This window comes from Dendrobates tinctorius, unplaced genomic scaffold, assembly GCF_039654945.1.
Source record: "Dendrobates tinctorius isolate UK_male_01 unplaced genomic scaffold, ASM3965494v1 ptg000068l, whole genome shotgun sequence".
Taxonomy (NCBI): Eukaryota; Metazoa; Chordata; class Amphibia; order Anura; family Dendrobatidae; genus Dendrobates; species Dendrobates tinctorius.
In genome coordinates, this window is record NW_027361736.1 from 13293295 (window position 1) to 13365383 (window position 72089).

A 72089-nucleotide genomic window follows, 5' to 3' on the forward strand; every position below is an offset into this window, starting at 1 on the left:
CCGAGTCTCGCTGCCAATCACAGCATGCTGCCATTGTTCTCTCATGACGATTTGACATGAGAAAATAATTACTGATCTCCTCTGCCCCATAGAATAACACTGGGCCGAGTGCTATCCGATAAAACATCACATGGCACTACCCCCCACGTTGTTTGTTTTAAAAATAACAACCTGTGCTTTATTCACACTGTGCAGATGCAGCGTCTACAGTTCTGTTGTCTCGTCAGTAGTGCTGCAGCCAATCAGGAGCTCAGCAGCTCATTCTCTGGAGCGCTATTGACGTGACCGTCAGAGATGCAAATAATGATAGACGCCGGGCGCAGCAGCAGTGTGAATTATTTTACAATAAACTGCTGAAGAGGAACAAGTGTAAGTCTTCAAGCTGACTGTGAAATATAAATGACCTCCGGCCACTTCCTCCACCAATCAGCATGTGAAACAGCTGACATGATGACATCATGTCATCGTGTCAGTTGTGTACCGCCGGAGAGTAAGTGCTTTGGCGTGGGCTTCCTCGGGGGAAACGCGCATTGGGGCTGTGTGCTCCAGGAACTCTTAGCGCGGAATTATGGGTAAGAGTGACATTTGCTACAATATGCATTTTTGATATATGAGAAACTGCTAGGGATCTCACAGGAGACCCTGCACCCGGCACGTCTATTGAATCTACTCTTTTTTTTATGGTTTACATTCTGGCACATGCACTTTAAAGCCGTGCATTATGGTACACATATATAACCTATATGACTTTAAACCTTCTTCCCACCTCTTGATGTTTATCTAAGGCCCGGTTTCTATATACTTTCTTGTCTGCTCATTCCCCGTATGTGAACCCTTTTATGCTTTTATGTACATCTATATGAACTTTTGTATATTGAATACTTAATAAAATTTGTATTTTATTGGATTTACACTCAGTTGTTTTTGTTTATCAAAGTTATAGCTATAGGTCATCAATAATAGTTCAGTGGGTATCTGACTCCCTGCCCATCAGCTATATGAAGAGGCCGTAGCACTATGGAGAGCACAGCATCATCTTCATTATCTACGAGACCCCGCTCTGTGTAAAGTAGCAACTTTTATTGGTACTGCAACTAAGGCTGTAATCACAAGAGTGCATAAAATCTGATGCGAGAGCATCGGATGCGATATGCCAATAACCCTGTGCTCCATCTTTGCTGCAAGCGGGAACCTAGTATCAGTGTTGTCTGCTCCCATCCTCTCGCATGACAGAATCGCAGCTCAGGTGCAGAGTGGATGGAAAAAGTAATTTCTCCATCTCCTCTATTACCTGTCTCGGCGTATATCGGACTGCACTGGGATGACATCAGAATGCAGTCCAATGTTTCACATGCATCCATAGACTCACTGCCTGTCGCAGCATGCAGCTATTGTTCTCATGTCCAATCGACATGAGAAAATAATCACAGATTTGAGCTGCACCATAGAGTAACACTGGGCCGAGTGCTATGGGATGTTTTATCTCATAGCACTCAGCCATGTTATATGCTTGTATGACCTCGGCCTTAGAGCAATAAATAGGACTGAACTGTTATACTTGGCCTTCTGAGACTGTATGTTATATAGTCGTGTTACGCTCGCCTCACGTCTTGTAATCTACAGGTTCACACAGATTGCATTTTCACGATGCAACAAGTGGGCCTGTGCTCCTTCAAATGCCAGGGCTGAATTTTAGTCCCAGTCAGGCCCAGATCACACCTGTACCTACCAAGCAGCAAAAGCCAAGATAGATGATTTCAATTGCAGACTGAATACAATACAATGCCTTCCATATATAGGTGGAGATGATGTAGCAGAGTTGGTCAAGTTAAATCAAGCCATATGTATTTGGCATTTGAAATGTGCAACTTGGACCAAGAAAAAGCTAATGCAGAGCAACCAAAGTTGAAAAAAGCATTCAAATATGGCTTTGATTTCAATTCAATTCTGTCTTTTTTTTGGAAACCTTATCTCTCCAGATGCTGGGTGTTGTAACCAACGAGCGTGCATACCCCCCTCTCTACCTGTCTGCTGAGGTTACCTCAGCAGACTGAAGCTGGCTGCTGCCGCACAGCTGGAAGACAGTCTGGGCCGCCTATTGTGACACGTGTTCCAATTGTTCCATTGTGACACACCTGGCTGCTGTAAGCCAATAGGATACTCAAACAGGTGAAGGTAGTTAGGTAATTAGGTAGGCCACTAATTCAATCAACACACCAGACCAATTCCTTCTTTGTCATTGAATACATATACACAAAATTTAGAAGTTGGAGGGCCACAAGAGGGAGACAATGTTTCACAAAAGAAATCATAAACGTCCAGAATGTGGTAGAAATTGAATAACTTAAATACACATGGGATACTTGAATTAAGGTGGGAAGTACTGAGGGTAAGGGGCTGAAGGCCTTGTAGCAGGTGGGTAGGTAGAAATGTATGCATCCAAAGCTAAACACATTACAGCAGCTTATTACACCTTTACCTACCAAGCAGGAAAAGCCAAGTTAGATGATTAAAATTGCAGACTGAATGCAAAACAATGCCTTCCATATATAGTGTAGGTGAATACCTGATGTAGCAGAGTTGGTCAATTCAAAATAAAGCCAAATTCATTTGGTATTTGAAATGTGCAACTTGGACCAAGAAAAAACTAATGCAGAGTAACCAAAGTTGAAAAAAGCATTCAAATATTGCTTTAAAAAGACAACTTGCTTTGGTTTCAATTCAGTCTGTTTTTTGAAACCTTATCTCTCCTGACGTTGGGTATTGTAATGAACGAGCATGCATACCCCCCTCCCTACCTGTCTGCTGAGGCTATAATAACATGCAGAAATAGTAGGTATGTCACCATGGAACAGACGGACCAACAGTTATAGGGAAGTTTATTTACAGGGAATGACACTGGTGAAATTAACAGTGTGGAAATGAATATAATGTGAATGGGTTTAGCAAACGGTCAAAAAGCATAAACAGTATTTAACAGTAATAAGTTTTACCTTAAGAAAATAACTTATCAGTCTGCTGGGGTCTTGTTTGAAGGTGTCACTCTTCTCCAATGTTGGCGCCGAGTCACCAGCAGCGCTTGTAGTCCGTAGTACTCTGGATCCTGAGACTTTAACGATGTCTAGTTGGGGTACGAGGGGTTACTGCGGGAGCCAGGGGGGTATGAGACTGATGATATCCTTTTTGCTCCAAGTATAGAATCATAGAATCGTAGAGTTGGAAGGGACCTCCTGGGCCATCTGGTCCAACCCCCTGCTCAAAGCAGGATTCGCTAAATCATCCCAGTCAGATGTCTGTCCAGCCTCTGTTTGAAGACTTCCATTGAAGGAGAACTCACCACTTCTTGTGGCAGCCTATTCCACTCATTGATCACTCTAACTGTCAAAAAGTTTTTTTCTAATATCTAATCTGTGTCTCCTCCCATTCAGTTTCATCCCATTGCTTCTAGTCTTTCCTTGTGCAAATGAGAATAAAGTTGATCCTTCTACAATGTGACAGCCCTTTAGATATTTGTAGACAGCTATTAAGTCTCCTCTCAGTCTTCTCTTTTGCAAACTAAACATTCCCAAATCCTGCAACCTTTCCGCATAAGACAGGGTTTGCAGACCAGTCACCATTCTGGTCGCTCTTTTTTGAACTTGCTCCAGTTTGTTGATGTCTTTTTTAAAATGTGGTGCCCAAAACTGGACACAATATTCCAGATGAGGTCTGACCAAAGAGGAGTAGCGGGAAATAATGACCTCACGTGATCTAGACTGTATGCTTCTGTTAATACATCCTAGAATTGCATTTGCCTTTTTTGCAGCTGCATCACACTGTTGACTCATATTCAGTCTGTGATCTATTAGTATACCCAAGTCTTTTTCACATGTGCTGTCACTTAGCCCTATTCCTCCCATTCTGTATATGCTTTTTTCATTTTTATTGCCCAGATGTAGTACTTTGCATTTCTCCCTGTTAAAAACCATTCTGTTAGTTGCTGCCCACTTCTCCAGTTTATTTAAATCTTTTTGAATCCTCTCTCTCTCTTCTCTAGTATTAGCTATCCCTCCTAGCTTTGTGTCATCAGCAAATTTAATCAGTTTACCCTCAATTCCTTCATCTAAATCGCTCTCAGCTGTCCTACCTTCCTGTTTCTGGGTGCTAGAGTGTCCCCCGGGGAACCTGCTGCCCTTGTCAATGGTTCAGGGCACGAAGGAGAGGAGGGAACTCTCCCTCGGCTCTTCCTGTACTTCACTGTTATGAATGAGTCACCGTAGGAGGCAGACACAAAAATAGAAGCTACAGTCATGGCCAAAAGTATTGACACCCCTGCAATTCTGTCAGATAATACTCAGTTTCTTCCTGAAAATGATTGCAAACACAAATTCTTTGGTATTATTATCTTCATTTAATTTGTCTTAAATGAAAAAACACAAAAGAGAATGAAGGAAAAAGCAAAACATTGATCATTTCACACAAAACTCCCAAAATGGGCCAGACAAAAGTATTGGCACCCTCAGTCTAATACTTGGTTGCACAACCTTTAGCCAAAATAACTGCGACCAACCGCTTCCGGTAACCATCAATGAGTTTCTTACAATGATCTGCTGGAATTTTAGACCATTCTTCTTTGGCAAACTGCTCCAGGTCCCTGATATTTGAAGGGTGCCTTCTCCAAACTGCAATTTTTAGATCTCTCCACAAGTGTTCTATGGGATTCAGGTCTGGACTCATTGCTGGCCACCTTAGAAGTCTCCAGTGCTTTCTCTCAAACCATTTTCTAGTGCTTTTTGAAGTGTATTTTGGATCATTGTCCTGCTGGAAGACCCATGACCTCTGAGGGATACCCAGCTTTCTCACAGTGGGCCCTACATTAAGCTGCAAAATTTGTTGGTAGTCTTCAGACTTCATTATGCCATGCACACGGTTAAGCAGTCCAGTGTCAGAGGCAGCAAAGCAACCCCAAAACATCAGGGAACCTCCGCCATGTTTGACTTTAGGGACCGTGTTCTTTTCTTTGAATGCCTCTTTTTTTCTCCTGTAAACTCTATGTTGATGCCTTTGCCCAAAAAGCTCTACTTTTGTCTCATCTGACCAGAGAACATTCTTCCAAAATGTTTTAGGCTTTTTCAGGTAAGTTTTGGCAAACTCCAGCCTGGCTTTTTTATGTCTCGGGGTAAGAAGTGGGATCTTCCTGGGTCTCCTACCATACAGTCCCTTTTCATTCAGACACCGACGGATAGTACGGGTTGACACTGTTGTACCCTCGGACTGCAGGGCAGCTTGAACTTGTTCGGATGTTAGTCGAGGTTCTTTATCCAACATCCGCACAATCTTGAGTTGAAATCTCTTGTCAATTTTTCTTTTCCGTCCACATCTAGGGAGGTTAGCCACAGTGCCATGGGCTTTAAATTCTTGATGACACTGCACACGGTAGACACAGGAACATTCTGGTCTTTGGAGATGGACTTGTAACCTGGAGATTGCTCATGCTTCCTCACAATTTGGTTTCTCAAGTCCTCAGACAGTTCTTTGGTCTTCTTTCTTTTCTCCATGCTCAATGTGGTACACACAAGGACACAGGACAGAGGTTGAGTCAACTTTAATCCATGTCAACTGGCTGCAAGTGTGATTTAGTTATTGCCAACACCTGTTAGGTGCCACAGGTAAGTTACAGGTGCTGTTAATTACACAAATTAGAGAAGCATCACATGATTTTTTGAACAGTGCCAATACTTTTGTCCACCCTCTTTTTTATGTTTGGTGTGGAATTATATCCAATTTGGCTTTAGGACAATTCTTTTTGTGTTTTTTCATTTAAGACAAATTAAATGAAGATAATAATAACAAAGAATTTGTGTTTGCAATCATTTTCAGGAAGAAACTGAGTATTATCTGATAGAATGGCAGGAGTGTCAATACTTTTGGCCATGACTGTACGTCCAGAAAACCAGAGAAGTTGGCAACTATCAGGTTGCAGACCCCTGAACCTATCAACACAACTAGCAGTAGCCGTGGGGGGTTCCTACGGTGCCCTAGACCCCTCGATCACAGCCAGAGAGCTAAATAGCCTAAAGACAGAAAAGGAAATCTAAACTGCCCCAGAGCAGACCCCAAAGCAAAAGGCAGCCCCCAACATATAATGACGGTGAAGCAAGATGAAAAAACACTCACACAGACAGAAAGATAGGCTGAGCAAGCAATGGGGCCCAAAACTAACTAAACAGGACAGGAAAGGAAGGTTGCTGTCTGCAATCTGCAAAAACCCTATCAAAGACATTAGCCAGCAAGCTGATATGGAAAAAGACCCTGAAGCAGCTAGGCTTCAAAACTAAATCAGCACTCAGGTATTTTCAGAAGACAGAGCTAAAGGAATTCAGCTCACCCCAGCAGGGAATGGCAGAAATCCAGAAAAACAAAGCAAAACAAGGCAAAGCAAAAATGCAAAAGGCAGAGCAGAAAACTTAGCTTTAGATGAGCAGGAATTCAGATTGGTCTCCAAGGATCCCACAGAGAAATCACCCGCAGGGCAGAAGGGCGTCGGCGGCCTTATATCCAGTCAGTAACTCCACTCAGCCAGTCATCATCATTAGGCTCAGATGTTTGATAATCAGGCTCACTACCTTTCTTTACCAGAAGAGGGAGTTCATCGGGCCTCAGTAGTGAAGGGGAAAATGAACTCACAACACTTCACTCCCTTACATTCTCCCTCCCTGTGAGCTCGCCATTCCATAGGAGAGAGTTTCTGGAGCTCCTGCTAGCAATCTTCCAGACCTTGTACAATTTGCCAGATGAATTCGTCCTGATTGTAGCGTATGGGGGGTACACCTGCCATTGAACGTTCAGAGCGTCTTAGATCAGTAGAGGTTGAAGAATCAGCCACTAGGAAAGTGGAAGTCGAAGTTTCCTCGGTTATTTCTGTAGTCTCAGGCATCACTGGTTCAGCTGCCGTGGGCATCGGGGCAGCTGGTACCACTCGAGGGTCCCGAGACAAGCAGGGTTGCAGCTTATTCCGATGTAGTGTACGGGTGGGAAGCTCTTCACCTGTTTCAGGTTGAATCTCATAGACGGGTCCCCGTCTGCTGAGTAGTCGCTTCACCCTGTACGGGCTCTTTTCTCACCGAAACTCCAACTTGTTGTGGGGGCGCTTTTCCCTTACTAAGGCCGGTTTCACATTAGCGCTTTTTCAGCGCGCGCACGGCCGGGGGTAGCTCCGCCCCCGAGCCGGCTCTCTGCCCGGCGTGCCCGCCCCTTGCTTGTAGCGCCGCCTACTAGCGGACAGCGGCGCCTGCGATCGGCGCACCCTATCTTTAGCATAGGGTGCGCAGATCGTGCGCAGGCCGTGCGCTAGTTGCGCCTTGACCTGCGCTGCGCACTTTTGACGGTGCGCCGTGCGCGCCAAAATCAAACTTTTCGGATTTTGGCGCGCACGGCGCACCGTCAAAAGTGCGCAGCGCAGGTCAAAGCGCAACTAGCGCACGGCCTGCGCACGATCTGCGCACCCTATGCTAAAGATAGGGTGCGTCGATCGCAGGTGCCGCTGTCCGCTAGTAGGCGGCGCTACAAGCAAGGGGCGGGCACGCCGGGCAGAGAGCCGGCTCGGGGGCGGAGCTACCCCCGGCCGTGCGCGCGCTGAAAAAGCGCTAATGTGAAACCGGCCTAAGACGGTGGGTGTGCAGAAATGTATCACACATTGCAGCAGCTTCACACCTGTACCTACCAAGCAGCAAAAGCCAAGATAGATGATTTAAACTGCAGACTGAATACAATACAATGCCTTCCATATACTGTATAGGTGAGTAATTGATGTAGCAGAGTTGGTCAAGTTAAATCAAGCCAAATGCATTTGGCATTTGAAATGTGCAACTTGGACCAAGAAAAAACTAATGCAGAGGAACCAAAGTTGAAAAAAGCATTCAAATATTGCTTTGAATAGGCAACTTTCTGTGGTTTCAATTCAAATCAGTCTGTTTTTGGAAACCTTATCTCTCCTGATGCTGGGTATCGTAACCAATGAGTGTGCATACCCACCTCCCTACCTGTCTACTGAGGCTCTCTCAGCAGACTGAAGCTGGCTGCTTCCGCACAGCTGGAAGACAGTCTGTACCGCCCATTGTGACACGTGTTCCATTGTCTCCCTCTTGTGGCCTACCTAAATACCTACCTTCACCTGAGTGTCCTATTGACTTACAACAGCCAGGTGTGTCACAATGGAACAATTGGAACACGTGTCACAATGGGTGGCCCAGACTGTCTACCAGCTGTGCTACCAAAGTTGAGAAGTGGGAGATGAATTGGCGGTATTAGTTGATAAATCCAAAAAAATGATGCACCGTCTTAAGGGAATGAGGCTCCTGCCAATCCATGACCGCCTGTAGCTTGGCAGGATCCATGGCCAATCCTTGGGGGTTGATGATATAGCCCAGGAAAGGACTCCTGCTCAAACACACACTACTTCAACTTAGCGTAGAGGGAGTTTGCCCGTAGGAGGTCGAAGACTTTGCAAACATCTCTCCGGTGGGAGTCAATATCTGGAGAGTAGACGAAAATATTATCCAGATAGACTACAACTGAGGTGGTGAGCATATCCCGGAAGATGTCGTTCACAAAGTATTGGAAGACAGCCAGAGCATTACAAAGCCCGAATAGCATCACCAGGTATTCATAGTGCCCATCCCTGATGTTAAATGCGGTCTTCCATTCATCCCCCTCACGGATGCGTATCAGGTTGTAGGCACCCTGCAGATCAAGCTTAGTAAAAACCCTCGCTCCCCGCAACCTATCTAAAAGCTCCAATATCAGGGGCAGAGGGTACTTGTTCTTAATGGTAATGGCGTTAAGACCCCTGTAGTCTATGCACAGATGTAGCACCCCGTTCTTCTTTTGTTCAAAGAAGAACCCCGCCCCTGCAGGTGACACTGACTTTCTAATGAATCCTCTTGCCAGATTCTCCTGGATGTACTGAGACATTGACTGTCAACGGGAGAGAGAGGATAAACCTGACCGCGGGGAGGCTCAGCACCAGGCAAGAGGTCAATAGAACTGTTGTAGGGATGGTGAGGCGGAAGAATCTCCGCTGCCTTCTTGGTGAACATGTCCGCATTGGACCAAAAGTGGTTGGGGAGAGAGGAAAGATCTGCGGTTACCTCTGTAGAAGCAACTTGAAGGCACTCCTGACATCTACCCTCACAGGATTTACTCCATCCCAGAATTCTCCCAGAAGAACACTTTATATGAGGGGTGTGATAGCTTAGCCATGGCATCCCTAAGAGAACCTCATCAATGCCCTCAGGCATGACTAGCAGATGATCTCCAGATGGCATGGAGACATGGATAGAGTAAATAGGATGGTCTGATGTGTTATCTGTGAGGGTAATGTCGACCCATTTATCACCCGTATGGTCACTGGCTTGGCGAGCATCACCAGTGGAATTGCGTGCCATCGGGAGAAGGCAGAAGACATAAATTTGCCCTCCATCCCGGAATTCACGCAAAGCTCTACCACCTGGGTGGATGGGCCAATACCGATAGTCCCCCTAAAGTTGAGCTTAGAGGATGGCATTGCTGCGTCTAGTGAACCAGCTCCTAATGACACTAAGCGTGGACGTTCCATCGCTCGCTGAGGACACCTAGAGGCGATATTTCCTCACTGCTGGCATATCCGACAGACCATGCATGTACGAGCGGTCCGGGACTTAGATCCTGCCCGCGTCACCTCCATGGCCTCAAGTGGCTCGGATGTCTGGGCCGGGGATTCCAGGGGTTTGGCGAAGCTGGGAGCCATCTGAAACCTCTGCCTGCACTGGGCTCATTCCAACCTTCGCTCATTAAAATGAAGGTCGATTCGAGTAGAGACCGCTATTAGCTCCTCCAGTGTGGCAGGAATCTCCCTAGTGGCCAGAGCATTCTTACATGGTCAGCCAGCCCCCTCCAAAACACGGGAATGAGGACTTTATCCGGCCACTCCAGCTTGGAAGCCTGGGTCCGGAAATGGGTAGCAAATTGGCTGACCGTGGACGAACCCTGTGTAGATGCCAATTGGAGCGCTGTTTCGTGGGTGACTCGAGGTCCCAAAAAGACCTGTTTCAGAGTGTTCAGAAACTGTGAAGCACTCTGCACTGCATGATCGTCACACTCCCACAATGTCGTGGCCCACTCCAACGCCCTGTCCAATGAGAGAGGTATTATGAATCCCACCTTGGCCCACTCTGAGGGGAAACGTGCAGCCAGAAGCACAAGGTGTATAGTACACTGGCTCACGAATCCCCTACATTACTGGCTATCACCAGAAAACTTATCTGGCAACGGGAGACAGGATAATGTCGGAACAGGTGGGGCATTGGACAAAGTGGCTACAGCGATGCTAGCAGCCTGAGCAGCTACTGTGGTAACATCCACGGCTGTGGTTGTGCACTCAAAAGCCGCCAACCTACCCTCCAGCTGCTGAATGTACCGCTGTAGTTGCTGTTCATCCGCCATTACGAGCCAAACCCTGGCGCTAGCATAATGTTAGGGCTGGCAGAACGCACCAAGTAATAAAGATGATGGTAAGGTGCGTTCGTAGCCCGGGGTCCATCGTGCAGAGGTGGTAAGCTGCTGCTTGGTAATGGTGGAGGGACTAGTAGTGGGAATGTGGACAGAGCAGAAGACATTGCCGGACACACATCAGGGGATCAACTGACATTACAGAACACCAGTAACACAGGAACAAGTGTTGATTGTGCAGACCGCACTTTTGAGCAGCAACTGGCTGTGTTGGAGGCCAAGGTAAATACTAGAGACACTGAAGCCAGAGGGTTGAAATTTTTGATGTTTTTCTACTCCTCTCAACAGCCCAAACAAGACTATAAAAGGATGAGCTTGCAACTACTTTACTTTTGGAGAAAATTCAAAACATTCATTATTCAATAGGGTCTAATAGCAAAAAGAAGCGTTTTGAGTGAACAATCACAGTTCTTGGTAGAATCATGCAGGATTTAAATTTTTGATGCTTTTCTACTACTCTCAACAGCCCAAACAAGTTTCTAAAAGGATGAGTTTGCAACTACTTTACTTTTGGAGAAAATTATTTATTATTCAATAGGGCCCAATAGCAAAAACCAGCGGTTTGAATGAATTCACATTTCTTAATAGAATCATGCAGGATTGAAATTTTTGATGTTTTTCTACTCCTCACAACAGCCCAAACAAGTTTCTAAAAGGATGAGTTTGCAACTACTTTACTTTTGGAGAAAATTCAAAACATTCATTATTCAATAGGTACCAATAGCAAAAAGCAGTGGTTTGAATGAACACTCACATTTCTTGGTAGAATCGTGCATGTTTAAAATTTTTGATGCTTTTCTACTCCTCTCATGAGCCTAAACAAGACTGTAGAAGAATGAGTTTGCAACTACTTTACTTTTGGAGAAAATTCAAAACATTCCTTATTCAACAGGGTCTAATAGCAAAAAGCAGCGTTTTGAATGAACAATCACAGTTCTTGGTAGAATCGTGCAGGATTGAAATTTTTGATGCTTTTCAACTCCTCTCAACAGCCCAAACAAGTTTCTAAAAGGATGAGTTTGCAACTACTTTACTTTTGGAGAAAATTCAAAACATTCATTATTCAATAGGTACCAATAGCAAAAAGCAGTGGTTTGAATGAACACTCACATTTCTTGGTAGAATCGTGCATGTTTAAAATTTTTGATGCTTTTCTACTCCTCTCATGAGCCTAAACAAGACTGTAGAAGAATGAGTTTGCAACTACTTTACTTTTGGAGAAAATTCAAAACATTCCTTAATCAACAGGGTCTAATAGCAAAAAGCAGCGTTTTGAATGAACAATCACAGTTCTTGGTAGAATCGTGCAGGATTGAAATTTTTGATGCTTTTCAACTCCTCTCATGAGCCCAAACAAGTTTCTAAAAGGATGAGCTTGCAACTACTTTACTTTTGGAGAAAATTCAAAACATTCATTATTCAATTGAGCTCAATAGCAAAAAGCAGCGTTTTGAATGAACAATCACATTTCTTGGTAGAATCATGCAGGATTGAAATTTTTGATGTTTTTTTACTCCTCTCAACAGCCCAAACAAGTTTCTAAAAGGATGAGTTTGCAACTACTTTACTTTTGGAGAAAATTCAAAACATTCATTATTCAATAGGGCCCAAAATAGCAAAAAGCAGCGGTTTGAATGAACACTCACTGTTATGAAGAATCACCATAGGAGGCAGACACAAAAATAGAAGCTACGTCCAGAGAAGTTGGCAACTATCAGATTGCAGACCCCTGAACCTATCAACACAACTAGTAGTAGCCGTGGGGGGTTCCTACGGTGCCCTAGACCCCTCGATCACAGCCGGAGAGCTAAATAGCCTAAAGACAGAAAAGGAAATCTAAACTGCCCCAGAGCAGACCCCAAAGTAAAAGGCAGCCCCCAACATATAATGACGGTGAAGCAAGATGAAAAAACACTCACACAGATAGAAAGATAGGCTGAGCAAACGATGGGGCCCAAGCTAAACTAAACAGGACAGGAAAGGACGGTTTCTGTCTGCAATCTGCCAAAAACCCTATCAAAGAAATAAGCCATCAGCTGATATGGAAAAAGACCCTGAAGCAGCTAGGCTTCAAAAACTATATCAGCACTCCGGTATTTTCAGAAGACAGAGCTAAAGGAATTCAGCTCACCCCAGCAGGAAATGGCAGAAATCCAGAAAAACAAAGCAAACAAAGTCAAAGCACAAATGCAAAAAGCAGCGCAGAAAAACTTAGCTTTAGAAGAGCAGGAATTCAGACTGGTCTCCAAGAATCCCACAGAGAAATCACCCGCAGGGCAGGAGGGCGTCGGCAGCCTTATATCCAGTCCATAACTCCACTCAGCCAGTCATCATCATTAGGCTCAGGTGCCTGATAATCAGGCTCACTACCTTTCCTTACAAGAAGAGGAAGTTCATCGGGCCTCAGTAGTGAAGGGGAAAATGAACTCACAACAGTACCTCCCCCTTGAGGAGGGGTCACCGAACCCTCAACCACGCCACCAGGGTGATCATGGTGAGCCCGATGGAAGGCACGCACCAATCTTTTGGCATGAATATCAGAGGCAGAGACCCAGGAATTATCCTCCTGACCATAACCCTTCCACTTAACCAAATACTGGAGTCTCCGTCTCGCCAGACGAGAATCCAATACTTTTTCTACCTCATATTCCATGTTACCTTCAACCAATACAGGGTCTGGAGGTGCCACCCCTGGAACAAAAGGTTCAACAAACCTCTTCAACAGAGACTTATGAAACACATTATGGATTTTAAATGTGACAGGAAGAGCCAAATGAAAAGAGACCGGATTAATAATCTCCAAAATCTTGTAAGGTCCAATAAATCTAGGCTTAAACTTAGGAGAAGCCACCTTCATAGCAATATTTTTTGATGATAACCACACCATATCACCAACTTTAAACTGAGGACCAATGGTCCTATGTCGGTTGGAAAACCGCTGGGCCTTTTCCTGGGAGAGAGATAACTTATCTACCACTTGGTCCCAGATCCGGTGCATTCTCTGCACCACAGTGTCAACACCTGGACAGGCAGAGGGCTCCACCTGCCCTGAAGAGAATCGAGGATGAAACCCAAAGTTACAAAAAAAAGGTGACATCAAAGTGGCAGAACTAGCTCTATTATTTAAAGCAAATTCGGCCAAGGGCAAAAATGAAACCCAATCATCCTGATCAGCGGAAATAAATCATCTCAAATATGACTCCAAGGTCTGATTTGTTCTCTCTGTCTGCCCATTGGTCTGAGGGTGAAAAGCAGAGGAGTAGGACAACTGAATTCCCAGCTTGGAACAGAAAGTTCTCCAAAATCTAGACACAAACTGAACTCCTCTGTCAGATACAATGTTCTCAGGAATCCCGTGCAAGCGAACCACCTGTTGAAAAAACAGGGGCACCAACTCAGAGGAAGACGGCAACTTAGGGAGTGGTACAAGATGAACCATCTTAGAGAACCTATCACAAATCACCCAAATAACAGTCATCCTTTGAGAGACAGGCATATCAGAGATGAAATCCATTGAAATATGGGTCCATGGCCTCTTGGGGACAGGCAAAGGCATCAACAACCCACTAGAGCGAGAACACGATTTAGACCGGGAGCACGTCCCACAGGACTGCACAAAATTCCTGACATCACGAGACAAGGAGGGCCACCAAAAGGACCGACTCACAAGATCTCTAGTACCAAAAATACCTGGATGACCAGCCAAAGCAGAGCAATGAACTTCAGACATCACTCTCTTCTTCCACTGGTCAGGAACATACAACTTTCCACTGGGACAACGCTCAGGTTTGTCCTCCTGCAACTCTTCCAGAGCACGTCTCAAATCGGGCGAGATGGCAGAAAGAACTACCCCTTCACCTAAGATGGTAGCAGGCTTGGTCACCACAGGAGAATCCGCAAAGAAGCTCCAAGAGAGGGCGTCAGCCTTGACATTCTTAGTTCCAGGAAGGAAAGAAACCACAAAATCCAAACGTGTAAAAAACAAGGCCCACCTAGCCTGTCTAGGGTTCAAGTGCTTAGCCGACTCTAGGTAAATCAAATTCTTGTGGTCAGTGAGGACCACAACTTGATGCTTAGCTCCCTCCAACCAATGTCTCCACTCCTCAAATGCCCATTTCATGGCCAACAGTTCCCGATTCCCCACATCATAGTTACGTTCAGATGGAGAGAACTTTCGGGAAAAGAAAGCACAGGGATTCATTTTAGATGTTACAGGATCCTTTTGGGACAAAACAGCTCCTGCACCAATCTCAGAAGCATCCACCTCTACCTGGAACGGAAGTGAGACATCAGGTTGCCGCAAAACCGGGGCGGAGGTGAATCTTCGCTTCAGCTCCTGAACGGAAGAAACAGCCTCCGGAGACCAATTTAACACATCAGCACCCTTCTTAGTCAAATCAGTCAATGGCTTGGAAATACTAGAAAATTGTGCTATAAATTTCCGATAAAAATTAGCAAAACCCAAAAACTTCTGGAGAGCCTTCAAAGAAGTGGGCTGAACCCAATCGTAAATGGCCTGTACCTTGGCCGGGTCCATTTCGATAGTTGACGGAGACAAAATAAATCCCAAAAAAGAAATCCTCTGTACTCCAAAAAGGCATTTAGATCCTTTGACATACAGGGAATTCTCCCTCAAGATCCGGAACACAATCCGTATATGTTCCACATGAGAATCCCAATCCTTGGAGAATATCAAAATATCATCCAGATAGATAATCAAAAATTTATCGACAAAATCTCGGAAAATATCGTTCATGAAGCACTGGAAGACAGAAGGGGCATTAGTGAGCCCAAAAGGCATCACCAGGTACTCAAAATGTCCCTCCGGAGTATTAAACGCCGTCTTCCATTCATCCCCATGCTTAATGCGAATAAGATTATACGCCCCCTGAGGTCAAGCTTGGTAAACCAGCAAGCACCTTTAACTCTAGAGAATAGATCCGAAATCAGGGGTAACAGATACTGATATTTAACAGTAATTTTGTTGAGGGCATGATAATCAATACAAGGTCTTAATGATCCATCCTTTTTGGCTACAAAAAAAAAACCGGCACCTAAGGGTGACGAGGATGGTCTAATATGACCCTTCTCCAACGCCTCCTTAATATAGGATCGCATAGCCTCGTGCTCGGGTACAGATAAATTGAAGAGCCGACCCTTGGGAAATTTACACCCCGGGCTCAGTTCAATTGCACAGTCATAACTCCTATGAGGAGGCAGAGATGCAGACTCATTTTCACTAAATACATCATAAAAGTCCGCCAAATAATCAGGAACATCATGCGACTGAGGAGAGGTGGAAAACACCGGAGCCTCACTAAAGGCACACCGACAACCCCAACTCACCACAGACACAGATTTTCAATCCAAAACTGGATTATGAATTTGTAACCAGGGAAACCCCAGAACAATGGTATCATGCAGATTATGCAACACCAAAAATCTGCAATTTTCTTGATGGTCTGGGGCAACCCGCATTACCACCTGGGTCCAAAACTGAGGTTTATTTTTAGCCAAAGGAGTAGCATCAATCCCCCTCAAAGGGATAGGCGTCTGCAGAGGTGTCATTGGAAATCCACAACGTTTAGCAAAATCCAAGGTCATTAGGTTTAGGGCTGCTCCCGAATCCACAAAAGCCTTGGCGGAAAATGTGGACAGGGAGCAGATCAGAGTAATAGCCAAAAGAAACTTAGGTTGAACACCACCAACAGAAAACGTGTGTGCAAAGCGTTTCTCTCGTTTAGGACAGACAGAAATAATATGCGAGGCATCCCCACAGAAAAAACACAACTTATTACGCCTTCTGAACTCCTGACGCTGCTCTCTGGAGAAAACTCTATCACATTGCATAGGTTCAGACATTTGTTCAACAGGTGACAACACCTCTCGTGCAGTTTTGCGTTCGCGCAAACGCCGATCAACCTGAATGGCTAATGACATAGAATCGTCAAGACCAGAGGGAACAGGAAATCCCACCATAGTATCTTTTACGGCTTCTGACAAACACTTCCGAAAGAGAGCAGCCAAGGCATTATCATTCCAGGTAGTAAGTACCGCCACTTTCGGAATTTTTGACCGTACAATTCTGCAGAATCCCGACCCTGGTTCAATGCCAGCAGGGTCTTTTCAGCCTGATCAATGGCATTAGGTTCGTCATACAACCCCAAGGCTTGAAAAAATGCGTTCACATTAGTCAGAATAGGATCATCTGGTTTCAAAGAAAATGCCCAATCCAGGGGATCGCCACGCAGCAAAGAGATGACAATTTTAACCTGCTGCGCGGAGCTCCCTGACGAGTTAGGCTTCAAGGCAAAAAATAATTTACAATTATTTTTGAAATTCAAAAATTTAGACCGATCCCCAAAAAATACATCAGGTGTAGGAATCTTTGGTTCAGCAGTATGTGAATGAGCAAGGTAGGCGGAAATTCCCCGCACTTCCGCAGCGAGCTGCTCCACACGATTAGACAATTGCTTTATCTCCATTGAGAGAAAAAAAAAAATTCCACCTACGGCCTCAGATATAGAGGAAAAAATATACGCACCTTTTTTTTTTTTTTACAATTCTTTCCTGCTATTGAGTACCCTAGGATCTGCGGTATGGCGGGTGATTCTGTTATGAAGAGTCACCGTAGGAGGCAGACACAAAAATAGAAGCTACGTCCAGAGACGTTGGCAACTATCAGATTGCAGACCCCTGAACCTATCAACACAACTAGCAGTAGCCGTAAGGGGTTCCTACGGTGCCCTAGACCCCTCGATCACAGCCGGAGAGCTAAATAGCCTAAAGACAGAAAAGGAAATCTAAACTGCCCCAGAGCAGACCCCAAAGTAAAAGGCAGCCCCCAACATATAATGACGGTGAAGCAAGATGAAAAAACACTCACACAGATAGAAAGATAGGCTGAGCAAACGATGGGGCCCAAGCTAAACTAAACAGGACAGGAAAGGACGGTTGCTGTCTGCAATCTGCCAAAAACCCTATCAAAGAAATAAGCCAACAGCTGATATGGAAAAAGACCCTGAAGCAGCTAGGCTTCAAAAACTATATCAGCACTCCGGTATTTTCAGAAGACAGAGCTAAAGGAATTCAGTTCACCCCAGCAGGGAATGGCAGAAATCCAGAAAAACAAAGCAAACAAAGTCAAAGCACAAATGCAAAAAGCAGCGCAGAAAAACTTAGCTTTAGAAGAGCAGGAATTCAGACTGGTCTCCAAGGATCCCACAGAGAAATCACCCGCAGGGCAGGAGGGCGTCGGCAGCCTTATATCCAGTCCGTAACTCCACTCAGCCAGTCATCATCATTAGGCTCAGGTGCCTGATAATCAGGCTCACTACCTTTCCTTAACAGAAGAGGGAGTTCATCAGGCCTCAGTAGTGAAGAGGAAAATGAGCTCACAACAACTCACATTTCTTGGTAGAATCGTGCAGGATTGAAATTTTTGATGTTTTTCTACTCCTCTCATGAGCCCAAACAAGACTCTAAAAGGATGAGCTTGCAACTACTTTATTTTTGGAAAAAATTCAAAACATTCATAATTCAATAGAGCCCAATAGCAAAAGCAGCGTTTTGAATGAACAATCACATTTCTTGGTAGAATCATGCAGGATTTAAATTTTTGATGTTTTTTTTACTCCTCTCAACAGCCCAAACAAGTTTCTAAAAGGATGAGTTTGCAACTACTTTACTTTTGGAGAAAATTCAAAACATTTTCAGGTATTCCTCTGAATTTAAGGTTATTTCTTCTACTTCTGTCCTCTTGCTCTATTTACTTTGATTTTAGAAAGGTAACCTCTTTTTCTAAGGCATAGTGTTCATCTATTAAGGTTTTATGAGACTTAACCATTTCCTCCATTTTGGATTCTAGGTGATCCACTCTCTGGCCCAGACTGTCTATATTATTTTGGAGGTTTGTATTATATCCCTCTATTTGTTTTTGGAATGTCTTTGCTAGCAGGCATATCATGTTCTTTATGAATAATTCTGAGGCTGCATTGCTAGTGGCCTCTACCTCCATTAGTACTTGTAGAATGCTCTCAGATACAGGTTTGTCTGAGGAGAGCGAGTCCTCCAACTGTGATTCATGTTGCAGCTCAGCAGAGCTAGTGCTTAATCTGCGGCTATTTTGTGATTCAGGGGATGATTTCCTCTGCGGCGGCGTTAGAGGGGTGTCTGATATATTAGATATATCTGGGCAAGAAGAGGCATTTCTCATTGTGTTTGTTTCATTTATTGCAGCGGTGAGCGTTGCTGCTGCACTAGATTTCATGGGCTGCGCTAGATTCTGGCTTAAGGTACGCAATTTGCGTACCTGTTGCGTAATCCCGCTTGTCCCCCGGTCAGTCTCGCGATATTTCGCTGGTTTCTTCACAGCGCTATCTTTGATATTAAAATTACCGCTTTCTTTATCAAATGGAGCGGCGGTTTTAGCGGGGGTGGGGGCAGACTTAACCCCTGACTTGTATGCCGCATGTTTCAGCCTCTGTGGCGTTCTCTCCTGCTGTGCGCCGCTCAGGCTGGGGCTGCAGGCTGTGGCTGCTGTGAGGCGGGCGCCATCTTGGCTCCTCAGCATAAGGGGAGAGCGCTCCAGTTTTCTTGCTTTTTCTGCTATTTTACTGAGCGGATCCATATTCTGAGGGTACCGTTGGTGTCAATGGAGCTTCCGCAACCCCTCCACGCCAGTCCTGGTTTAATTAACGCTTTCTGTCACCGCTTGGCAGGCTGCCCTGGAGAGGAGCACAGAGCTCAGACTTCCATACAGCTCAGACGCTGGCCACGCCCCCCAATGTTTTGAATTTTCTCCAAAAGTAAAGTAGTTGCAAACTCATCCTTTTAAGAAACTTGTTTGGGCTGTTGAGAGGAGTAATAAAAACATCAAAAATTTCAATCCTGCATGATTCTACCAAGAAATGTGATTTGTTCATTCAAACCGCTGCTATTTTGGGCCCTATTGAATAATGAATGTTTTGAATTTTCTCCAAAAGTAAAGTAGTTGCAAGCTCATCCTTTTAGAGTCTTGTTTGGGCTCATGAGAGGAATAGAAAAACATCAAAAATTTCAATCCTACAAGATTCTACCAAGAAATGTGAGTGTTTATTCAAACCGCTGGTTTTTGCTATTTTGTGCCCTATTGAATAATGAATGTTTTGAATTTTCTCAAAAAGTATAGTTGCAAACTCATCCTCTTAGAAACTTGTTTGGGCTGTTGAGAGGAGTAAAAAAACATCAAAAGTTTAAATCCTGCATGATTCTACCAAGAAATGTGATTGTTCATTCAAAATGCTGCTTTTGCTATTGGGCTCTATTGAATAATTAATGTTTTGAATTTGTTCTAAATATTCACTGACATTACCAAGAATTATCCGTGTTATACGGCCGGAACAAGATGCAGTGCCACCGACGGCGCGCAGGCAGGTAAATAGGATGGTTTTTTTTCTTAACAGGAATCATACATACAAAGATAGGGGATAAGGAGCCATGCAGACAATGACAGGGACGGGGGAACCATGCATACCACGGTAGGGATGAGTGGTCAATGCACACCCGGCTTATACTCAAGTCAATAAGTTCACCCAGGTTTTCGTGGCAAAAGTAGGTGCCTCGGCTTATACTCTGGTCGGCTAGACCTGGTCTGGTCTAGAGTCGCAGCAGTTACAAAACCTTTTACACAGGTGCCACTATCGCTCTCCTTCATTTTTTGTTTTTAACAATTTTTCCCTGGATCTGTAGCTGGATATTTCCTGCTTTTGAATTGCCTCCTATATACAGTATGAGCCTGCACATCGCTTCCTATATACAGTATGAGGCCGCATATAGCCTCCTATATACAGTATGAGGTCGCGTATAGCCTCCTATATACAGTATGAGCCTGCACATCGCTTCCCATATACAGTATGAGGCCACATATAGCCTATTTACAGTATGAGTCTGCACATAGTCTCCTATATACAGTATGAGCCTGCACATTGCTTCCTATATACAGTATGAGGCCGCATATAGCCTCCTATATACAGTATGAGCCTGCACAGCGCTTCCTATATACAGTATGAGTCTGCACATAGTCTCCTACATACAGTAGGAGGCCGCATATTGCCTCCTATATACAGTATGAGCCTGCACATCGCTTCCTATATACATTATGAGGCCGCATATAGCCTCCTATATACAGTATGAGCACCCACATATAGCCTCCTGAATGCAGTGTTTACCTCCTATATACAGTATGAGCCTGCACATAGCCTCCTATATACAGTAGCAAAAAAAACATGATTGAATGAGAGTAATGGTTTTGGGTCCTTTCTGTAAAAATCGTATGGGTATCTTTTTAGTCTTGGTTTTAGTTTTCTGTTTTTAATTATTTTTTCCTGTGCTTATACTCCAGTTCTCTATCTTCGCATCGCAATATATGATCTGGCATGGAATTCATTGTTGAGGGCATTTCAAGATTTTTTGAAGAAACACTCCTCTCACAAGAAATCTACGGCTCTTTTCGTACCCATTGGGTCTTCAATATTTCATGTTATTTGTTCACATTTTTATTCATTTTTTCTTTTTTTGTTTATTTCATTTACATTTTTGTTTTATTTTTATATATATATTTTTCACTCATTTTTTATTTTTTTCACAATTTTCTTTGTATATTTGTGCTATGTATTATTCATTATACATAATTGTGTGTATAATTACTTTATGATATATGACATTTGATGTATGTATTGAATGCCATGTGTTATTTTTATGTACATTTGTTTTTTAACAGAGACATGATATATAGTTGTTATAGTTATATGATGCACATACACTTTCATATAGCCTGCATACACATTATGCTAATTGTTAAAAATTTTTTATTGCTTGCATAGTGTGCTTATAATTGACACATATGTGTGTGCCTTTGCACTCTATGTCAGGCATATTCACTTTAATGGTTCATACACACTGCTATAATTATTTCAGCATCATTATGTTTTATCCCCTCACTTTCAACACTTGCTATCACTTTAAATTGTGATTATTATTCTTCATAATTATTTTATTTTCTTGTCCTCACTTGAGCGCATGCCCAGTTCAGTCCTCCCTAGGAGCCTTCTGACGTGCTCAGTCTGGTATGTGGCTGTCTCTGGCTGTTTTGCAGCTTGAGCCGCTTTCATGCTGATGATAGACTCGCTGTACATAGTGGGGACTCAACAGCGCATGCGCCGATAATGCTGTGGACGTTTAGAACTGGATACTATTGACGTCATTGTGGACACTACAGCGCAGGTCCTGAATTTTACAAGCTTTATTAGGGAAAGCGGTTTATTGGTTGACCGCACTATATAAACTAGATCCGGGGCACTTGTAAACCACGCCTCCTGAGGAAGCTGCGGCGTAACGCGCGTAGGGGCGGCAGGTTTTACAGCGACATACACAGCACATGTAAGTTGTTACTTTCTAATGCAGTCCTTGTATCTTACTCTGGAATTTGCATAGACAGTTTTTACTCTGTGTACACTTAATGCCTACCAGGCTTATTTGATACAAGGCACTTATGCACTTTATATTCAGCAGTTTACTCTGGGCACTTATTGTATGCAAAACCTTATCTGGGCATACATATTATGTATATGGAGAGTTTGCTGTTTACTATGCATTCTATTTGTGAAAGGAAAGCAAAGAAACTACATGTTTTATACAGATAAAAACTTTATTAACTGCTATATTGTGTTTATGTCTGCTGTAACTTGCATTTAGCATTTATGCTCTGTTAATTATTCTAAATAAATTATTTAGCTTGAAAAGTCTTAGTTACTCACCGGTTAACGGTATTTTTCGGAGTCCATGACAGCACCACCTGAGAGAGGGGATCCGCCCTTTAGGAACAGGAAACTTACAGATACAAAAAGGGCGGCACCTCTCCCACGCATCAGTTGGATTACAGAGCACAGAGGACCACAATGGTTAATAGCATAACTTATATACAATACTATACACAACTATTTAAATTACCCGTGTACGTATAAGAAGAAGTGCACACCCAAATTAAACTAAAGGGAGGGAATATACGGGTGCTGTCATGGACTCCGAAAAATACCGTTAACCGGTGAGTAACTAAGACTTTATTCGGTCGTCCATGACAGCACCACCTGAGAGAATTACAGAGAGTAATAACTACTTTAGGGAGGGACTACAGCCTGCAGCACCCTTATCCCAAAAGAGAGGTCTGTGGAAGCACCCAAGTCTAGCCTATAATGACTATAAAAGGTGCTCGGAGAGGACCAAGTAGCCGCCTTACATATCTGGTCAATGGAGACTTCTGATCTCTCGGCCCACGAGGTCGCCATGGCTCTGGTGGAATGTGCCCTCAGCTTCCCGGGTGGCGACCTGCCTTTTGAGGTGTATGCTAAGGCAATCGCTTCTCTAATCCACCTGGCTAGTGTATTCTTTGATACTCTACAACCTTTCCTAGGGCCTTGGTGGGAAATAAACAGGGCATCCTCTTTCTTCCAAGGATCGGTAGCTGCCACATATTCTATAAGGCACTTCCTAACATCCAGGGTATGTAGTTTCTCTTCCTTCTTATTAGCCGGATTAGGGAGGAAGGATGGAAGGACTACTTCCTGAGTCCTATGAAAGTTAGAAACCACTTTAGGTAAATACGCTGGATCAGGTGTGAGTATTGCTCATTTTTAATCTGTATATAAGGAGGACGCCTAGATAATGCCTGGATATCGCTAGCTCTGCGAGCAGAGGTTAGAGCTACCAGGAACGCTACTTTGAGGGACAGGTTTTTTATGGAAGCTGATGAAATAGGTTTGAATGGAGCTTCTGTCATGGCCGTGAGGACTAGATTCAAGTCCCATGGCATGAATCTATCCTTCACTACCGGCCTGGATCTTCCTGCTGCTTTAATGAATCTACTGATCCAGTAATTACTCGTGATGTTGCAGCTAAAGAGGGCCCCTAAGGCTGCTACTTGTACTTTAAGGGTACTAGTGGAAAGCCCCATGTCCAGACCTTTCTGAAGAAATTCTAAGATCTGATTTATAGGTGTTGAACCCCCAGCGACTATTCCCGAGCTGTGAAGGAATTTCTTCCAAATTCTAACATCGATCTTGGTAGTAATGGCCTTTCTACTTTTAAGAAGGGTATTAATTAAGTCTGGGGAGAAGCCTTTATCTTTTAAGAGCGCCCGCTCAAACTCCACGCCGTCAGATGTAGGCCAGCCACCTGAGGATGGAAGACTGGGCCCTGGGATAGGAGATCCGGGATGTCCGGAAGAACCCAAGGATCGGACACCGACATGGTCCTGAGGCAAGAAAACCAAGCCCTCCTGGGCCAAAATGGGGCGATGACTATAACCCTTGCTCTGTCTTTCCTGATCTTTCTCAACACCAAGGGTAGTAGCGATAGGGGAGGGAAGGCATATGCTAGCCTGAAGTCCCACATTATCAGAAAGGCATCTACTGCCAGGGGGTTGTCTCTGGGATTTAGGGAGCAGAATAGTCTCAATTTTCTGTTTTCTTTGGTGGCGAAGAGGTCTGCCTCTGGCTGTCCCCACCTTTGCACAATCAGGTGGAAGATCGAGATGTTTAGGGACCATTCTCCTTGCCTTAGCAGATTGCGGCTTAAGAAATCTGCCATAATGTTTTCTTTCCCTTTTATGTGTAGCGCTGTCAAAGATAGAAAATGCTGCTCTGCTAGTTGGAACAACCGTTCTGTCACATTCATCAGGGGTTTGGAACGAGTCCCACCTTGGTGGTTGATATAAGCCATGGTGACCTGATTGTCGGAGAGCACTCGCACATGATGGCCCTGCAGATACATAAGTAGCTTCTTAGCTGCCTGTTCTACTGCTGTCAATTCTTTCAAATTAGATGACATATTTATCTGGTGCTGGTCCCATAGGCCCTGGACCACGACCTCACCCATATGAGCCCCCCAGCCGGAAGGGCTAGCATCCGTAGTGACTATGCGGGATATGTCGAATTCCCAGGGAACTCCTCTGGATAAATTATCCTTGTCCAGCCACCACTCTAGGGACTCCCTTGTGTTTCGGGACAAGGTTAGCTGGCCCTCTAAGTAACCTCCGAGGATTCTTTGATGCAGTAAAACCTCACCCTGAAGTGTTCTTGAATGAAACTGGGCCCACTGCACCGCTGGGATACAGGAGGAAAGGGAACCCAGAAGGGACATGGCTTTCCTAAGGGACATGGTGGGGTTATTGGAAGCATTTAGGACCTGATAGTGTAAACGAACAAGCTTCTCCGGAGGCAGACGGCATTCCTGTTTCTCAGAATCTAGAATCAGGCCTAAAAACTGCTGGCTTTTCATCGGCTGTAACCGAGATTTTTTGATATTCAGCAGCCATCCTAACCGCTCCAGGGCAGACATTGCCCTCTGTAGCTGTTCCGTACAATGTTTTGCCGTTTTTCCTATAATCAGGAAGTCATCTAAGTAGGGTACTACTAGAATGTCAGATTCACGTAGATGGGCCATAACTTCCGCTACTACTTTGGTAAATACCCGGGGAGCGACTGCCACCCCAAAGGGGAGGGCCGCGTATTGGAAATGTTCAACTGACCCATTTAACTGAACCGCCACTCTGAGGAAGCGCTGATGAGCTGCATGAATGGGTATATGGTAGTAAGCATCTTTCAAATCCAACACCACCATAAAGCAGTTTTGAAACAATAATTTTATTGTTGAATTAATTGTTTCCATTTTAAACGGGCGTATAACCAAGAATTCATTAAGGGACTTAAGATTAATTATAGTCCTAAAGGAACTGTCTGGCTTGCGGACCAGGAACAGAGGGGAGTAGAAACCTTTCCCCCTTTCACCTTCTGGAACCACAGTTAGGACCTTCTTAAGGCAAAGATCATGAACCTCGGCCTCCAGGGCAGCTTGTTCTGATGTGGAGGACCTGATTGGGGTGACCCTAAATCGATCATGGGGAACCCGGGTGAATTCCAGTTGTAGACCCGTAGCTATCACCCCCCGTATCCAATTACTATCCGAAATCATGGACCAGGCTGGGTAGAAGGCAGCTAGTCACCCCCCTACCAGGGCCTCTAGTCATTGGGGCGGCTTTTTAGTGTCCCGTGCTGGACCTTCCTGGCGCCCCCCTCCTCCGAACATGAAACCTGTACCTCTCCTTCTTTTGTCATCCCATCTGCCCTGATCTCTGGACGACCTTCTATGGAAATATCCTTTCCTGGTAAAGGGGCGTCTATAAGAAGGATTCGGGAGGCTCGGAAACTTCTTTTTATCATCCCCGGCTTTCTCTAACAGTTCATCCAGGGCAGAGCCAAATAGATATTCCCCCTCGCAAGGAATGGAGCAGAGTCGTGACCTGGCCTGGATATCCCCTGGCCAGCATTTTAACCAGAGGGCCCTTCGAGCTGCGTTAGATAACCCTGCGGATCTAGCCGCCATCCTTGCAGAGTCTGCTGAGGCATCGGCCAGGAAAGCAGCGGCACTCTGGATAATTGGTAGGGTTTTCCGAATGGATGCTCTTGAGGCTCCATCTCTCAGATGGGAATCCAGTTGATCTAGCCAGACCATCATGGATCTGGCTGTACAAGTGGCAGCTATCGCTGGTCTTAGGGCGTCTGCTGACATCTCCCATGATCCCTTTAGAAAGGAATCCGCTTTTTTATCCAGCGGGTCTTTTAGGGAAGCCATGTCATCGAAAGGGATGGAAGATTTTCTGGAGGCTTTGGCTACTGCCACATCCAGTTTAGGGGCCTTAACCCATCTGTTCACCACTGGGTCATCAAATGGGTACCTTCGTTTGAAGGCCGGTGGCAAGGAGCCTCTTTTTTCGGGTTTTTTCCACTCCCTATCTATTAAGCTCTGGACCTTATCATTTAAAGGGAAGGCCCTGCGCTTCCTGGGATCTAGACCTCCGAACATCACGTCTTGTGCCGAAATTTCTGGTTTTGAGTCTGTTACTCCCATGGTGGACCTTATTGTTTTAACTAGTTTGTCCATCTGGTCTAACGGGAAGCAGAAACGGCTCGAGTCGTCATCCGAAGAAGACGAAGTGGAGGCCGGGGAATCCGAGGAGTCATTGTTCCTAGGAGCAACCGAGGACTCCGAACCTGAGAAGCTAACTTCTCTCCCCCTAGAAGAATCCCTTTTTGACAGGGCTTTCATTTCTGTCCTGATTATTTCTCTCAGGCTTGTGGTGAAATCTGGCATTTCTTCCGCTACCTGTAAGGACGGGGGAGAATGTAAGGGCCTGTCAGTCTATCCCTGGCCCTCATTCCCTTCCAACCCCTACCGTTTGTCGCACACATGGCTGACAATCTTTTGGGGTGGCCGTCTGGCAAGGGGCAACTACAGAGGGCACATTCCCTGTGCTTCTGTTTTCCCGTAGCTTTCCTCCCCTGCAAAAAATACATAAGGGAACACTGCATCAGGGTACATTCACGAATATCTCTTACCCATGCAGGTGAGGCAGGTACCGGATCACGGAGGGAGGCAGGAGGGTCCTTTAGTCTGGAGGAACTTCCGCGGCTCTGTTCACTCGATCGTTTTTTCTTCTGCTGGCCACTCGCATGAGGCTTCGCCACGGCCTCCTTCTGTGGCCGCTCCTGTATCTCGTCCTGCTGCTCTATGTGGGCTTCTGTCATATCCATCACTGGGCCTTCAGAAGCACCCCCGCAGCGTTGCCTCCTGCCTTTTAAGGCCTCCCTGTACCCGGGTCAGCAGGGTTCTGGCGTGGCACCTCCCCAGCATCCGCGACCCCCCCTGCATGCTCCGCCTCCCCCCCACCCCTCGCCACGGGTACAGCGCATCCCCCCGGACCGCCGCGCACATGCGGCGCACACTGGAAAGTCGGCCAGCACCCGACTTCCGGTTTCGGCATCCCCGGCTCCGCCCCTTCCGCCGCGTCACTTCCACCGTGCGTCAGAGACCGCGGGAGCGCGCGGAACGGAGCCGGCAGGGCGCCCCCGGCTCCGGTGTGCCCGCCGCCCCCACATGCGCCCGCCTGAGCCCGACGACTGTGCGCGACCGCCGACCCGGACGCGGGAGGATGACCGGACCCCAGGGGGAGACTCAGGAGGGGCGTATACGTACCTGGTGCCCGCACTTTGGAGACGGCTGTCCACCGGACCCTATGCTCCACCTGCTCCAACCACAGTCGTGGCGACCTACCCGGCCCCACCGTGGTGCTTCCAGGGACCCCGAACTGGACCGAGGTAGGAGATCCCCCCGCTACCTGAGGCGTTCAGCCGGCCTGGGAATCCCTCGTCGACTCCATGACGGACGATCTGTAGGGAGTCCTGTCCTCTAGGAACAGGAAACCAACTGATGCGTAGGAGAGGTGCCGCCCTTTTTGTATCTGTAGGTTTCCTGTTCCTAAAGGGCGGATCCCCTCTCTCAGGTGGTGCTGTCATGGACGACCGAATAAAACTCCAATTTTGATCTCTTGTGATGCTTAATAGCTCATTTATGAGATTTTTTTTGCTATTATATTTCCAGTGAGTTGAGCCTTTGAAGAATTTTTTTCCAGTATTTGGGATATATTTGTACTTTATCCTATATACAGTATGAGCCTGTACATCGCTTCCTATATACAGTATGAGGCTGCATATAGCCTCCTATATACAGTATGAGCCCACATAGCCTCCTGTATACAGTATGAGGCCGCATATAGCCTCCTATATACAGTATGAGCCCACAGAGCCTCCTGTATACAGTATGAGGCCGCATATAGCCTTCTATATACAGTATGAGGCCGCATATAGTCTCCTATATACAGTATGAGCCTACACATTGCTTCCTATATACAATATGAGCCCACATAGCCTCCTATATACAGTATGAGCCTGCACATCGCTTCCTATATACAGTATGAGGCCACAAATTGCCTCCTATGTACGGTATGAGCCTGCACATCGCTTCCTATATACAGTATGAGGCCGCATATAGCCTCCTATATACAGTATGAGCACCCACATATAGTAACATAGTAACATAGTTATTAAGGTTGAAGGGAGACTTTAAGTCCATCTAGTTCAACCCATATCCTATCCTAACTTGCCCTAACATGTTGATCCAGAGGAAGGCAAAAAAAACCCATGTGGCAACAGTAAGCTTCACATTGGGGAAAAAAATTCCTTCCCGACTCCACATACGGCAATCAGACTAGCTCCCTGGATCAACGCAATATTAAGGAGACTAGTGTATATACCCTGTAATATTATACTTTTCAAGAAAGGCATCCAGTCCCTTCTTAAATTTTAGTAGGGAATCACTCATTACAACATCATATGGCAGAGAGTTCCATAGTCTCACTGCTCTTACAGTAAAGAATCCGCATCTGTGAGTATGCTTAAACCTTCTTTCCTCCAGACGTAGAGGATGCCCCCTTGTCCCCGTCACAGGTCTAAGAGTAAAAAGATCATTAGAAAGGTCTTTGTATTGTCCCCGCATATATTTATACATTGTAATAAGATCACCCCTAAGCCTTTGATTCTGCAAACTAAATAACCCCAAGTGTAATAACCTGTCTTGGTATTGCAGACCCCCTAGTTCCCTAATAACCTTGGTCGCTCTTCTCTGCACCCGCTCCAGTTCAGCTATGTCTTTCTTATACACCGGAGACCAGAACTGTACACAGTATTCTAAGTGTGGTCGCACTAGTGACTTGTATAGAGGTAAAATTATGTTCTCCTCATGAGCATCTATGCCTCTTTTAATGCATCCCATTATTTTATTTGCCTTTGCAGCAGCTGCCTGACACTGGCCACTAAATGTGAGTTTGTCGTCCACCCATACACCCAGGTCTTTTTCAGTGACTGTTTTGCCCAGTGTTTTACAATTAAGCACATAATTATACAACTTGTTCGTTCTACCCAAGTGCATGACCTTACATTTATCCCGATTAAAGCTCATTTGCCATTTATCAGCCCAAGCTTCTAGTTTACATAAATCCTCCTGTAATATAAAATTGTCCTCCTCTGTATTAATTACCCTGCAGAGTTTAGTGTCATCTGCAAATATTGAAATTCTACTCTCTATGCCCTCTACAAGGTCATTAATAAATATGTTAAAAAGAAGCGGGCCCAAAACTGACCCCTGTGGTACCCCACTGCTAACCGTGACCCAGTCCGAGCGTGCTCCATTAATAACCACCCTTTGTTTCCTATCCCTGAGCCAGCTCTTAACCCACCTACACATATTTTCCCCTATCCCCATTGTTCTCATTTTATGTATCAACCTTGTGTGGCACCGTATCAAAAGCTTTTGAAAAGTCCATGTACACCACGTCCACTGCATTCCCTTGGTCCAGTCCGGAACTTACCTCTTCATAAAAGCTTATCAGATTAGTCTGACAGGAAGGGTCTCTTGTAAACCCATGTTGATATTGGGTAAATAAGGTTTTTCTTCTCCAGATACTCCAGTATAGTATCTCTTAGAAAACCCTCCAGGATTTTACCCACAGTTGAGGTTAAACTTACTGGCCTATAATTTCCAATTTCAGTTTTTGTCCCCTTTTTGAATATTGGCACCACATTTGCTATACGCCAGTCCTGTGGTCCAGACCCTGTTATTATGGAATCTTTAAAGATTAAAAATAATGGTCTATCTATGACTGTGCTTAATTCCTGCAGTACTCGGGGGTGTATCCCATCCGGGCCCGGGGATTTGTCAATTTTAGTGATTTGTAGACTCCGCCGTACTTCCTGCTGGGTTAAGCAGGTGACATTTAACTTCCTGCTGGGTTAAGCAGGTGACATTTATAGCCTCCTGAATACAGTTTTTGCCTCCTATATGCAGTATGAGCCTGCACATTGCTTCCTATATACAGTATGAGCCTGCACATAGCCTCCTATATACAGTATGAGCCTGCACATAGCCTCCTATATACAGTATGAGGCCGCATATAGCCTCCTATATACAGTATGAGCACCTACATATAGCCTCCTATGTACAGTATGAGCCTGCGCATTGCTTCCTATAAACAGTATGAGCATCCACATAGCCTCCTATGTACAGTATGAGCCTGCAAATCGCTTCCTATAAACAGTATGAGTCTGCACATCGCTTCCTATAAACAGTATGAGCCCACATATAGCCTCCTGAATACAGTATTTGCCTCCTATATACAGTGTGAGTCCCCATATAGCCTTCTATATACAGTATGAGCCTGCACATCGCTTCCTATATACAGTATGAGGCCGCATATAGCCTCCTATATACAGTATGAGCACCCACATATAGCCTCCTGAATACAGTTTTTGCCTCCTATATACAGTATGAGCCTGCACATTGCTTCCTATAAACAGTATGAGTCTGCACATAGTCTCCTATATACAGTATGAGCCTGCACATCGCTTCCTATATAGAGTATGAGGCCGCATATAGGCTCCTATATACAGTATGAGCCTGCAAATCGCTTCCCATATACAGTATGAGGCCACATATAGCCTCCTGAATACAGTATTTGCCTCCTATATACAGTATGAGCACCCACATATTGCCTCCTGAATGCAGTGTTTACCTCCTATAAACAGTATGAGCCTGCACATTGCTTCCTATATACATTGAGCCTGCACATAGCCTCCTATATACAGTATGAGCTTGTACATCCCTTCCTATATACAGTATGAGGCCACATATAGCCTCCTATATACAGTATGAGCATCCACATATAGCCTCCTATATACAGTATGAGCATCCACATATAGCCTCCTATGTACAGTATGAGCCTGCGCATTGCTTCCTATAAACAGTATGAGCATCCACATAGCCTCCTATGTACAGTATGAGCCTGCGCATTGCTTCCTATAAACAGTATGAGCATCCACATAGCCTCCTATGTACAGTATGAGCCTGCGCATTGCTTCCTATAAACAGTATGAGCATCCACATAGCCTCCTATGTACAGTATGAGCCTGCACATCGCTTCCTATAACCAGTATGAGCCTGCAAATCGCTTCCTATATACAGTATGAGCCCACATATAGCCTCCTGAATACAGTGTGAGTCTCCATATAGCCTCCTATATACAGTATGAGCACTCACATATAGCCTCCTGAATACATTGTTTGCCACCATATTGCCTCCTATATACAGTGTGAGTCCCCATATAGCTCCTATATACAGTATGAGCCCCTATATAGCATCCCATATCTAACTGCATTTACCTTGGTATCATTCATTTTCTATGAGACTGCTCTGTTTTCATATTGTGCATTTATGCATTTAGTAGGGCTTAATGGAATGATTGCACTTGTTACACATCAACTCTAGATGCGCTCACTTATTAGACTTTGGTTGGGGCAACTTTAAAATATAATAATGATAATGGTCCTGTCTAGTGACAAGTTTATTTTACAGGCTTCTGGAGAAAGGCACAATACCAGTCATTCAAGGGTTAATTCTTTGGAACACTGAGAGGGACTTTCTAGCCAATGAAACCACAGTATAAAACACCTGTGATAACTATGGCAACTGCGCTGATGTCATAAACACATACATCTATGATGCAGGAGAAGATTCCAGAACCACAAGTCATTCAGCCGTAGACGGAGCCATACTTGATGTGTCTGGAGACCTGGAGCTTCATCACTCCACAATGGGAGGAAGGGGACACCGCCTAGCCAGCCAGATCAGCCATAGCGCCTAGCCAGCCAGATCAATGGGGTGACAGATGTTGCAGCCAGATCTCCCTCACGTCCGGTACTCGCCGCCTTCACTTTATGTGTACGGCCTGGAGAGGTCGCATTAGGCTTCTCCAAAACAAATATGACACAATGTACAAATTCAGGTACAATTTGCTGTTACATGTTGGCACTAACCTTCTAAGCCCAAGGGAAGGGCAGTCCTGCAGCCATGGTTCCCTAGAGGTTTCCACTACAGGGGGTTTTTCCTCTCCTGAGTGCTGAAGGACGATTCTTCGTGAGTCGGGGGTTCTGCCATTTTCAGTGTCTCTTTCATAGTAATTGGCTGATTCTAAATTTCAGACACTGAAAGAAATAATAATGATGAGATTTGGAATAAAATTCGGTCAATTTAACATCCAATAAAAGTGTTTTGTGTGTTTCTTTCACAATCTTCGGTTGGTGAGATTTTGTTGGGGGATGAGGATCCAGCATCTATGATCAAGCCATGAAGCCAGATATGAAGTCAGAGCAATTTAACCCTGCGCTGGAAGACAGGACGGAGCAGAGATGACAAAGTGTGACTGCACAATTAGCACAAGTTCACACTCTTCCTCCCATTCAGATACACGAGGGGATTCAGGGCAGAGTTGGGACTAAAAAGCAGCCCTGGCACACAAAATTCACCAGCCCACATGCAATAAGTGTCCTCAACCCAAATCGTAGAACACTGATAGGTCATGTAGGATTTTGCTTTATCCGTTACCAGGGCCAAAACAAAGTATTTTGGGTGCCCAAGGCAGATGAAGCCGAAGGCGCCCATTTTGCATTTCTACCCAGCTAATTCTTCCCTTTTCCTTTAGGTCTATGACATCATGTGATTAATAACTGATGAGCTGAATCCTTCTAAGTCAGGCCCATATACATTTGTATCTCATGAACCTACAACTCCCAGTATGTCCTTAACAATGGTAAGGAGATGCTGGGAGTTATCAGTCTTTATCAGACTGTGGACTATACAGGAACCATAGTACTGATGAGACGCAGTCAGTACCAATAGCTAAAAATGTACATCCTGGTACCTTATAGGTGACCTCTTCTCAGATTGAGTCTTTTCTTTCTCTTAGGCCTGTTTCACACTTCAGTTTTCTGGCGTTAGTCAAAATCCGCCAGTGTGCAAAAGCGGATCCGTTTCCGTTTTGTGGCAAACGGATGCAACTAGATCCGTTTTTTGTACGGATCCGCTTTAGACGCTAGTGCATGAAATTTAAAGTAAGGCCTGTTTCACGAGAGAGAGAGAGATTTAGCTGCCAGAATGGGATTTGGGGTTAAATATCATGAAAGGACATTCATTCGGGCATGCTCAGTATAAAAAGGAGGATCCGATGGCAGATTCTGTCAATTAACGGTTGGCAACGGATCCACCGCCTTTTCTCATCCACATCTCGCTTCTTATGGCCCCTTTCACACTCCAGTCTTTTGCAATCAGTCACAATCCGTCAAAGTGTTCAGATCCGTCAAGTGGACGGATCCTGCGTATATTGCAAAAAACTAATGCACTGGATCTGTTTTTATGACTGATCCGTTGTAGCAGCCTTGCTGTAGGAATTAAAGAAACAGAATTCTGGAGTGAGAGAGAGAGAAGGATTTTGTGCCAGAATAGAAAAAGCAGCCGCAGGGGGTTAAAATAAAGGAAGAAAAATGATTCCGGGCATGCTCAGTTTTAAAAGACGGAATCCGTCGCTATCCGACTTTTCGACGTACACAAAAAACGTTCATCTGTCCGTTGTCTCCGGCTAAAATGCTAAGTGCTAAAATATATCGCTCAAAAAACTTTTTTCTATTAATAATGTGTAAGTTAAATATATAGTGTAGACAATAATATCGTGAAAAGTACTACCATAATATTCTAAAAATTGCACTAAAAAGTGCTATAGTGCTGTAAAACAAAAATTGTGCAAAAGTGAAAAGTATTGCAAGATATAGAATTAAATCCACTGTAAATGATTCAGTACTATAAAGTGCTAGAGGACAAAACATACAATGCACATTGAAAATAAATGAATATACAAGTATAACCAAGAAATAATGTTCTCCAAAAAGTACTGCAATGCTATAGATGAATTGCAGAGTACTGCAAAATATGAGGGATAAATACAAATGAAAGTTTACGTATACTAAAATATGCCAAGATATAAATTACTATAATATGACCCAGTAATATAAGGTGTTATAGTGCTACACCGCCATACACATTAAGTTTGGAGCTGTGACCAAGCTCACCCAAGCGAAGAGCGCTTGACACTGGACGCCAGAGTCCGTGGCTGCACGGGTACAACAGTCCCAGCAGCCAAATCCGGAGGGCAGGAGACTGCAGGCCTCCTGACCCCATCACACACCTGAACGCACAGCAGCATACCAGAGCCAGAGCCACCACGAAGGAGTGACACCTGTGAAAGGCTCAAGCTGCCTGCCATACAGGCAAGGACTAAAGAACCGTAAAGAATTGAGGGTAAACTGATTAAATTTGCTGATGACACAAAGCTAGGAGGGATAGATAACAGTGTGATGCAGCAGCAAAAAAGGCAAATGCAATTCTAGGATGTATTAACAGAAGCATACAGTCTAGATCACGTGAAGTCATTATTTCCTTCTACTCCTCTTTGGTCAGACCTCATCTGGAATATTGTGTCCAGTTATGGGCACCACATTTTAAAAAAGACATCAACAAACTGGAGCAAGTTCAGAAAAGAGCGACCAGAATGGTGACCGGTCTGCAAACCCTGTCTTATGCGGAAAGGTTGCAGGATTTGGGAATGTTTAGTTTGCAAAAGAGAAGACTGAGAGGAGACTTAATAGCTGTCTACAAATATCTAAAGGGCTGTCACATTGTAGAAGGATCAACTTTATTCTCATTTGCACAAGGAAAGACTAGAAGCAATGGGATGAAACTGAATGGGAGGAGACACAGATTAGATATTAGAAAAAACTTTTTGACAGTTAGAGTGATCAATGAGTGGAACAGGCTGCCACGAGAAGTGGTGAGTTCTCCTTCAATGGAAGTATTCAAACAGAGGCTGGACAGACATCTGACTGGGATGATTTAGCGAATCCTGCTTTGAGCAGGGGGTTGGACCAGATGGCTCAGGAGGTCCCTTCCAACTCTACGATTCTATGAACAGAGGACTGAGCATAGCTTTAGACCTCATGGGACAGCGTAGAAAGGAGGCCTCCAACCCATCTGGCTTAGTGGATCCTAAATTGCTTCCAGGCTGGCTGGATCTCCATTACCATCAGTACTCAGTGCCCTGGTTTGCAACTCAAAATGTGAGTAAAAGCGTAAAGACTGCACCCCGCTGTGTTCTCCTGTTTATTTGCTGCGTCACCTCAGCCCTGCATTACATCCATCATCACCATCTTTTATAATATAATTGCCCTGAGACTTAGCTCTACCTGTGGAGAGCTGTACCAACTCTGCTGCATCACCATCAGCCTCAGCGGTCTTTTTAAGCAGCGTCGGCTATCCCTTGCCGAACACCACAGGTGGCGTCACAAACTATTGTATATCTTATATAGGGTCCAGGATCCAGCAGGATGATGAGGAGCTCTCCTAGCCAGCGTCCTCTCCCGATCACGGCATAGCCACGCCCCACCTTGAGATTGTTGATATCTTTCAACAATTTTGGTTCTCAAGTCCTCACAGTTCTCATCTTCTCTTTATGTCCTCCATGCTTAGTGTGGCACAGAGACATACATTGCAAAGATTGAGTCAACTTCTCCCCTTTTTATCTGGTGTCAGGTGTTATTTTCATATTGCCCCCAATTGGTTTTAAATTCTGCCTGGAATCTGCCTTAAAAAGAGCCTCAAAACCACTGCAAAAAGTGAATATAATCCAGAGCAATCCTACACAATGATCCCCCACTTATCGCGGGCATTACATTCTAAACCTCCAACACGATAGTTGAAAATCCCCCAAGTAAGAAACTTACATTTATTTTAGCATTTATATATTTTAAGGATTTACAAACCCCTCCCACACACTTATTTACCATTACCAGTCCCTTATTAATCGGCCCCAGTTCCTTATTAACCTTTTGCACCTTTTTATAAACACTACTTATGTTCATAAACAAATTCTACATGATGAAGATGATGAATTAGCTGTGTAGTACTGATGATTGAAGGTGATGAAAATGGGATGAATGTACAGTACTGTACTGCACAGCATGGAAGAGCATTACAGCTCTCCTATTGGCACCACTTCATCAGGAGCTTCTTCAGGTGAGGCAGTAGTATCTTCAGCCTCATCCGTAACTTTTACTACCACTAAATGCGTAACCAACCTCTTGTTCGAGTGATGAACATAGTCATGGAGAGATGCTGGTTCTGCTTCTTATGAACCATACGGAGGTCCTATTCCTCAGCCAATCGATGAAGTACATTGCCCATTATGACCATGGTTACAAGTCGATCAAGTGTTGGGCCAACCTCCTCCTCTTCTTAAACCCGTTGTTCAAACTGTTCCTCATCCTCTTCTTCACTTGCTGAAGGGTGTTTCCGTCTTCAGTAGTCATGTCACTGAAGCCCTCTCCTCCCGGTATTTTCACCAGCTTCACAGCCTAATCCACCGCAGAGTGATACATTTCATCAAGAGAAAGTCTGACACATCATTTTCTTTATGGTTTTTTGAACATTTTTTCAATATATTTTTTGTTTTTAACCCCTTCACCCCCAAGGGTGGTTTGCACGTTCATGACCGGGCCAATTTTTACAATTCTGACCACTGTACCTTTATGAGGTCATAACTCTGGAACGCTTCGATGGATCCCGGTGATTCTGACATTGTTTTGTCGTGACATATTGTACTTCATGTTAGTGGTAAAATTTCATTCAAATAACTTGCGTTTATTTGTGAAAAAAAATGGAAATTCGCAATTTTCCAACTTTGAATTTTTATGCCCTTAAATCACGGAGATATGGCACACAAAAAACTTGATAACTAACATTTCCCACATGTTTACTTTACATCAGCACAATTTTGGAACCAAAATTTTTTTTTGTTAGGAAGTTATAAGGGTTAAAAGTTGACCAGCGATTTCTCATTTTTACAACACCATTTTATTTTTAGGACCACATCACATTTGAAGCCACTTTGAGGGGTCTTTTTGATAGAAAATACCCAAAAGTGACACCATTCTAAAAACTGCACCCCTTAAGGTGCTCAAAACCACATTCAAGAAGTTTATTAACCCTTTAGGTGCGTCACAGGAATTTTTTTGAATATTTAAAAAAAAAATGAACATCTAACTTTTTTTCACAAAAAAAGGACTTCAGGTTCAATTTTTTTTATTTTACCAAGGGTAACAGGAGAGATTGGACTGCAAAAGTTATTGTGCAATTTGTGCTGAGTACGCTGATACCCGATTTGTGGGGGGGAACGACTGTTTCGGCGCATGGCAGAGCTCAGAATGGAAGGAGCGCAGTTTGACTTTTTCAATGCAAAATTGGCTGGAATTCAGATCGGACGCCATGTCACGTTTGGAGAGTCCCTGATGTACCTAAACAGTGGAAACCCCCCCACAAATAACACCATTTTGGAAACTAGACCCCCTAAGGAACTTATCTAGATGTGAGGTGAGCACTTTGAACCCCCAAGGGCTTCACAGAAGTTTATAATGCCAAGGCATGAAAATAAAAAAAATCGTTTTTTTTCCACAAACATGATCAATTAGTCCCCAATTGTTTTATTTTCCCAAGGGTAACAGGAGAAATTGAACCCCAAAAGTTGTTGTCCAATTTGTCCTGAGTACGCTGACACCCCATATGTGGGAGAAAACTACTGTATGGACACACGTCAGGGCTCGGAAGGGAAGTAGTGACGTTTTGGAATGCAGACTTTGATGGAATGGTCTGCGGGTGTCATGTTGCCTTTGGAGAGCCCCTAATGTACCTAAACAGTGGAAACACCGACAAATGACCCCATTTTGGAAACGAGAACCCCTAAGGAACTTATCTAGATGTGTGCTGAGCACTTTGAACCCCCAAGTGCTTCACAGAAGTTTATAACGCTCGGACGTGAAAATAAAAAAATCATTTTTTTCCACAAAAATGATATTTTTGCCCCCAATTTTTTATTTTCCTAAGGGTTACAGGAGAAATTGGACCCCAAAAATTGTTTTGCAATTTGTCCTGAGTAGGCTGATACCCTACATGTAGGGTAAAACACCGTTTGGGCGCATGGCAGAGCTTGGAAAGGAAGGAGCACCATATGACATTTTCAACTCAGAATTGGCCGGAATTGAGGTCAGACGCAATGTTGCATTTGGAGAGCCCCTGATGTGCCCAAGCAGTGGAAACCCCCAATTCTAACTCCAACCCGAACCCCAACACACCCCTAACCCTAATCTCAGCCCTAACCCTAACCCTAACCCAAGCCCTAACCCTAACCCTAGCCCTAACGGAAAAATGGAAATAACTACATTTTTTTTATTTTATTATTTTTCCCTAACTAAGGGGGTGATAACGAGGGGTTTGATTTACTATTTATGGCGGTTTTTATATTTGGCAGCTGTCGCACGCTAAAAGACGCTTTTTATTGTAAAAATAGTTTTTGCATCACCACATATTGAGAGCTATAATTTTTCCGTATTTTGACCCACCGAGTCATGTGAGGTCTTATTTTTTGCGGGACGAGTTGACGTTTTTATCGGTACCATTTTCGGGCACGTGACATTTTTTGATCGCTTTTTATTCCGATTTTTGGGACGCAGAATGAACAAAAACCAGCGTTTCATGAATTTCTTTTGGGGGAGTGCGTTTACACCGTTCTGCGTGCAGTAAAATTGATAAAGCGGTTTTATCCTTTGGGTCAGTACGGTTACAGCGATACCTCATTTAGGTCGTTTTTTAGGTTTTGTCGGTTTTATGCAATGAAAACTATTTTATATAAAAAATAATTATTTTTGCATCGCTTTATTCTGCGAGCTATAACTTTTTTATTTTTTCACTGATGATGCTGTGTGGCAGCTTTTTTTTGTGGGACAAGATGCCATTTTCAGCGGTACCATGGATATTTATATGCGTCTTTTTGATCGCGCGTTATTACACTTTTTGTTTGGCGGTATGATAAATCATTTTTTGCTTCGTTTATTTTTATTTTTTAAGGGGTTCGCTAAAGGGGTTAACTAACGGGACAGTTTTATAGGGCGGGTCGTTACGGACGCGGCGATACCTAATATGTGTACTTTTATTTTATTTATTTTTTTCAAAAAATGAATTTATTGGGGAATATTTTTTTTTTTTTTTTTACTAATTTATTTGGCGATTTTTTTTAAATTATTTTTACACTCTTTTAATTTTTTTTTTTACTTTATTACACAGTCCCAGGTGGGACATCACTGTCCTGTGACAGATCGCTGATCTGTCACATCACAGATCACTGTGACAGATCAGCGATCTGTCACAGGCATTGAAGCAGACTTCCTCTTGCCTGCGCTTTGCAGGCACTGAGGAAGCCAGCTTCCTGCAGGCCCCCGAAGGCCCCCGTCGCCATCTTGGATTCGGGGGCCTGGAGGAAAGGAGCCCCCCGCAGCAGCGCTGCACATTGCGCTGCTGTGGAGGGCTCAGGGATGCACGGAGGGAGCCCCCTCCCTGCCGATGCTTCCCTTTAACTCCATCAAACATGATCGCGGTGTGCAAGGGGTTAACGTGTCGGGGGCGGTCCGTGACCGTCCCTGACACATTGTGCCGGGTGTCAGCTGTGATAATCAGCTGACACCCGGCCGCGATCAGCGGTGCTCACCACATGGGCGCCGCTGATCGCTGAGACGTACTATCCCGTCCATGGGCATAGGGGCCCAGGTCCCATGGACGGGATAGTACGTCGGATGGCAGGAAGGGGTTAAATATTTGATAGACTCGAAAAAAAACAAGAAGTGGGAGAAAAGGTAGTCACTTATTAATGAGACAAATAGAAGAATATTTACCGTATACACTCGTGTATAAGCCGAGTTTTTCAGCACTTTTTTTGTGCTGAAAACACCCCCCTTGGCTTATACACGAGTCACGGTCCCAGAAAGCCGGCAGAGGAGGGGAGCAGCAGGTCACAGAGGAAACCAGCTTCCATCACACCATACTCACATGCCTGCACGCCTCTCCGCTCCCTTAGGTGTGGAGCGCATATTCATTACCTTAATGAGCAGTACCACATGATCACTCGACAGGAAGAGCTGCAGGCTCCGGCTGTAACGTCTGTCTGCGGTCTGGGCTGCAGCCAGACAACACCCCGAGAAACACTGATACCCTTTACCCCTATTCAGGGATCTGGATTTATAGCAGAGCCCAGGAGGTGCTGTCTGAATAGGAGCAGTGGCCAGAGCAGGACGGTCGCCAGAGAGGGAGTTCCAATACAGGACAAAAACGTGGTAGTATCTGGGTCTAAACCAGTCGGGCAGCAGGGTACAAAACCGTTAGGCAGAAGCAGAGTCAGAAGTCCAGGCCAAGGTCAGAGTTATTCAACTATAGCAATTCACACAGTAACACGCAGGGGAACCAAGAATATATCCGGCGGCTTGCAAGACCAGTCCCAAGGTATTTGAGGGATCAGGTCACCCCTCACAGGTTCCTGGACTGCTGATGTCATCAGTACCGCCCCCAGGACCAGGCCAGATGATGATGCAGTAACCTTCTGATGACTGACAGAGGGGCAGAGCCTGCGCCCACCAGATGCCTGCACAGGTGCCCTTACTCTGTCAGCACCATAACTCACGGGCGAGTGACCGCGCCCAGAACAGCAGACCCCGAATTAAAAGGCAACGTGACAGACCGGCACCTCCTAGAGGCTAAAGCCGGGACAGTAGGCCCTGAGTCTGATGCGACGGAACCACGGCCCCTCCCAGTGGCCGAGGCATTAACAGCCGTCCCTGAGTCTGACGACGAAGTGGCGGTCCGGCGCCTCCTAGTGGCCGCGACAGGAACAGCAGGCCCCAAGTCTGGCGGAGACGTGACAGTACCCCCCCTTCCAAGAGGGGCCTCCGGACCCTCAAAACCCGGTTTGTCCTGGTGAAGGAGGTGAAACCTTCTAATTAATGCCTTGGCATGGATGTTCCTTGCGGGGACCCAGGACCTCTCCTCCGGGCCGCAGCCCTTCCAGTGTACAAGATACTGTATGGAGCCTCTCACCAGGCGGGAGTCAAGGATACCCTGGACTTCATACTCTAAAGCTCCCCCGACCGAAACAGGAGGAGGGGGGGACTGGACAGGGTGAATGGGAGAACAATAAGGCTTGCGGAGAGACCTGTGGAATACGTTAGGTAATTTGAATGTGGAAACTGTGGAAGTTTTAAGCGGAAGGCTACTGGGTTAACCACCTCGATAATTTTGTATGGGCCGATGAACCTGGGACCCAGTTTGGCAGATGGTACCTTAAGCTTGATATTTTTTGTAGAGAGCCAAACCTTATCGCCACCTCCCAGGTGCGGCCCCTTAGATCGTCGTCTATTTGAGGCCGAAGCCTGTCTAACCTGAGCCCCTTACAAATTTGAATTAACCTCAGACCAAATCGTTTTCAGCCGATGTATATTTTGCTCAACCCCAGGGAGCTCCGACATCCTGGCCGAAAACGACTCAAAGCGCGGATGTAGTCCAAGGTTACAGAAAAAGGGGGTAGTTTTAATGGAGTCCTGATATCGATTATTGAGCGCGAATTCAGCCAATGGCAGATGTTCCACCCAATCGGACTGATGTCCTGACACATAACAGCGGAGGTATTGAATCATAGAATTGTAGAGTTGGAAGGGACCTCCTGGGCCATCTGGTCCAAACCCCTGCTCAAAGCAGGATTCGCTAAATCATCCCAGTCAGATGTCTGTCCAGCCTCTGTTTGAAGACATCCATTGAAGGAGAACTCACCACTTCTCGTGGCAGCTTGTTCCACTCATTGATCACTCTAACTGTCAAAAAGTTTTTTCTAATATCTAATCTGTGTCTCCTCCCATTCAGTTTCATCCCATTGCTTCTAGTCTTTCCTTGTGCAAATGAGAATAAAGTTGATCCTTCTACAATGTGACAGCCCTTTAGATATTTGTAGACAGCTATTAAGTCTCCTCTCAGTCTTCTCTTTTGCAAACTAAACAATCCCAAATCCTGCAACCTTTCCTCATAAGACAGGGTTTGCAGACCGGTCACCATTCTGATTGCTCTTTTCTGAACTTGCTCCAGTTTGTTGATGTCTTTTTTAAAATGTGGTGCCCATAACTGGACACAATATTCCAGATGAGGTCTGACCAAAGAGGAGTAGAGGAAAATAATGACTTCACGTGATCTAGACTGTATGCTTCTGTTAATACATCCTAGAATTGCATTTGCTTTTTTTGCTGCTGCATCACACTGTTGACTCATATTCAGTCTGTGATCTATTAGTATACCCAAGTCTTTTTCACATGTGCTGTTGCTTAGGCCTATTCCTCCCATTCTATATATGCTTTTTTCATTTTTATTGCCCAGATGTAGTACTTTGCATTTCTCCCTGTTAAAAACCATTCTGTTAGTTGCTGCCCACTTCTCCAGTTTATTTAAATCGTTTTGAATCCTCTCTCTCTCTTCTCTAGTATTAGCTATCCCTCCTAGCTTTGTGTCATCAGCAAATTTAATCAGTTTACCCTCAATTCCTTCATCTAAATCGTTGATAAAGATGTTGAACAATACAGGGCCCAGGACAGAGCCCTGTGGTACCCCACTTGAGACATTCTTCCAACTGGATGTGCAGCCATTTACGACCACTCTTTGGGTCCGATCACTAAGCCAGTTATGAATCCACCTAACAGTTGCCTTGTCCATTCCATACTTAGTCATTTTTTCAATAAGGATTGTATGAGAGACTTTGTCAAATGCTTTGCTGAAGTCAAGATATACTATATCTACAGCATTTCCTTGATCCACCCACTCAGTGATACCGTCATAGAAGGAAATTAAGTTAGTCTGACTTGACTTATTAGTTACAAACCCATGCTGACTCTGTTTAATCACTTCATTCTTATCCAGGTATTGACATACATGTTGTTTAATAATTTGTTCAAAGATCTTTCCTGGTATAGAAGTCAGACTCACCGGCCTATAGTTGCCTGGGTCCACCTTCTTCCCCTTTTTGAAGATAGGAACAACATTTGCTCTTCTCCAGTCTTCTGGCACTTCTCCTGTCCTCCAAGAATTTTCAAAGATTATGGAGAGGGGTTCAAAAATTTCTTCTGCTATCTCCTTCAGTACTCTGGGGTGTAATTCATCTGGACTTGGAGACTTGAATGCATTTAGGTTAGCTAAGTGTTTCCTCACTATCTTTCTGTTTATAGATATCCTGGATTCTTCTGTTCCCTTAATAGGACAGTGAATAACAGTTGATGTTACATTTCCTTTCTGAGAGAAAACAGATGCAAAATAGGAATTTAAAAGTGCAGCCTTCTCAACATCCTGTCTGACCATTTCATCATTTTCATCCTGTAAAAATCCTATAGCATCTTTGACTTTTCTTTTACTTTTGACATATCCCCAAAATCCTTTATTATTGCTTTTGACATCTCTTGCAAGCCTCAATTCATTTTCAGCTTTAGATAATCTGATTTGTGCCCTGCAGGTTCTGCAGACAGCATAATATTCTTCTTTAGATATGCCTCCCTCTTTCCATTTTATAAACTTTTTTTTGTTCCAGAGTTTGGTTAGTACGCTCAGTTTGACCATTGGTCTCGGGATGGTATGCCGAGGAGAAGGACAACTCCACACCGATGCGTCTACAGAACGCCCTCCAGAACTTCGAGACAAACTGGGTACCCCTGTCGGACACAATATTTGTCGGAACGCCGTATGTGCAGAATGAACAGCTTACTTAAAGTTTCAGAGTTAGGCAAGCCAGACAGGGGAATAACATGACACTGCTTGCTGAACCTGTCTCCAACCACCCAGATACAAGTTTTCCTATCTGAGGGTGGCAAATCTGTAATGAAGTCCATGGAGATGTGGGTCCATGGACTCTCAGGGGTGGGCAAGGACTGAAGCCAGCCGGCAGGGCGGCTATGGAGGGATTTGGCACGGGCACAGACTTCACACGCAGAAACATAGTCTTTACAGTCCTTGGCCACCGTCGGCCACCAAAAGTTCCTGGTTACCAGCCTGGTGGTATTATTGAGACCGGGATGGCCTGCCAGGACAGAGTCGTGTGATTCTTTTAGAACCTGCAGACGAAGGTTAGCTGGAACAAACAATTTTTTGGGGGGCGTAGCGTCAGGGGCTTGCTCTGAAGACCTACGGATCTCCTCCAGAAGGTCCAAAGACACTGCCGACACGACGATTCCATTAGCCAATATCGGTACTGGTTCACAGTCCTCGGTCTGTGTGGGGCAAAAACTGCGAGAGAGGGCATCTGCCCTCACATTTTTAGTACCGGGGCGAAAAGTAATTAAAAAATCAAACCTGGAGAAAAAACAGGCCCACCTGGCCTGCCTGGGATTTAGTCTCTTAGCTGACTCTAGGTAGGTTAAGTTTTTGTGGTCTGTAATAACAGTGACCTTGTGTTTGGCACCTTTGAGGAAGTGGCGCCATTCCTCGAAGGCCCATTTGATCGCCAATAATTCTCAATTACCAATGTCATAGTTTCTCTCCGTGGTAGAGAATTTGTGGGAGAAAAACGCACACAGGCGAGTGAGGGATGCAGTGCCTTGCGATAGCACTGCTCCCACTCCGACCTCGGAGGCATCCACTTCCACAACAAATGGGCGGTCTAAGTCCGGTTGCACCAAAACTGGGTTGGCCACGAAGCACTCTTTCAGTGTGGAAAATGCCTGAATAGCCTCAGGATTCCAATTGGTCACGTCCGCCCCTTTTCGGGTAAGGTCCGTGAGTGGCTTGGCAATCTCCGAGAAACCCCTGATAAACTTGCGGTAGTAATTCGCGAATCCCAAAAACTGCTGCAGCGTCTTCAGCGATTTGGGTTGCACCCAAGCCTTAATAGGTTGAATCTTGGCAGGATCCATGCGAAACCCCTTGCCTGAGACCATGTATCCTAAAAACTGTACCTCTTCGGCAAAGAAAACACATTTTTCCAGTTTCGCAAACAAAGAGTGTTCTCGCAGTCTCTGCTGCACCGACCTGACGTGTTGAGTATGTGTCACAGGGTCAGCAGAGTAAATCAAAATGTCATCAAGATACACGACGACATACACCCCACAAATGTCTCTGAAAACATCATTGACGAAGTGTTGAAATACTGCAGGCGCGTTACTGAGTCCGAACGGCATTACCAGGTATTCAAAGTGACCAAGAGGTGTATTAAAGGCCGTTTTCCATTCGTCACCGTTTCTTATGCGGACCAGATTATATGCCCCCCGGAGGTCAAGTTTAGTAAACCAGTGGGCTCCCAGTAGCTGATTAAACAGATCAGGAATGAGTGGAAGCGGATACTGGTTTTTTACAGTAATAGCGTTAAGCTCACGACAATCTATACATGGTCTGAGTCCACCATCTTTTTTTCCTACAAAGAAAAACCCAGCCCCTACAGGTGAAGTGGAGGGTCTAATAAAACCTTTTCGCAGGCTGTCTGCTATGTAGTCATTCATGGCTACACGCTCAGGACCAGAGAGGTTAAATATTCTCCCCTTAGGGAGGCGGGCACCTGGGACCAAGTCGATAGGATAGTGATACTCTCTATGAGGAGGTAGTTTCTCAGACTCCACTATGGAGAAGACATCTTCATAATCTCTGAGCGCATATGGAATAGAGGGGTTTTTAATTTTAACTTGGTTCACTGACAGTGACATACAGTTACTCTGACACCGTGGACTCCAGCGCACGATATCACATAAGCGCCAGTCAATAACCGGATTATGCTGGTGCAACCATGGCATGCCTAACATAACCGGATTAGATAAATTATGTAGAACAAAAAATTATATCTGTTCGTTGTGTAATGCCCCCACTGACATAGTAATGTCTGCAGTAACAAACTCCACTCCACCCTGGATAATGTATGTACCATTGATAGCAGTGGTCTGAAAAGGGGCATTAAGTCTTAGCAGTGGTACACCGAGATTCCTTGCGAGCAAAAAATCCATGAAATAGCCCGCAGAACCACAATCCACATAAGCCTTCACATACAGGGATTTATTAGAAAATGAGTGTGAGACGGGTAACAAAAGTTTAGCCGCATTTGCGGGCAATACCTGAGCCTCTGTGCCAGCGCGACCAGAGCTGCCCAGAGGCCGACGTCCCAGGAATGTGGATCTCTGACGCTCAGCATTTCCCTGGCCTCCAGGCTGCAGCATGCTGGTGTAGGAAGATGGGAGTGTTCCTTCAGGCTGTGCTCTGGAGCAGGTGTTAGGCCAGGAAATCAGCTCAGACAGAAGAAGAAAAAAAAAAATTCAGGAGACTGCTTTTATATATGGTGAACATATACACAAAAAGCAAGTTTTTTTTCCTTGTATTATTTTGGGCCGGATATAATGTAACGTCCGCCTGCGGTCTGGGCTGCAGCCAGACAACACCCCGAGAAACACTGATACCCTTTACCCCTATACAGGGATCTGGATTTATAGCAGAGCCCAGGAGGTGCTGTCTGAATAGGAGCAGTGTCCAGAGCAGGACGGTCGCCAGAGAGGGAGTTCCAATACAGGACAAAAACGTAGTAGTATCCGGGTCTAAACCAGTCGGGCAGCAGGGTACAAAAACGTTAGGCAGAAGCAGAGTCAGAAGTCCAGGCCAAGGTCTGAGTCATAACCAGGAGGGCAGCAGAGATACAGAATCGTTAGGCAGAAGCAGAGTCAGAAGTCCAGGCCAAGGTCAGAGTCATAAATCAGAAGGGCAGCAGAGGTACAGAATCGTTAGGCAGAAGCAGAGTCAGAAGTCCAGGCCAAGGTCATAGTTATTCAACTATAGCAAGTAACACACAGGGGAACCAAGAATATATCCGGCGGCTTGCAAGACCATTCCCAAGGTATTTGAGGGATCAGGTCACCCCTCACAGGTTCCCGGACTGCTGATGTCATCAGTACCGCCCCAGGACCAGGCCAGATGATGATGCAGTAACCTTCTGATGACTGACAGAGGACCGGAGCCTGCGCCCACCAGATGCCTGCACAGGTGCCCTTACTCTGTCAGCACCATAACTCACGGGCGAGTCACGGCGCCTCCTAGTGACCGCGCCCAGAACAGCAGACCCCGAATTAAAAGGCAACGTGACAGACCGGCGCCTCCTAGAGGCTAAAGCCGGGACAGTAGGCCCTGAGTCTGATGCGACGGAACCATGGCCCCTCCCAGTGGCCGAGGCAGGAACAGCCGTCCCTGAGTCTGACGACGAAGTGGCGGTCCGGCGCCTCCTAGTGGCCGCGATCGGAACAGCAGGCCCCAAGTCTGGCGGCGACGTGACACCGGCAGCCAGAACGAGCTGCAAAGCCACCAGGGAGGTAAAAAGGATGGTTTTACCAGTTATAGGGCATGCTGGGTCTGCTGGACAATTGTTTCTCCAAGGATCATTGTGGATACAGGGACCTCATTGCTTACTGATCAGGCACCAGGAACCCCTGGATGAGATCTGGAGTTTCCGCTGTAGAGTCTCTGATACTTGCCTGGAGTTCATCCTGAGCCATCTGATTCATGAATACAATGCCAGTCCTGTAGTGAACATTGGCACCGATGTATAATGAAGCTCTGCAGATTCCCGAGGGCTGGTTAACTCTTCAGCCACTGCACAGGTCTCTGCTGATGTCAGGGGGTGGTCTCACGGGCCCCCTGACTATTGTGCTCAGTGTTATAATTGTGTCCCCTTTATGTTGAGGGCTGGTCCTGGCCTATGAATGGCTGATAACAGGGACCCATAGCTGCAGCACTGGAGTAGCGTGGGGGAGGGCGGTCCGCCCCAGGCGGCACGTGTGTGGGGGCGGCGCAGCAGCATGACAGCTCCTCGGCTGCTTTTAGGAAAGGCCCCAGCAGCCGTGTTGCTATGGTAACACTGTAGGACTACATTACCCGTCATGCCTCGGGCGTGCGTTCCTGGTATGACCCCGCTGCAGCGCTGTAGATTGGCAGTCACATGACCGTGGGATCTGCAGAGGCTTCGGCTGTCACATGCCCAAACAACGAGCGGAGCGGCCGCACAGCATGGAGCATGGCCAATGTGGCCAACAGGGTGTCGTGGTCCGACCGGGAGCAGCTGGAGGAGGCCGGGGAGAGCACGCCGCTGCTGAACGGAGCCGGCAACCAGCAGGTGAGGGCGGGAGGAGGAATACTGGGAATTGGGGGGCTGTGCAGATAGGTGACCATGGCGAGGCTGTGCAGGGGAGGACATGGGGGGGCTCTGTAGGGGGAGGACGTGGGGGGCTGTGCAGGGGAGGACATGGGGGGCTCTGTAGGGAGAGGACATGGGGGGCTCTGTAGGGAGAGGACATGGGGGGGCTCTGTAGGGAGAGGACATGGGGGGGCTCTGTAGGGAGAGGACATGGGGGGCTGTGCAGGGGGAGGACATGGGGGGGCTGTACAGGGGAGGACATGGGGGGGCTCTGTAGAGGGAGGACATGGGGGGCTCTGCAGGGGAGGACATGGGGGGCTCTGTAGGGGAGGACATGGGCTGTGCAGGGGAGGACATGGGGGGCTGTGCAGGGGAGGACATGGGGGGCTGTGCAGGGGAGGACATGGGGGCTCTGTAGGAGGGACATGGGGGGCTGTGCAGGGGGAGTACATGGGGAGGCTGCGTAGGGGAGGACATGGGGGGCTGTGCAGGGGGGTAAACGGGGGGCTGTGCAAGGGAGAACATGAGGGCTCTGTAGGGAGTGTACTGTGGTTCTGTGCAGGGGGAGGACACATGGGTCTCCTTACACTGTTTTATGGTGCGGCTCTATGAAGGGCAGTGGTGGCGGTTCAGTAGGGTCATCAAGCTAATACATACATATATATATAGAGAACTGCAAGAAGATGAAAGTCTAGAAATTTAGAAATAATAACAGCAGAGTTAGTAGTAGACTAAAAATTAGATCTTTGAGTGTAGTGTGGGCTCTTCGGATGCTTCCGAAATATCAACGACCAAAAGGGCGGCAAATTTTTCGACCGCCCCGGGCGCCACAAACAGTTGCTACGCCACTGAGCTGCAGGAATGTATAATGTGTATAATGTGCACAGTAATGAATGTTCTAAATATTCACTGTCATTACCAAGAATTTTCCGTGTTATATGGCCGGAACAAGATGCAGTGGCACCGACGGCGCGCAGGCAGGTAAATAGGATGTTTTTTTCTTAACAGGAATCATACCTACAAAGATAGGGGATAAGGAGCCATGCATACAATGATAGGGACGGGGGAACCATGCATACCACGGTAGGGATGAGTGGTCAATGCACACCCGGCTTATACTCAAGTCAGTAAGTTTACCCAGTTTTTCGTGGCAAAAGTTGGTGCCTCGGCTTGTACTCGGGTCGGCTTATACTCGAGTATATACGGTAATAGTTAAAACCTGACAAGAATAAACAATAATTTGCAGTTAGCCCAATCGTGGGGATAAATAGCTGAGAAATAAATAGTGATTAGTATATCTTAATAAATATATTGCAATTCGCCCAGTACAAAGCTGTGAAAAAAAATGGTAGTTACTATTTCCATTAAGTATTGCACTCAAACAGTTGATTAACCAAGAGAGATGGCATGTACCCGAATAGAATTCTCCTAGAGGCTGCAAATAAGAGCGGCAGGAAGTAAAGGGTTAATAGGTACATAGAACACACAATTGGGTGAAAATATTAAATGGTCATGAGCAATATGTCCTGGCATAAAGAGTGTGATTATATCCTTAGTCCATAGTTAATGCTTGGTATAAACCTGCATTCATAAAATATTCCAATGTCTATAGCCGTGGGGAGAGCTGCCCCGGCCGATGATGGATACACCAAGTACTTTCTCCAATGAGTGGAGGGCTCGTACCCTGTGAAATAGCGCGCTGAACAGTACATGGTGATTTCACCATATATAGTTGTATGTGAGTATTGCTACTCACAATACCTCCGATGGTCTGCGTAGAATCCGGTGACTGCGTTCTGGCTGGTGCAGTAAAGGTCGGACCTGGGAGATGCGGCGATATGCCGAGGTGTAGTGTGAGACCAGCGCTCCTGCGCTCCAGCTGTCGGCAGGGATCCGGTCACTCTGGTCGATAGCTGCGTCCCGGCAGATGTGCAGTAGGAGCAGGACCTGTGTGACGCGGTGGATCACGTGGTGCCGTGTAACTGCTGCTAGATGGAGGTACGGGTGGCAAAAAGGGCCGAAACCAACGCGTTTCGGAAAACTCAGCTTCTTTCTTCAGGTCCGGGACATATTGCTTATGACCATTTAATATTTTCACCCAATTGTGTTCTATATACATATTAACCCTTTACTTCTAGGAGAATTCTATTCGGGTACATGCCATCTCTCCTTGGTTAATCAACTGTTTGAGTGCAATACTTTCTATTTCCATTAACTACCATTTTTTTCACAGCTTTGTACTGGGCGAGTTGCAATATATTCATTAAGATATACTAATCACTATTTATTTCTCAGCCATTTATCCCCACGATTGGGCTAACTGCAGTTTATTGTTTATTCTTGTCAGGTTTTACCTATTAAATATTCTTCTATTTGTCTCATTAATAAGTGACTAGCTTTTCTCCCACATCTTGGTTTTTTCAGCGCGAGTCTATCACAAATATTTATAATCCTTTCGATTTCCTTGTGGTTGGTATCTAGAGTCGCAGCAGTTACAAAACCTTTTACACAGGCGCCACTTTATCGCTCTCCTTCATTTTTTGATTTTAACAATTTTTCCCTGGATCTGTAGCTGGATATTTCCTGCTTTTGAATTGCCTCCTATATACAGTGTGAGCCTCCACATTGCTTCCTATATACAGTATGAGGCCGCATATAGCCTCCTATATACAGTAGGAGCCTGCACAGCGCTTCCTATATACAGTATGAGGCCGCATATAGCCTCCTATATACAGTATGAGCCTGCACAGCGCTTCCTATATACAGTATGAGTCTGCACATAGTCTCCTATATACAGTATGAGCCTGCACATCGCTTCCTATATACAGTATGAGACCGCATATAGCCTCCTACATACAGTATGAGCCTGCACAGCGCTTCCTATATACAGTATGAGCCTGCACATCGCTTCCCATATACAGTATGAGGCCGCATATACATACAGTATACATACAGTATATATACATACAGTATACATACCTACATACAGTATGAGGCCACATATAGCCTCCTATATACAGTATGAGCCTGCACATCGCTTCCTATATACAATATGAGCCTGCACATTGCTTCCTATATACAGTATAAGCCTGCACATTGCTTCCTATATACATTATGAGTCTGCACATAGTCTCCTATATACAGTATGAGCCTGCACATCGCTTCCTATATACAGTATGAGGCCGCATATAGCCTCCTACATACAGTATGAGGCTGCATATAGCCTCCTATATACAGTATGACCCTGCACATCGCTTCCCATGTACAGTATGAGACCACATATAGCCTCCTGAATACAGTATTTGCCTCCTATATACAGTATGAGGCTGCATATAGCCTCCTATATACAGTATGAGCCTGCACATCGCTTCCTATATACAGTATGAGGCCGCATATAGCCTCCTATATACAGTATGAGCCTGTACTTCGCTTCCTATATACAGTATGAGGCCGCATATAGCCTCCTATATACAGTATGAGCACCAACATATAGCCTCCTGAATGCAGTGTTTACCTCCTATATACAGTATGAGCCTGCACATTGCTTCCTATATACAGTATGAGCCTGCACATAGCCTCCTATATACAGTAGCAAAAAAAAAAAAAATGATTGAATGAGAGTAATGGTTTTGGGTCCTTTCTGTAAAAATCGTATGGGTATCTTTTTAGTCTTGGTTTTAGTTTTCTGTTTTTAATTATTTTTTCCTGTGCTTATACTCCAGTTCTCTATCTTCGCATTGCAGTATATGATCTGGCATGGAATTCATTGTTGAGGGCATTTCAAGATTTTATGAAGAAACACTCCTCTCACAAGAAATCTACGGCTCTTTTCGTACCCATTGGGTCTTCAATATTTTATATTATTTGTTCACATTTTTATTCATTTTTTCTTTTTTTATTTGTTTATTTCATTTACATTTTTATTTGTTTTATTTTTATATATTTTTTCACTCATTTTTTATTTTTTTCACAATTTTCTTTGTGTATTTTTGCTATGTATTATGCATTATACATAATTGTGTGTATAATTACTTTATGATATATGACATTTGATGTATGTATTGAATGCCATGTGTTATTTTTATGTTCATTTGTTTTTTAACAGAGACATGATATATAGTTGTTATAGTTATATAGCCTCATACACATTATGCTAATTGTTAAAAAAAAAATTTATTGCTTGCATAGTGTGCTTATAATTGACACATATGTGTGTGCCTTTGCACTCTATGTCAGGCATATTCACTTTAATGGTTCATACACACCGCTATAATTATTTCAGCATCATTATGTTTTATCCCCTCACTTTCAACACTTGCTATCACTTTAAATAGTGATTATTATTCTTCATAATTATTTTATTTTCTTGTCCTCACTTGAGCGCATGCCCAGTTCTGTCCTCCCTAGGAGCCTTCTGACGTGCTCAGTCTGGTATGTGGCTGTCTCTGGCTGTTTTGCAGCTTGAGCCACTTTCATGCTGATCATAGACTCCCTGTTCATAGTGGGGACTCAACAGCGCATGCGCCGATAATGCTGTGGACGTTTAGAACTGGATACTATTGACGTCATTGTGGACACTACAGCTCAGGTCCTGAATTTTACAAGCTTTATTAGGGAAAGCGGTTTATTGGTTGACTGCACTATATAAACTAGATCCGGGGCACTTGTAAACCACGCCTCCTGAGGAAGCTGCGGCGTAACGCGCGTAGGGGCGGCAGGTTTTATAGCGACATACACAGCACATGTAAGTTGTTACTTTCTAATGCAGTCCTTGTATCTTACTCTGGAATTTGTATAGACAGTTTTTACTCTGTGTACACTTAATGCCTACCAGGCTTATTTGATACAAGGCACTTATGCACTTTTTATTCAGCAGTTTACTCTGGGCACTTATTGTATGCAAAACCTTATCTGGGCATACATATTATGTAAATGAGGAGTTTGCTGTTTACTATGCATTCTATTTGTGAAAGGAAAGCAAAGAAACTACATGTTTTATACAGATAAAAACTTTATTAACTGTCAAGGTGCTGGTTTAATTATATTGTGTTTATGTCTGCTGTAACTTGCATTTAGCATTTATGCTCTGTTAATTATTCTAAATAAATTATTTAGCTTGAAAAACTCCAATTTTGATCTCTTGTGATGCTTAATAGCTCATTTATGAGATTTTTTTTGCTATTATATTTCCAGTGAGTTGAGCCTTTGAAGAATTTTTTTCCAGTATTTGGGATATATTTGTACTTTATCCTATATACAGTATGAGCCTGTACATCGCTTCCTATATACAGTATGAGGCTGCATATAGCCTCCTATACACAGTATGAGCCCACATAGCCTCCTGTATACAGTATGAGGCCGCATATAGCCTTCTACACTGCGTTCCAAATTATTATGCAAATTGGATTTAAGTGTCATAAAGATGTAATTTTTTGTTTTTCAAATAAACTCAGATGGTATTGTGTATCAGGGCTCTTTGGATCACTGAAATCAATCTCAAACGCCTGTGATAATTAGTTTACCAGGTGAGCCCAATTAAAGGAAAACTACTTAAGAATGATGTTCCACATTATTAAGCAGGGCACAGGTTTCAAGGAATTTAGGAAAGAAAACGGATCTCTCTGCTGCTGAAAAGCATCAAATAGTGCAATGCCTTGGTCATGAGATGAAAACATTAGATATTTCCCAAAAACTTAAACGTGATCATCGTACTTTTAAGAGATTTGTGGTTGATTCTGAGAACAGACATGTTTGTGCTGATAAAGGCAGAATGAGGAAGGTTTCTGCCAGGCAAGTTCATCGGATTAAGAGAGCAGCTGCTAAAAAGCCATTACAAACCAGCAAACAGATATTTAAAGCTGCTGGTGCCTCTGGAGTCCCTCGAACCTCAAGGTGTAGGATCCTTCAAAGGCATGCTGTGGTGCATAAACCTACTATTCGGCCACTCCTAAACAGTGTTCACAAGCAGAAATGGTTGCAGTGGGCCCAGACATACATGAAAACTAATTTTCAAACAGTCTTGTTTACTGATGAGTGTCGAGCAACCCTGGATGGTCCAGATGGATGGAGTAGTGGGTGGTTGGTGGAAGGCCACTATGCCCCAACAAGGCTGCGACGTCAGCAAGGAGGTGGAGGAATCATGTTTTGGGCCGGAATCATGGGGAAACAGCTGGTAGGGCTCTTTAAGGTTCCTGATGGTGTGAAAAGTATATAGAGTTTCTGACTGACAGCTGTCTTCCATGGTATAAAAAGCAGAAATGTGCCTTCAGGAGCAAAATCCTCTTCATGCATGAAACTGCACCATGTCATGCTGCAAAGAATACTTCTGAGTCATTGACTGCTATGGGCATAAAAGGAGATAACTCATGGTGTGGCCACCATCTTTCCCTGACCTCAACCCTATGGAGAACCTTTGGAGTATCATCAAGCGAAAGATCTATGAGGGTGGGAGGCAGTTCACATCAAAACAGCAGCTCTGGGAGGCTATTCTGACTTCATGCAAAGAAATACAAGCAGAAACTCTCCAAAAAATTCACAAGTTCAATGGATGCAAGAATTGTGAAGGTGATATCAAAGAAGGGTTCCTATGTTAACATGTAACTTGGCCTGTTAAGCTATTTAACTCCAAAATATCCTTTTTGTTCAGTGAATGTGACCTCCTAATGCTGCAAATTCCACAAATGAGCATTTTCAGTTCTTTAAAACATATCAAATGTTTAGAAATTCTACTGTGCATACTAATTTGGAACAGTGCAATTTGAGTTTTTATTCATTTTGGAGATTATACTGTTATCATTGGGAGGTTTCTTCAATAAAATTCGATGCATATTCTAACGGGTGATGACTTTTATTAGACTGACTGTCATTTGTACCGACTATTTAGGAAAATCAGAGAAAAATAGCATTTGCATAATAATTTGGAACACAGTGTATATACAGTACTAGCTGAAGAGCCCGGCGCTGCTCGGGCATAGTAACTAACTGTGGTAAGTTATAGAAAATTATAATTATCCTCCATCCCATAGTCCCTGCCCATATACCCATCATACATATCCACGATCCCATAGGCCCGTGCCCATATACCCATCATACATATCCTCCATCCCATAGTCGAGTACCCATATACCCATCACATATCCTCCATCCCATAGTCCCATGCCCATATACCCATCATACATATTCTCCATCCCATAGTCCCATGCACAGATACCGATCATACATATTCTCCATCCCATGGTCCCATGCCCATATACCCATCATACATATCCTCCATCCCATAGTCCCGTGCCCATATACCCATCATACATATCCGCTATCTCATAGTCCCGTGCCCATATACCGTCATACATACAGACAATGTGATTTTCTGGATTTTTTTTTCTCAGTTTGTCTCCCATAGTTGAGGTCTACCTATGATGTAAATTACAGACGCCTCTCATCTTTTTAAGTGGTGGAACTTGCACTATTGCTGACTGACTAAATACTTTTTCTCCCCACTGTATCCTCCATCCTATAGTCCAGTGCCCATATACCCATCACACATCCTCCATCCCATAGTCCAGTGCCCATATACCCATCACACATCCCCCATCCCATAGTCCCGTGCCCATATACCCATCATACATATCCACCATCCTATAGTCCAGTGCCCATATACTCATCACACATCCTCCATTCCATAATCAACCATTATGACATCATAATGAGCGGCGGCAGGGCTTGCAACCTTTGATGACATCAGCATCGCCATGGCAAACATTGTGACATCATAATGAGGGGCGGGGCTTGATGCACACACACTGCTTCCCCAGTATGCAAATAGGGGCATTGTGACAACACAATGAGGGGCGGGGCTTGACGCGCACACACTTTTTCCCCCAGTATGTAGATAGGGGCAAAATTGTTTGTTGAATTGGAACGCGCAGGGTTAAAATTTCGCCTCACAACATAGCTTAGGACGCTCTCGGGGTGCAGACGTGTGACTGTGCCAAATTTTGTGGCTGTAGCTGCGACGGTGCGGATGCCTATCCCGGACATACAAACATACACACACACATACATACATACACACTTTGAGCTTTATATATTAGATGAGGCCGCATATAGTCTCCTATATACAGTATGAGCCTGCACATTGCTTCCTATATACAATATGAGCCCACATAGCCTCCTATATACAGTATGAGCCTGCACATCGCATCCTGTATACAGTATGAGGCCACATATAGCCTCCTATGTACGGTATGAGCCTGCACATCGCTTCATATATACAGTATGAGGCCGCATATAGCCTCCTATATACAGTATGAGCACCCACATATAGCCTCCTGAATACAGTTTTTGCCTCCTATATACAGTATGAGCCTGCACATTGCTTCCTATATACAATATGAGCCCACATAGCCTCCTATATACAGTATGAGCCTGCACATCGCTTCCTATATACAGTATGAGGCCACATATAGCCTCCTATGTACGGTATGAACCTGCACATCGCTTCCTATATACAGTATGAGGCCGCATATAGCCTCCTATATACAGTATGAGCACCCACATATAGCCTCCTGAATACAGTTTTTGCCTCCTATATACAGTATGAGCCTGCACATTGCTTCCTATATACAGTATGAGCCTGCACATAGCCTCCTATGTACAGTATGAGCCTGCGCATTGCTTCCTATAAACAGTATGAGTATCCACATAGCCTCCTATGTACAGTATGAGCCTGCACATCGCTTCCTATAAACAGTATGAGCCTGCAAATCGCTTCCTATATACAGTATGAGCCCACATATAGCCTCCTGAATACAGTGTTTGCCTCCTATATACAGTGTGAGTCCCCATATAGCCTCCTATATACAGTATGAGCACTCACATATAGCCTCCTGACTACATTGTTTGCCACCATATTGCCTCCTATATACAGTGTGAGTCCCCATATAGCTCCTATATACAGTATGAGCCCCTATATAGCATCCCATATCTAACTGCTTTTACCTTGGTATCATTAATTTTCTATGAGACTACTCTGTTCTCATATTGTGCATTTATGCATTTAGTAGGGCTTAATGGAATGACTGCGCTTGTTACACATCAACTCTGTAGATGCGCTCACTTATTAGACTTTGGTTGGGGCAACTCTAAAATATAATAATGATAATGGTCCTGTCTAGTGACAAGTTTATTTTACAGGCTTCTGGAGAAAGGCACAATACCAGTCATTCAAGGGTTAAATCTTTGGAACACTGAGAGGGACTTTCTAGCCAATGAAACCACAGTATAAAACACCTGTGATAACTATGGCAACTGCGCTGATGTCATAAAGACATGCATCTATGATGCAGGAGAAGATTCCAGAACCACAAGTCATTCAGCCGTAGACGGAGCCATACTTGATGTGTCTGGAGACCTGGAGCTTCATCACTCCACAATGGGAGGAAGGGGACACCGCCTAGCCAGCCAGATCAGCCATAGCGCCTAGCCAGCCAGATCAGCCATACCGCCTAGCCAGCCAGATCAATGGGGTGACAGATGTTGCAGCCAGATCTCCCTCACGTCCGGTACTCGCCGCCTTCACTTTATGTGTACGGCCTGGAGAGGTCGCATTAGGCTTCTCCAAAACAAATATGACACAATGTACAAATTCAGGTACAATTTGCTGTTACATGTTGGCACTAACCTTCTAAGCCCAAGGGAAGGGCAGTCCTGCAGCCATGGTTCCCTAGAGGTTTCCACTACAGGGGGTTTTTCCTCTCCTGAGTGCTGAAGGACGATTCTTCGTGAGTCGGGGGTTCTGCCATTTTCAGTGTCTCTTTCATAGTAATTGGCTGATTCTAAATTTCAGACACTGAAAGAAATAATAATGATGAGATTTGGAATAAAATTCGGTCAATTTAACATCCAATAAAAGTGTTTTGTGTGTTTCTTTCACAATCTTCGGTTGGTGAAATTTTGTTGGGGATCAGGATCCAGCATCTATGATCAAGCCATGAAGCCAGATATGAAGTCAGAGCAATTTAACCTTGCGCTGGAAGACAGGACGGAGCAGAGATGACAAAGTGTGACTGCACAATTAGCACAAATTCACACTCTTCCTCCCATTCAGATACACGAGGGGATTCAGGGCCGAGTTAGGACTAAAAAGCAGCCCTGGCACACAAAATTCACCAGCCCACATACAATAAGTGTCCTCAACCCAAATCGTAGAACACTGATAGGTCATGTAGGATTTTGCTTTATCCGTTACCATGGCCGAAACACAGTATTTTGGGTGCCCAAGGCAGATGAAGCCGAAGGCGCCCATTTTGCATTTCTACCCAGCTAATTCTTCCCTTTTCCATTAGGTCTATGACATCATGTGATTAATAACTGATGAGCTGAATCCTTCTAAGTCAGGCCCATATACATTTGTATCTCATGAACCTACAACTCCCAGTATGTCCTTAACAATGGTAAGGAGATGCTGGGAGTTACCAGTCTTTATCGGACTGTGGACTATACAGGAACCATAGTACTGATGAGACGCAGTCAGTACCAATAACTAAAAATGTACATCCTGGTACCTTATAGGTGACCTCTTCTCAGATTGAGTCTTTTCTTTCTCTTAGGCCTGTTTCACACTTCAGTAGCAGCAGGTCACAGAGGCCACCAGCTTCCAGCACACCATACTCACATGCCTGCTCGCCTCTCCGCTCCCTTAGGCGTGGAGCGCATATTCATTACCTTAATGAGCAGTACCACGTGATCACTCGACAGGAAGAGCTGCAGGCTCCGGCTGCCAGAACGAGCTGCAAAGCCACCAGGGAGGTAAAAAGGATGGTTTTACCAGTTATAGGGCGTGCTGGGTCTGCTGGACAATTGTTTCTCCAAGGATCATTGTGGATACAGGGACCTCATTGCCTACTGATCAGGCACCAGGAAGCCCTGGATGAGATCTGGAGTTTCCGCTGTGGAGTCTCTGATACTTGCCTGGAGTTCATCCTGAGCCCTATATACAGTATGGGAGAGGACATGGGGGGACTCTGTAGGGGAGGACATGGGGGGACTCTGTAGGGGAGGACATAGGGGGACTCTGTAGGGGAGGACATGGGGGGACTCTGTAGGGGAGGACATGGGGGGACTCTGTAGGGGAGGACATGGGGGGACTCTGTAGGGGAGGACATGGGGGGACTCTGTAGGGGAGGACATGGGGGGACTCTGTAGGGGGGGTAAATGAGGAGGCTGTGTAGGGGAGGACATGGGAGACTGTGCTGGGGGGGTACATGATGAGGCTGTGTAGGGGAGGACATGGGGGGCTGTGCAGGGGGGTACACGGGGGGGCTGTGCAAGGGGAGAACATGAGGGCTCTGTAGGGAGTGTACTGTGGGTCTGTGCAGGGGGAGGACACGTGGGTCTCCTTACACTGTTTTATGGTGCAGCTCTATGCAGGGCAGTGGTGGAGGTTCAGTAGGGTCATCAAGCTAATACATACATATATATAGAGAACTGCAAGAAGATTAGAAAATTAGAAATAATAACAGCAGAGTTAGTAGTAGACTAAAAATTAGATCTTTGAGTGTAGTGTGGGCTCTTCGGATGCTTACGTAATATCAACGACTAGAGTTGAGCGAAACGGGTCGAAAAAATTCAAAAGTCGCCGACTTTTGGCAATGTCGGGTTTCATGAAACGAAACCCGACCCTAGGATGAGGTCGGCCACGAGGTCGGCGACCTACGCGCCAAAGTCGCGTTTCAAAAGTTTGTTTTGCGCTCTTTTTCAGCCAATCAGGATCCACGGACACTGTGGGCAACGTGATGACATAGGCACGGGTCACCACCATCTTTCATAAGGGCATGCAAGTGATTGGCTTGCTTTGGGGGGCGTCACAGGGGGTATAAAAGGGCGTGCACGCCGACCGCCATGTTACTCATGCTGATCTCAGAATAGGGAGAGCTGCTGCTGCTGCTGATTTTGTAGGGAGAGCGTTAGGCAGGGAAGAAGACACCAAAAACTGCTTCTGCTGCTAGCGATTTTGCCTGTACAACACACCAGTCACTGTGCAGTGCAAGGGGAGGCTATATAGTGGTGTATCAGTGGTGTTGGTTGTTGGGCTGCCTTCTAAGGCTTCCTGACATTCCTGCATTGCTGTTTACCCACTGCTCCGCAAACTGCTTTTTTAAAAGCAATCACAATTTTTTTTTTTGTCCTGCTGAGAAGAAAAAAAAACTGCTTCTGCTGCTAGCGATTTTGCCTGTACAACACACCAGTCACTGTGCAGTACAAGGGGAGGCTATATAGTGGGGTATCAGTGGTGTTGGTTGTTGGGCTGCCTTCTAAGGCTTCCTGACATTCCTGCATTGCTGTTTACCCACTGCTCCGCAAACTGCTTTTTTAAAAGCAATCACAATTTTTTTTTTTGTCCTGCTGAGAAGAAGAAAAAAAAACTGCTTCTGCTGCTAGCAATTTTGCCTGTACAAAACACCAGTCACTGTGCAGTGCAAGAGGAGGCAATATAGTGGTGTATCAGTGGTGTTGGTTGTTGGGCTGCCTTCTAAGGCTTCCTGACATTCCTGCATTGCTGTTTACCCACTGCTCCGCAAACTGCTTTTTTAAAAGCAATCACAATTTTTTTTTTTCCCTGCTGAGGTACTGAGCGTGCATTTTTTCACACCATACAGCGGTGTACGCTCCTCACACAGTACCGTGTAACGGCTGTTATCACAGCCACAGTGAAGCTATCAGTGAGTCACTCTGTGAGAATAAGTCGAGGACATGTTCCGTTCTTACAGACCTGCACTCTAGGGAGATTCCAATTCTGCCCAATTCTACATACACCTTGTAGTTTGTGATACACTAGCCAATTTCTGCCTGTGACATAGCGCTCAGATATTCAGTGGGCCTCACACAATCCATAAGTGTCCAGTGTCCACAAGTGTGTGCAGAAATTCAAAATCTCCTTTATCCTCTAGTCACTTTGGTCACAGCTCTGCCATCGAGCCTGTGACAGAGCGCTCAGATGCTTGTCAGTGGGCCTCACACAATCCATAAGTGTCCAGTGTCCACAAGTGTGTGCAGAAATTCAAAATCTCCCTTATCCTCTAGTCACTTTGGTCACAGCTCTGCCATCGAGCCTGTGACAGAGCGCTCAGATACTAGTCAGTGGGCCTCACACAATCTATAAGTGTCCACAAGTGTGTGCAGAAATTCAAAATCTCCCTTATCCTCTAGTCACTTTGGTCACAGCTCTGCCATCGAGCCTGTGACAGAGCGCTCAGATACTAGTCAGTGGGCCTCACACAATCCATAAGTGTCCACAAGTGTGTGCAGAAATTCAATATCTCCCTTATCCTCTAGTCACTTTGGTCACAGCTCTGCCATCGAGCCTGTGACAGAGCGCTCAGATACTAGTCAGTGGGCCTCACACAATCCATAAGTGTCCACAAGTGTGTGCAGAAATTCAAAATCTCCCTTATCCTCTAGTCACTTTGGTCACAGCTCTGCCATCGAGCCTGTGACAGAGAGCTCAGATACTAGTCAGTGGGCCTCACACAATCCATAAGTGTCCACAAGTGTGTGCAGAAATTCAAAATCTCACTTATCCTCTAGTCACTTTGGTCACAGCTCTGCCATCGAGCCTGTGACAGAGCGCTCAGATACTAGTCAGTGGGCCTCACACAATCCATAAGTGTCCACAAGTGTGTGCAGAAATTCAAAATCTCCCTTATCCTCTAGTCACTTTGGTCACAGCTCTGCCATCGAGCCTGTGACAGAGCGCTCAGATACTAGTCAGTGGGCCTCACACAATCCATAAGTGTCCACAAGTGTGTGCAGAAATTCAAAATCTCCCTTATCCTCTAGTCACTTTGGTCACAGCTCTGCCATCGAGCCTGTGACAGAGCGCTCAGATGCTTGTCAGTGGGCCTCACACAATCCATAAGTGTCCACAAGTGTGTGCAGAAATTCAAAATCTCCCTTATCCTCTAGTCACTTTGGTCACAGCTCTGCCATCGAGCATGTGACAGAGCGCTCAGATACTAGTCAGTGGGCCTCACACAATCCATAAGTGTCCACAAGTGTGTGCAGAAATTCAAAATCTCCCTTATCCTCTAGTCACTTTGGTCACAGCTCTGCCATCGAGCCTGTGACAGAGCGCTCAGATACTAGTCAGTGGGCCTCACACAATACATAAGTGTCCACAAGTGTGTGCAGAAATTCAAAATCTCCCTTATCCTCTAGTCACTTTGGTCACAGTTCTGCCATCGAGCCTGTGACAGAGCGCTCAGATACTAGTCAGTGGGCCTCACACAATCCATAAGTGTCCACAAGTGTGTGCAGAAATTCAAAATCTCCCTTATCCTCTAGTCACTTTGGTCACAGCTCTGCCATCGAGCCTGTGACAGAGCGCTCAGATACTAGTCAGTGGGCCTCACACAATCCATAAGTGTCCACAAGTGTGTGCAGAAATTCAAAATCTCCCTTATCCTCTAGTCACTTTGGTCACAGCTCTGCCATCGAGTCTGTGACAGAGCGCTCAGATACTAGTCAGTGGGCCTCACACAATCCATAAGTGTCCACAAGTGTGTGCAGAAATTCAAAATCTCCCTTATCCTCTAGTCATTTTGGTCACAGCTCTGCCATCGAGCCTGTGACAGAGCGCTCAGATACTAGTCAGTGGGCCTCACACAATCCATAAGTGTCCACAAGTGTGTGCAGAAATTCAAAATCTCCCTTATCCTCTAGTCACTTTGGTCACAGCTCTGCCATCGAGCCTGTGACAGAGCGCTCAGATACTAGTCAATGGGCCTCACACAATCCATAAGTGTCCACAAGTGTGTAGAAATTCAAAATCTCCCTTATCCTCTAGTCACTTTGGTCACAGCTCTGCCATCGAGCCTGTGACAGAGCGCTCAGATACTAGTCAGTGGGCCTCACACAATCCATAAGTGTCCACAAGTGTGTGCAGAAATTCAAAATCTCCCTTATCCTCTAGTCACTTTGGTCACAGCTCTGCCATCGAGCCTGTGACAGAGCGCTCAGATACTAGTCAGTGGGCCTCACACAATCCATAAGTGTCCACAAGTGTGTGCAGAAATTCAAAATCTCCCTTATCCTCTAGTCACTTTGGTCACAGCTCTGCCATCGAGCCTGTGACAGAGCGCTCAGATACTAGTCAGTGGGCCTCACACAATCCATAAGTGTCCACAAGTGTGTGCAGAAATTCAAAATCTCCCTTATCCTCTAGTCACTTTGGTCACAGCTCTGCCATCGAGCCTGTGACAGAGCGCTCAGATACTAGTCAGTGGGCCTCACACAATCCATAAGTGTCCACAAGTGTGTGCAGAAATTCAAAATCTCCCTTATGCTCTAGTCACTTTGGTCACAGCTCTGCCATCGAGCCTGTGACAGAGCGCTCAGATACTAGTCAGTGGGCCTCACACAATCCATAAGTGTCCACAAGTGTGTGCAGAAATTCAAAATCTCCCTTATCCTCTAGTCACTTTGGTCACAGCTCTGCCATCGAGCAGGATTGAAATTTTTGATGGTTTTTTACTCCTCTCAACAGCCCAAACAAGTTTCTAAAAGGATGAGTTTGCAACTACTTTACTTTTGGAGAAAATTCAAAACATTCATTATTCAATAGGGCCCAAACTATCAAAAACCAGCGGTTTGAATGAACACACATTTCTTGGTAGAATCATGCAGGACTGAAATTTTTTATGTTTTTCTACTCCTCTCATGAGCCCAAACAAGTCTCTAAAAGCATGAGTTTGCAACTACTTTACTTTTGGAGAAAATTCAAAACATTCATTATTCAATAGAGCCCAATAGCAAAAACCAGCGTTTTGAATGAAGAATCACATTTCTTGGTAGAATCATGCAGGATTACAATTTTTGATGGTTTTTTACTCCTCTCAACAGCCCAAACAAGTTTCTAAAAGGATGAGTTTGCAACTACTTTGCTTTTGGAGAAAATTCAAAACATTCATTATTCAATAGGGCCCAAACTATCAAAAACCAACGGTTTCAATGAACACACATTTCTTGGTAGAATCATGCAGGACTGAAATTTTTGATGTTTTTCTACTCCTCTCATGAGCCCAAACAAGTCTCTAAAAGCATGAGTTTGCAACTACTTTACTTTTGGAGAAAATTCAAAACATTCATTATTCAATAGGGCCCAAAATATCAAAAACCAGCGGTTTGAATGAACACACATTTCTTGGTAGAATCGTGCAGGACTGAAATTTTTGATTTTTTTCTACTCCTCTCATGAGCCCAAACAAGTCTCTAAAAGCATGAGTTTGCAACTACTTTACTTTTGGAGAAAATTCAAAACATTCATTATTCAATAGAGCCCAATAGCAAAAATCAGGTTTTGAATGAAGAATCACATTTCTTGGTAGAATCATGCAGGATTGAAATTTTTGATGGTTTTTTACTCCTCTCAACAGCCCAAACAAGTTTCTAAAAGGATGAGTTTGCAACTGCTTTACTTTTGGAGAAAATTCAAAACATTCATTATTCAATAGGGCCCAAACTTATCAAAAACCAGCGGTTTGAATGAACACACATTTCTTGGTAGAATCATGCAGGACTGAAATTTTTGATGTTTTTCTACTCCTCTCATGAGCCCAAACAAGTCTCTAAGAGCATGAGTTTGCAACTACTTTACTTTTGGAGAAAATTCAAAACATTCATTATTCAATAGAGCTCAAAAGCAAAAATCAGGTTTTGAATGAAGAATCACATTTCTTGGTAGAATCATGCAGGATTGAAATTTTTGATGGTTTTTTACTTCTCTCAACAGCCCAAACAAGTTTCTAAAAGGATGAGTTTGCAACTACATTACTTTTGGAGAAAATTCAAAACATTCATTATTCAATAGGGCCCAAAATATCAAAAACCAGCGGTTTGAATGAACACACATTTCTTGGTAGAATCGTGCAGGACTGAAATTTTTTATGTTTTTCTACTCCTCTCATGAGCCCAAACAAGTCTCTAAAAGGATGAGTTTGCAACTACTTTACTTTTGGAGAAAATTCAAAACATTCATTATTCAATAGAGCCCAATAGCAAAAACCAGCGTTTTGAATGAAGAATCACACTTCTTGGTAGAATCATGCAGGATTGAAATTTTTGATGGTTTTTTACTCCTCTCAACAGCCCAAACAAGTTTCTAAAAGGATGAGTTTGCAACTACTTTACTTTTGGAGAAAATTCAAAACATTCATTATTCAATAGGGCCCAAACTATCAAAAACCAGCGGTTTGAATGAACACACATTTCTTGGTAGAATCATGCAGGACTGAAATTTTTGATGTTTTTCTACTCCTCTCATGAGCCCAAACAAGTCTCTAAAAGCATGAGTTTGCAACTACTTTACTTTTGGAGAAAATTCAAAACATTCATTATTCAATAGAGCCCAATAGCAAAAACCAGCGTTTTGAATGAAGAATCACATTTCTTGGTAGAATCATGCAGGATTGAAATTTTTGATGGTTTTTTACTCCTCTCAACAGCCCAAACAAGTTTCTAAAAGGATGAGTTTGCAACTACTTTACTTTTGGAGAAAATTCAAAACATTCATTATTCAGTAGGGCCCAAACTATCAAAAACCAGCGGTTTCAATGAACACACATTTCTTGGTAGAATCATGCAGGAATGAAATTTTTGATGTTTTTCTACTCCTCTCATGAGCCCAAACAAGTCTCTAAAAGCATGAGTTTGCAACTACTTTACTTTTGGAGAAAATTCAAAACATTCATTATTCAATAGAGCCCAATAGCAAAAATCAGGTTTTGAATGAAGAATCACATTTCTTGGTAAAATCATGCAGGATTGAAATTTTTGATGGTTTTTTACTCCTCTCAACAGCCCAAACAAGTTTCTAAAAGGATGAGTTTGCAACTACTTTACTTTTGGAGAAAATTCAAAACATTCATTATTCAATAGGGCCCAAGCTATCAAAAACCAGCGGTTTCAATGAACACACATTTCTTGGTAGAATCATGCAGGACTGAAATTTTTGATGTTTTTCTACTCCTCTCATGAGCCCAAACAAGTCTCTAAAAGCATGAGTTTGCAACTACTTTACTTTTGGAGAAAATTCAAAACATTCATTATTCAATAGAGCCCAATAGCAAAAATCAGGTTTTGAATGAAGAATCACATTTCTTGGTAGAATCATGCAGGATTGAAATTTTTGATGGTTTTTTACTCCTCTCAACAGCCCAAACAAATTTCTAAAAGGATGAGTTTGCCACTACTTTACTTTTGGAGAAAATTCAAAACATTCATTATTCAATAGGGCCCAAAATATCAAAAACCAGCGGTTTGAATGAACACACATTTCTTGGTAGAATCGTGCAGGACTGAAATTTTTGATGTTGTTCTACTCCTCTCATGAGCCCAAACAAGTCTCTAAAAGGATGAGTTTGCAACTACTTTACTTTTGGAGAAAATTCAAAACATTCATTATTCAATAGAGCCCAATAGCAAAAACCAGCGTTTTGAATGAAGAATCACATTTCTTGGTAGAATCATGCAGGATTGAAATTTTTGATGGTTTTTTACTCCTCTCAACAGCCCAAACAAGTTTCTAAAAGGATGAGTTTGCAACTACTTTACTTTTGGAGAAAATTCAAAACATTCATTATTCAATAGGGCCCAAACTATCAAAAACCAGCGGTTTCAATGAACACACATTTCTTGGTAGAATCATGCAGGACTGAAATTTTTGATGTTTTTCTACTCCTCTCATGAGCCCAAACAAGTCTCTAAAAGCATGAGTTTGCAACTACTTTACTTTTGGAGAAAATTCAAAACATTCACTATTCAATAGAGCCCAATAGCAAAAATCAGGTTTTGAATGAAGAATCACATTTCTTGGTAAAATCATGCAGGATTGAAATTTTTGATGGTTTTTTACTCCTCTCAACAGCCCAAACAAGTTTCTAAAAGGATGAGTTTGCAACTACTTTACTTTTGGAGAAAATTCAAAACATTCATTATTCAATAGGGCCCAAAATATCAAAAACCAGCGGTTTGAATGAACACACATTTCTTGGTAGAATCATGCAGGACTGAAATTTTTGATGTTTTTCTACTCCTCTCATGAGCCCAAACAAGTCTCTAAAAGGATGAGTTTGCAACTACTTTACTTTTGGAGAAAATTCAAAACATTCATTATTCAATAGAGCCCAATAGCAAAAACCAGCGTTTTGAATGAAGAATCACATTTCTTGGTAGAATCATGCAGGATTGAAATTTTTGATGGTTTTTTACTCCTCTCAACAGCCCAAACAAGTTTCTAAAAGGATGAGTTTGCAACTACTTTACTTTTGGAGAAAATTCAAAACATTCATTATTCAATAGGGCCCAAACTATCAAAAACCAGCGGTTTCAATGAACACACATTTCTTGGTAGAATCATGCAGGACTGAAATTTTTGATGTTTTTCTACTCCTCTCATGAGCCCAAACAAGTCTCTAAAAGCATGAGTTTGCAACTACTTTACTTTTGGAGAAAATTCAAAACATTCATTATTCAATAGAGCCCAATAGCAAAAATCAGGTTTTGAATGAAGAATCACATTTCTTGGTAAAATCATGCAGGATTGAAATTTTTGATGGTTTTTTACTCCTCTCAACAGCCCAAACAAGTTTCTAAAAGGATGAGTTTGCAACTACTTTACTTTTGGAGAAAATTCAAAACATTCATTATTCAATAGGGCCCAAACTATCAAAAACCAGCGGTTTGAATGAACACACATTTCTTGGTAGAATCATGCAGGACTGAAATTTTTGATGTTTTTCTACTCCTCTCATGAGCCCAAACAAGTCTCTAAAAGCATGAGTTTGCAACTACTTTACTTTTGGAGAAAATTCAAAACATTCACTTTTCACTAGAGCCCAATAGCAAAAATCAGGTTTTGAATGAAGAATCACATTTCTTGGTAGAATCATGCTGCATTGAAATTTTTGATGGTTTTTTACTCCTCTCAACAGCCCAAACAAGTTTCTAAAAGGATGAGTTTGCAACTACTTTACTTTTGGAGAAAATTCAAAACATTCATTATTCAATAGGGCCCAAACTATCAAAAACCAGCGGTTTCAATGAACACACATTTCTTGGTAGAATCATGCAGGACTGAAATTTTTGATGTTTTTCTACTCCTCTCATGAGCCCAAACAAGTCTCTAAAAGCATGAGTTTGCAACTACTTTACTTTTGGAGAAAATTCAAAGCATTCATTATTCAATAGGGCCCAAAATATCAAAAACCAGCGGTTTGAATGAACACACATTTCTTGGTAGAATCGTGCAGGACTGAAATTTTTTATGTTTTTCTACTCCTCTCATGAGCCCAAACAAGTCTCTAAAAGGATGAGTTTGCAACTACTTTACTTTTGGAGAAAATTCAAAACATTCATTATTCAATAGAGCCCAATAGCAAAAACCAGCGTTTTGAATGAAGAATCACACTTCTTGGTAGAATCATGCAGGATTGAAATTTTTGATGGTTTTTTACTCCTCTCAACAGCCCAAACAAGTTTCTAAAAGGATGAGTTTGCAACTACATTACTTTTGGAGAAAATTCAAAACATTCATTATTCAATAGGGCCCAAAATATCAAAAACCAGCGGTTTGAATGAACACACATTTCTTGGTAGAATCGTGCAGGACTGAAATTTTTTATGTTTTTCTACTCCTCTCATGAGCCCAAACAAGTCTCTAAAAGGATGAGTTTGCAACTACTTTACTTTTGGAGAAAATTCAAAACATTCATTATTCAATAGAGCCCAATAGCAAAAACCAGCGTTTTGAATGAAGAATCACACTTCTTGGTAGAATCATGCAGGATTGAAATTTTTGATGGTTTTTTACTCCTCTCAACAGCCCAAACAAGTTTCTAAAAGGATGAGTTTGCAACTACTTTACTTTTGGAGAAAATTCAAAACATTCATTATTCAATAGGGCCCAAACTATCAAAAACCAGCGGTTTGAATGAACACACATTTCTTGGTAGAATCATGCAGGACTGAAATTTTTGATGTTTTTCTACTCCTCTCATGAGCCCAAACAAGTCTCTAAAAGCATGAGTTTGCAACTACTTTACTTTTGGAGAAAATTCAAAACATTCATTATTCAATAGAGCCCAATAGCAAAAACCAGCGTTTTGAATGAAGAATCACATTTCTTGGTAGAATCATGCAGGATTGAAATTTTTGATGGTTTTTTACTCCTCTCAACAGCCCAAACAAGTTTCTAAAAGGATGAGTTTGCAACTACTTTACTTTTGGAGAAAATTCAAAACATTCATTATTCAGTAGGGCCCAAACTATCAAAAACCAGCGGTTTCAATGAACACACATTTCTTGGTAGAATCATGCAGGAATGAAATTTTTGATGTTTTTCTACTCCTCTCATGAGCCCAAACAAGTCTCTAAAAGCATGAGTTTGCAACTACTTTACTTTTGGAGAAAATTCAAAACATTCATTATTCAATAGAGCCCAATAGCAAAAATCAGGTTTTGAATGAAGAATCACATTTCTTGGTAAAATCATGCAGGATTGAAATTTTTGATGGTTTTTTACTCCTCTCAACAGCCCAAACAAGTTTCTAAAAGGATGAGTTTGCAACTACTTTACTTTTGGAGAAAATTCAAAACATTCATTATTCAATAGGGCCCAAGCTATCAAAAACCAGCGGTTTCAATGAACACACATTTCTTGGTAGAATCATGCAGGACTGAAATTTTTGATGTTTTTCTACTCCTCTCATGAGCCCAAACAAGTCTCTAAAAGCATGAGTTTGCAACTACTTTACTTTTGGAGAAAATTCAAAACATTCATTATTCAATAGAGCCCAATAGCAAAAATCAGGTTTTGAATGAAGAATCACATTTCTTGGTAGAATCATGCAGGATTGAAATTTTTGATGGTTTTTTACTCCTCTCAACAGCCCAAACAAATTTCTAAAAGGATGAGTTTGCCACTACTTTACTTTTGGAGAAAATTCAAAACATTCATTATTCAATAGGGCCCAAAATATCAAAAACCAGCGGTTTGAATGAACACACATTTCTTGGTAGAATCGTGCAGGACTGAAATTTTTGATGTTGTTCTACTCCTCTCATGAGCCCAAACAAGTCTCTAAAAGGATGAGTTTGCAACTACTTTACTTTTGGAGAAAATTCAAAACATTCATTATTCAATAGAGCCCAATAGCAAAAACCAGCGTTTTGAATGAAGAATCACATTTCTTGGTAGAATCATGCAGGATTGAAATTTTTGATGGTTTTTTACTCCTCTCAACAGCCCAAACAAGTTTCTAAAAGGATGAGTTTGCAACTACTTTACTTTTGGAGAAAATTCAAAACATTCATTATTCAATAGGGCCCAAACTATCAAAAACCAGCGGTTTCAATGAACACACATTTCTTGGTAGAATCATGCAGGACTGAAATTTTTGATGTTTTTCTACTCCTCTCATGAGCCCAAACAAGTCTCTAAAAGCATGAGTTTGCAACTACTTTACTTTTGGAGAAAATTCAAAACATTCACTATTCAATAGAGCCCAATAGCAAAAATCAGGTTTTGAATGAAGAATCACATTTCTTGGTAAAATCATGCAGGATTGAAATTTTTGATGGTTTTTTACTCCTCTCAACAGCCCAAACAAGTTTCTAAAAGGATGAGTTTGCAACTACTTTACTTTTGGAGAAAATTCAAAACATTCATTATTCAATAGGGCCCAAAATATCAAAAACCAGCGGTTTGAATGAACACACATTTCTTGGTAGAATCATGCAGGACTGAAATTTTTGATGTTTTTCTACTCCTCTCATGAGCCCAAACAAGTCTCTAAAAGGATGAGTTTGCAACTACTTTACTTTTGGAGAAAATTCAAAACATTCATTATTCAATAGAGCCCAATAGCAAAAACCAGCGTTTTGAATGAAGAATCACATTTCTTGGTAGAATCATGCAGGATTGAAATTTTTGATGGTTTTTTACTCCTCTCAACAGCCCAAACAAGTTTCTAAAAGGATGAGTTTGCAACTACTTTACTTTTGGAGAAAATTCAAAACATTCATTATTCAATAGGGCCCAAACTATCAAAAACCAGCGGTTTCAATGAACACACATTTCTTGGTAGAATCATGCAGGACTGAAATTTTTGATGTTTTTCTACTCCTCTCATGAGCCCAAACAAGTCTCTAAAAGCATGAGTTTGCAACTACTTTACTTTTGGAGAAAATTCAAAACATTCATTATTCAATAGAGCCCAATAGCAAAAATCAGGTTTTGAATGAAGAATCACATTTCTTGGTAAAATCATGCAGGATTGAAATTTTTGATGGTTTTTTACTCCTCTCAACAGCCCAAACAAGTTTCTAAAAGGATGAGTTTGCAACTACTTTACTTTTGGAGAAAATTCAAAACATTCATTATTCAATAGGGCCCAAACTATCAAAAACCAGCGGTTTGAATGAACACACATTTCTTGGTAGAATCATGCAGGACTGAAATTTTTGATGTTTTTCTACTCCTCTCATGAGCCCAAACAAGTCTCTAAAAGCATGAGTTTGCAACTACTTTACTTTTGGAGAAAATTCAAAACATTCACTTTTCACTAGAGCCCAATAGCAAAAATCAGGTTTTGAATGAAGAATCACATTTCTTGGTAGAATCATGCTGCATTGAAATTTTTGATGG